This window comes from Abramis brama (assembly GCF_963993115.1).
Source record: "Abramis brama genome assembly, chromosome: 4".
Classification (NCBI taxonomy): domain Eukaryota; kingdom Metazoa; phylum Chordata; class Actinopteri; order Cypriniformes; family Leuciscidae; genus Abramis; species Abramis brama.
The window spans coordinates 30,929,518-31,001,606 of record NC_139966.1 but is presented as its reverse complement, the minus strand read 5'-3'; the positions used below and the strand labels follow the sequence as shown (position 1 = coordinate 31,001,606).

The window sequence follows — 72,089 nt, the reverse complement described above, 5'->3', positions numbered from 1 at the left end:
AGTCCTTTCAATGTAAAAGTCTTCACTACCGACTGACTGACTCACTCATTAAGACAGTCTTTGCTGCCATCTAATGGCGAAATAATGTATGTAACTTCTGTTTACGGTCAGTGACTATTTTTTCCTACGGAAGGAAGGCTTTTAGTGATTTTACTTCATGAAAGTTGCATAGAAACATATTTTTCGGCTTTTATATTTGTATTGTGTGGCAACCGTTTTATAAAAGCAATAACACACTCAAGGCAAGTGCAGTATCGTGAATAAGTTATGGCTGAAGGGGTTACTCCGCTTCGCATCGACAAACAACACCCTTCAGCCGTGACTTATTCACGATACAGCACGGCCTCTCCGTACCTTATTGCTTACATATATATATATTTAATTTATATATTTATATATATATATAATTTTCATGCTGCGATTAATTGATTGAGCTTTTATCACGGTATATGGTATTATCACGATATTTTAATTGGGGGGGGGGGGATGTAGAAAAAAAAGAACTTGCATCACAATAGGTGTAATTGTGATTGTCAAAACATTTGGTAACTAAACAGAATTTTACACAATTTTCACGATTTCAATTCAATTCTTGGGATTTGATTTCAATCTTGATTCAATATTGACTCTTTGGATAAATATTAGGTAGGCTACAGTAGATAGCCTACATGTTAATTTTTCTCAAGACAAAAATATATCTCACATAATGCTGTAAACATACAGAGAGCCCTGTCAGCTGGTATTATTAAAGGTTAAAAATTAACAAATTAAATTAAATATAATTTGGTTTTCATTATAATAACAATTATGACAAGTAGTAGTAAAAATGCTCTTGGGCAGTACTTACTGTGATACATACTATAGAATTGCATCACCGATTTATAGATTTTATTTATTAGGAATGAGGAGAAATTCATTAAATAATTTTTTTAAATAAATATGACTAATAAAAATAATTGAAATAATATTAATGCAATTTTCCATTGCTTGTAAATTAGTGCTAAAAAAACAATAATGACATAACCATGAATGTGTTTTTGTAATTGTTAAATCGTATTTAAATAAATATATAATACACAGTTTTTTAAAAATATCAAGGTAATTTCATGCGCCCTGGAAATAACCAAAATACTCACCACTCTCTTTCTGAAATCAGAGTCTTTAAGACGGTGGTCAAGGGCCTCAAGCTCCTCTTTGCTCTGAGCAATATTGAGCTCCAGGATGTCGTCCGCTCTCTGATGACCCTGGCGTTTCCTCAGTAGGATGAGTATTTCTCTCTGGGTGGCTGCCAGGCCGTCTACTTTTCGTAGCAGAACCTCCAGTGTTTCTGCAATTAGAGAGCACAAGTTACACACTTGGTGAACCAAAAAGTAGCCTAATGTTAGTGTAATATCGTCCCCTTGGAATTATAAGGTTCTATCTGCGTTCTGAGCAGTTTTGAGATATTGAGCTTTAAAGTTTTTGCATTCCATTCGACTGTGTAGAAATAACCTTTTTATTTTCGAAATAAAAAGTTCCAAAATGTACACAACTTAAAAAACAACATCACAAAAATGTCAGATAGAACCTTATAATTCCAAGGGGACGATATATTAACTACAATACAAACATCATAAACCTATCTAATTGGAGGAAAAATGAACTTTACACCGTAATTCACTTAAAACGCTATCTAATGGAAGAACTCAGTATCAATATGTACTCTTTTTCTTTTTATAATTTACATTCGATGCATTTGTTTCTTAGGCCTATAAAATGTACCTTTAAGTTCACTCTTCGTTGGGTCTTCGTGTGGTCAGCCCTTGCAGATGTTTGTCTCTCCTCTAAAAAAGTTATGTAATGTTATACAACAAGCACTCAACTTTGAATTATCCTGTGTGGGAAAAGGTATCTTGTATGGACAATTTGATTCCTCATGATATGACCTATTTAACAATGTTATTTTGTTGCATACGCAATGTTATTATCATTGCCTCATCTAACTTCTAACATCAGCTACTTTCAATTCAATCTAAAATCAATTCAAATAAAGTTTACAGATGTTGAATACACATTAAATTTTACCTTCAGTAATATATTCTGCCACAGACACAGAATTAAATATGGGCGATTCATCAAGATCTGCAAGCATGATAAAAACACAGTTGTCAACTTGAACCTTGAAAAACATCATATTGAGACGAATCCACTAAACGGATGTGCCACTTTTGCCTGTGATATTTTACTACAAAAACCTGTCTTAGTAGGCACCAGTAGAATCTTTTAAGCAGTTGCAATCTGAGTATTTAAATCAAGTCATTGTCATTATTTTCTGTACAACAGGTACAACATTTATATATCTGACAAATTATTCTTAAATAATTTAAAATAATACAAGCAGTAATTTATCCAATAATAATTTCCATTTGCATAGTTATTTTGTCAATTTGGCTATAAACCAGCACAGACAGTGTACACAAAAATGTCAGTGGGCGCAATTAATTCTTAGTGAATTCACCCCATAGAGTTAAATCATTTATTCAATTCTACCTTTAGATAAATCATGTGATGTACTGGGATCTGAATGGTCATAGGTTGCATTCTGGGAAGACTCTTTGACTTTTTCTATTTTGAGTATACAAAGACAAAAAAGAATTACATGTAATTGCAGAAAATATATTTTATGTATTCATGGGACTATACTGTTTGATGTGTTTGTACTAATGTACTTGGTTTATGTTGGGGTGGGATGGGAAGTGTAGCCTCTGTTGCTGTATCAAAGACATGTAAAATAACAAATGTTTCAGGGGGGGAATTTTCATTTTAAACATTAATTTTAAATAATTTATTTAGTTGTTTAAAAAGAGCATACAAATATACTTATACCTTTGTCTGGCCTTTTCTCAAAAATTGATGTTTTTTTTTTTAGGAAATGGTCCATCTAAATAGCATGCAAAATGTTAATTTACTTCAACCTGAATTTAAATTGCCATTTGTTGAATGGCATTTACAATGGTACCTTGATGCTTTCTTTTGCTTGGGGTCACCCTCAGTGGTGTCTCATCTAAATAGATCACACATTATTAATGTGCAGTTAGCAATGTATTCTTTGAAAGTTGATAATGATCTGACTTTTTCTGTTTCACTATCAGAAGATCTTAATGGACTACACAATACTCAAAGACCATCGCTGCTGTCATCATACCGGACAGGGTTTTTTTTTGGCCTTTTTGTGTAGGTGTCAACCTCACTCTCCACAGCAGAATGGTATTCTGCTGCTTTACACCACTTGAAGGCCTTTGCAAAATTGTCTGAAAATATAAAGCCAATAGTAAAACAATTAAAATATAATAATAATGTACAATCAGATAATTAAAGTATCCACAAATAAATTAAACATTACCAGTATTTGCCAATACACGGATTTTCCTGGAAATCCAATTTTGTTCGTCAGGAATGTCTTCTTTTTTGCCCTTTTAGTGGGGTTTGTAGGTGGCCAGTAGCTGTATTGTTGCTAGCATGCGTCCAGTGAAGTCAGAGACATTGTTAAAATATTTATATACATTTCTTAATTTTTATATTTTTGATCAAGATTATATTGTTGATGTGGAAGGTTATGAAAAATGTTCTTGTACCCCATTTTCCCTGTGTGTCCAGCACTGGGCTACAATGCCAACCGTCGACTCCTCCGTGAATTCAACGATGACATACATACTAATACAAAAAAATACAAAAATAATAAAAAATAATAAAAATACAAAAGATTCACTGCTGGTGTAAGATGGCCATTAATGTCACTGTGTCTCCATTTTAGATCTTGATTGCTCTCTTTTCAATTAGTTTTTTGGAGATCCACCTCATTGTCGTTTGTTTTTTACTGAAGTTGTACACCCCCAGAAGAAATGAGTGGCAGGGCTCGATGAACAATGGTGCAGGACTATGATAAATTCTGCAAAGAACATGTCCATCTTTCTCCTCATCGCTGGTGATCTCGCAGCCATTGTCATCGTCTAGGATGAATGCTCTATCCTTGCTCTTCTTTGTTTGTCTGTCTTTGTTGTTTTTAATTGTGGATGCATGTCTTTCCTCAATCCTGTTGGCAATCTGGCTAAGAGGGTGTGTTCCACTTCGTACCATCTTCTTGATCATATGCAGGTATGTTTCTAATTTAAATGCACTGCAGTTGTCCAGACCATTAAATTGTACAGCATCATCAGTGATGTGGAGCATTGAGTGGATATTGTACACTATGAACTCATTTCCATAGAGCTCTCGTCCTCTGCTGACAAAGTAGCCGAGCAAGCATCTTGCATATTCTGAGTGCTTTTTGACCAGTGTTGGGGAAACTAAATGCCAAAAAATGTAGGTACATGTCATGCCAAATAATTCCTTTCAACACAAGCTTGTCTCCTGTATACAGCATTAATTGACGGAATTCTGTTGCCTTCCATCTCTCCAGTTCATCCAGGCCTCGAGGGGTACGAGCAAAAATGGAAGGAATTGGACTCCTAAGCTGAAGCAACCTAGAGCTGACTACTTGTTTTTGGGTGGTGGAGAGCCTGACTCTTCTTTCTCCACGGGTCCAACTGACAAGAAGCCTCTTCATCACCCCCAAGCATGCCTGATGCATGTAGTCAATTGGGAAGCTTTTGACCATATCCATGGGCAGCTGGATGAGTGAAGTATTGCCATTGTGATGCTCAGGCTGAACTTGATGTTACTTTATTAAACCATTCACCTTTCTGGTCACATTTATCACATCAATAGTACCCAGAGCACAGCTTTGTGCCTCGTGTAAAGGCTTTTGCTGGAGCATCACACACAATGCAGAGAACATTAATAGTGAAATTTCTCTCCTTATACTGAAGGCCATGAGACATCAGATCATTGAGGTCTGCAATAACATCATCTAGGAAAGTCAGATCGGTGGGTTTCTTGTTTCCGCATGTCAAAGTTGCTGGAAAAACTATGATGGGCTTGAGGTGGACAGCACAGAGCACAGGCCACATAACTTTACTTGAGCTCTTGAACAATGGCAGGCCGTCAACGTTGAATGACAGATTAATTGTGTCATGGTCCAGAATCTCTTCAATCTCTTCAAAGGCACTTATCCAGTTTGTCCAGCAACTGTTGACGCAGTGGGTAATATAAATACTCCATGCCACATTTCTGCATTGTGGTTATTTTCCTAGGTGTTTTGAGCAGAGTACGAGCAGAGGATGGAAGATTAGTGTGGCCATGTTTCTGAAGAATCTTCAACAGATGGTCAACAGCATTGTTCTTTACTTCGAACTGAGAAGCCCAGGATGCCAGTTCTGTTGCCAGGGATAAGCTTGCCATGCTGTCTTCCTGGTCAGATGTACCATCGTTTTTTTTCTGCAATGTCCATGACTTCCTCTAAGTCATCCTCCCAGTCAGTTTCTTCTGAAGGCCAGGATGCTTCTGAGGACATTGGAGATGAAAGGTTCATTGTGTTTTCCGTGGTATCACCTGCATCCGATTGGCCTTCTGTGACTGTTTCGGACTCTTCCAGACTGTCCAATTCAGTGTTGTTATTTTGTGTAGATATCTTTTGAAGAACACGTTTAGTTGCTCTCCAGGATCTTAGATATTGCCTCAAATGTTCTATTTTGTCCTCACTCATTGTTAAGCCTGTAAATATTTTAGTGTAATGTCTGAATGTGCTTCTGTTTTTCTAACAACAAATTAATGAAGGTCACCACTCTTAATATTTGTCACTTACTTTGATCAGTGGCTGCTGGGCTGCCAGAGAAATTCAAGAAGCAAATTCTGGGAAATATGTCTGTCAGAGACAATCAGAGCATAGAAATCCCTTTATTTTGGGAAAATGAATCATGAAATCTGTTTCAGTCCCAAGCCAACATCTCACTTATCATTTTTGATTGAATTATTTTGATTACTGTGTAAAATTCACTGTGCAAATGGTAACCCATCATTAAAAACACATGAAGTTACTTAAAAGTCTTAGACTACATAAAAGTCTTAGATGACTACATAAAAAATAAAAATAATAAACGAAGCTTGAAGTGAAGCTAAATAATATTGCTTACCTTGAAATAAAAGATGGCAAGAAAATTAACTCAATGGAGGAGGCACTTGAAAACGATGTAAAGTCTAATAAATTAAAAAAAAGATAATCATTGGGTTGGTTTAGGTAAATGCATTGGTATCATGAATTGAAAAAGAGATCAGAAACTGCAAGAGCTTGTGAATCAAATTGAATCATGAAATCTATATGAATCTCCAGGCCAACATCTGACTTAACTTTTAAATACTAAGAATGTATCTGGTAGGCATTCAAAACATATACTTACAAAGACAAAGTCGCTATGTGCTAGGGCTCTTAAAAGAGCCTTTGGGGTGTAGTTAGCTGCTGTTGACACACAAGGAAAGGGGAGAGAAAGTAGAAACATGTCTAAATATGAGTGAGATATGTCTGTACGAATTAAAATGCATTAAATTTCTGCAATGATTTTTGACTAATCAGGATGACTGCTAGCCTGACTTCGTCATACTCATATTCTAGGCAGAATGTGAGTCTGATACTGCTCCATAGGGCTTTGATTATGAGGCGTGTCTTAACCGAACCAGGAAAAAAACAAAACTCAATTGGATAGACCTACAACCAATCAGAGCAACGCAGTAAGTGAGGTATGTTGAGCGACGCATAGTTGTCAACAGAGCTCAACTGCACACACGCAGGAAGAAGTAGTAAAGTAATGAGTAAAGTAATAATAAAGCACTCCATGAGTGCGACCAAAGGAGAAACCACAATGACCACAGGGTTTTCATTGCGTCCCATCTTCTTAGCGACCATAGGAGTCAGCTGATAAATTAAACTTTTGCCGAATCCCGTAAGAAGGACGGCAAACACATATTTCCGATCGACAAATGCCTTGATTGCGGTTCTCTGTTCGTCTTTTAAAATTAATGCTTTAGCTAACGCTTTAGATTTCTTTTATAACAGACGCGATAGCGGAATCTAAACATCTCAATTCTCCAGCGGCAGTCGTCTTTGTTGAAAACCAATTCAACCCAAGCGCTCTTTGGTGACGTGGGTGATTACGTAACCGCAGATCATCTGTCCATCATCAATTAAAGCCCGTCCTGGCAATTTGATTGGCTCGGCCTTCTGGAAGCCGAGCATAATTACTCCTCAACAGATCGAGTCCAGACCGAACTTCCCGACCAAAAAATGTTGTGGGCGGGGTTCGGGCTGGCACCCAGGCTAGATGACTGCTTTATCACTTACAATAATCAGACTGCAATATATACTGAAAAAAAGAGAATAGAATAATTATTTTCATGGTATAAATTCCAAAAGTTAATAAAGGCTCTCGATTTATTAATATATCAATTGCATCAAAAAATGCATGAGAAGAATGCAGTAATGCATCTGATGAGACTTTACAACCCACTAACAAATGAGAAACCTTATTAGGTCAGTAAAATACATTTTCTTTCTTGAAAATAGTACTACTAATTAGTATTAGTAATTGTACCTAGATCGGTTAAGTAAAAAGTACTTTACCTCAGAAATGCTGGTAGAATAGGATGTCCAATTACAATGAAAACCGGGTTCGGCGCGCGGTGGTCACAACCCCTGCTTATATATGTCCGCTGGCAGGTTTCGCGGGCTTGGCACGCGCACAAATGTATATCATTTTATTTTTATTTTTTAAATGTACATTTATATAATGATACCTTGCGTTACCTTGTCAAAAAGTGATATACCACAATAATTTAGTAAGTGTAAGTTATATATAAACTTTAGAATATAAATATGTTAACTAAATGGGATAGATTTACGAAATTAATTAACAATTAAAAAGAATCGGTTGTGCAGTCAGTGTGGGTACCTGGAAGGGATGGGAAATATACATACCATACAAAACATATTCAACAACCCATAGATGGCGATATATGCGAGTCGCCACCCATACAAAAATGTAATATATGGCCATATATGTACTTATATTTTAAATAGCATGACATATATCTATACATATATTTGACTTATATGAGAACACAATATATGCCTGCAACATATATCTATACATATATTTGACTTATCTGAGAACACAATATATGCCTGCAACATATATCTATACATATATTTGACTTATCTGAGAACACAATATATGCCTGCAACATATATCTATACATATATTTGACTTATCTGAGAACACAATATATGCCTGCAACATATATCTATACATATATTTGACTTATCTGAGAACACAATATATGCCTGCAACATATATCTATACATATATTTGACTTATCTGAGAACACAATATATGACTGCAACATATATCTATACATATATTTGACTTATCTGAGAACACAATATATGCCTGCAACATATATCTATACATATATTTGACTTATCTGAGAACACAATATATGACTGCAACATATATGAACATTTATGTGTCCAAACATGTGAAGAAAATATTTGAGTTCATCCATATATGATACCATATATCTGCATATATTACAGTATAGTATTGGTTTCTCGCATATATGGACAACATTAATTATAAATATGTGACATACATATTTGTTTTCAACATATTTAATAAATGTATGTAAACATACACTGTAACCCTTTACTGTAAATTTACAACGAATTTCTTACAGAATTGTACTGTATTTCCATAATACAGTATTAAGCTGTAGTGTATCTTTTACAGAACAGCTGTAAATATACAGCACATTTCTGTTTTCGTCCTGATAAATTCGTTACCATCATACTGACTGAAAAGGCATTGCATTGTGGGATTGATTTCTTTCGCGCTCAATTCAGTTCAAATGTGACGCGTCATGCGAGCAGACAGTAACATTAGGCAGCTACAACAGGCAAACTCGTTTTGTCAGCGGGATTCAACTGAACAAATAATCATTCCTGTTATCAAGATAAACAATGTCTGCGAATCTGTGAGCAATTTTAAAGCTTTTTTTCGGTTCGGTTCGGTTCGTGTTTCAAACATTAGTTGCCTGTGACGCAGCAGAAAATGGACGACGTTAACGGTAGCAGCTACCTGAAGACGGATGGAAGAATTTGTCATTGAATAATCTAACCTGCGCGTGACGATAAGTGGGATTTAGAGTTTGAGAAGATGGAGAATTGTTCAACTGAGTGATACGGTAAGCCAATATAAGTTATTATTTTTTGCGTTCGCATTTCTACATTGTTTTCACGTATTTGGTTTGATTTTGCGAACGCGGTTTACTACCGTGGCCGCGCAAGCAATTCACTGACTCTGTTCCACCTGTTTACCAAGTAACGTTAACTTCGACATTTCATATAATAGGCAACCTTTACCATGCTATTTGCATGACGTGCATTTGATATATATTTTTTTCGTTTTAGGCTTTGTAATCTGATGGCCATTGTTAATGTAAGTGCTTTTAAGTAGTGTTACAGTTATAGTCTATGTGGTAAAAAAAAAATGCTGTCAAATTCTGTCAGTTCTGTGATCGTGCATTTGAATCGTTGTCAGAATTTTGCTAGCACATGAAAATCCATGTTCCTAATGCTGTTTTCAAATGTAGTAGGCCTATTCCTGATTGCCATCCCATGGTCCTACAACTACTCTAATTCAAAGAAGTTAGACGGTGTTATCCTTCAAGCAGATAAGTAGAGATTATTCAGCAAATCTCATTAATTTGTAATATGTTTTATGTTTTGGTTCTGTTGATCAAGGTTGTGCTGTCCTTTTTAAAAATTGTTTCAGGAATTTGCATCGCTGATGTCCAGCAATCTACATTTGCCAGAAAGTCCACGACTTAGGCTATTTCCTGGTATGTAAACATTAAAGGGGTAGATGAAACCTAAAATGAAAAGCCATCATTTACTCACCCCACTGCAAAATATGTTTTTCTTAATTAGTGTTTTTATTTTGTTTCCAGTCCAGATATCTACAATTCTTACATGAAGAAGCATTTAATAGACACGTAAAAATTGTCTTGTTTTCTGAAAGAATAAGTCAAAATTAAGTGAGTTTATGCTTAAAACAAACAAAATTATATGCCAGTGCATTTTAGCATTCTAACCAATTTTAATTTTTAGTTGAAAAATTTAATTCATAGAACTATGAATAGACAACTACATCGAACCACAGCGTCTTCATCACTGGCCTGGCAGCGCTGTTTGCCTCCTCCTATAACTTCAGCTTGCAGTACCAGGAAGAGGCAGCACCTTGAGTTTGTTCAGAGGTTAGTCATTGGCATATTTGCCATTCATATATATATATATATATATATATGACTGAATTGTGTCACTAACCTTGACTTGACAGTATTTATTATGTTGACTACTGGTATGAACAATATGGCCCTGGTTTCCATACAGGGCTTAGCTTAAGCCAGGTCTAGGCCTTAATACAATTAGGGTATTTAAGCAGCTTTTATAATAATGTATCATTAAAAAAAACAAAAACATTACTGGTGTGCATGTTGAGATAAAACAGTGGCAGTCATATATTTTAAGATATGTCAGTGCAAGTTGTTTTCAGTTGAAGGATTAGTGAATTCTGTCATTAATTACTCACCCTCATGTCGTTCCAAACCTGTAAGACCTTCGTTCATCTTCAGAACACAATTTAAGATATTTTTGATGAAATCTGAGAGGTTTCTGAACCACCCATAGACAGCAACGTCTTTGCAACTTTTAAGGCCCAGAAAGCTAGTAAAAACATTGTTTAAATAATCCATGTAACTAGTGCAACCTTAAAGGAGAACTCCGGTCAATTTTAACATTGAGCTCATTTTTTTGTAAATTTGGAGTGCTGTCAATACAGAGAACAACGACAAAAATCGGTGTTGCCTACACCGTGTTATCCTCTTTTTAAAATTTGCACCCTGTTGACTTCAAGTTTTAAACCTGCTTTTAGCCTCTTAACATCCTTGATGTGTCATACAAGTGCCCAGCCATGTGAGTGATTCCTTCAGAGTGAACACGGGTGAATCTGACTGCAGTAGATGTGAAAGATATCTTGTTGAAACATCTACAAATGTCCATATATAGGTGAAAATGCCCCTTGAAATCAATTTAAGGTGGCAAATATTACCCCTTAATAAAAAAAATTAATTTCTGTCACTGCTGTAAACTGACCACTGCATAGAATATGAAAAATATGAATATCTTTGTCAGTCAGCTGTCAACAACAGGCCTAAACCAGCCATGGCACCAAGCACAGAAACACAATCAGTAAAATGTTATCTAATTATTATCAAGAAAACTTGGAAAATATCGATCGAGACATATTTTGTCAATATTGCACACCCCTAATGCATGGTATTAATTTTGATTTCTTCAGGTCTTAAAAAGGTCTTAAAAAGCCTTAAATTTGACTTTAAAAAATGTGCAGAAACCCTGCTTCATAATATTTAGGTTGAACCACTGTGTGACGAGGCGCATAGCTATCGTCACGGCAGCGATGCGCTGCCTATTCCAGTTCACAAAGACTGAGTGCAAATGTTGTGTGTATTTGTTTAAGCGTGTCAGAGTGTTTTGTTAATCTTCATATTGTTTCAAATCAGCGGTAACCTAGCCTTTTATCAAAACCCTCACAGTAATCCCGTAGTTTCGTGTGCACACTTATAATATCTAATACTACGGGGATTTAAATGCTATAGCTACTACTATCAATACATATCTTACTGTTTAAAACCATGCTATTTATTTCACAATCATGATCAGTTTCAATAACCACATAACTCATGTTTTCGTTAATTATGTATTTGTTTATTTAGTTTAAAAGGAACATAGCTTTGACATACCATCTTTGTGTCTTACTGGCGTCTCCGGTTTATTTGTGTAAAGGAAGTTTTGCCGTAACTGTGAGGTTTATATGACGCTATGACTTCCGGGTCAATTGGAAGTGACCCGGAGTTTAAGTTATTAATTTGTTTTGGCTGTTAATATAACTTGTGGCTTTGCCAAATGTTAGCTGGAACCATTGAAATAATATTGTGTAATTTTCTAGTTTTATAGAGGAAGCATTTAGGCTGTTTTTAAGCATTTATGGACTATTCACCTGAGCCACCCCTGTATTGTAATATTGTGTTGGTATGTGCCAATTTCAGGGGTACCTTTAGTCCTATAAAGATGGGTAGCTTCATTCTCTTGGGGGAGCATGAGATGAGAAGACATAAGTCTGTGTGATGCTCTAGGTATAGTGGCTTGTGTAAAGGTCAATTTCTAAGCAGCTGCAAAATTTTGATTGTTAGTTTTTTTGACTCTCATGTCAATTTATTTTCTTTACTAAACAGTATTTTTTTTTTCTATTTTTTTTATTTGTTTTTTTTTGTTTTGTTTTGTTTTTTTGTTTTTTTTGTAAATTTGAAATGCCTTTCATTGGCCTTAATTGGGGTAAATAAAAAGATCCCATCTGTTCAAACCCATCCAACTTCTCCTGAGTGTTTACATCTGCTCACGACGACTCAGCCACATTTACCCTCAACATTTGGTGGCAGCGGTTTCCGGGTAAACAGTGTCCGAGCAGCACTCAGTGAGTCGAGATGGACAATCAAGGCAGAGGTACGGCACCCCCTAGAGATGGTTCAGCTATGGGTACCAGGTCCAAATCCACAGAGTCATCCAAGCATCCCACTCCTGTGGTCGAAGACAGGACAGATCGCTTGGAGAGGATTGTGAGAACGATGGTGGAGTCTCAGCGGCATCAGCAGGACCAGATAGAGGCAGAGGCACTCCGGCAAGAGCGGAGATGGAAAGGTATGGAGCATCAATTCAAGCAATTACAGCAACTGGTGAGAGGCGATCCAGCATCAACGCAGGTGACGAGGCAGCCACTGGCCGGACTGCAGCAGATGGACCTGCCCAGCTCCCGCCCCTCGACAGCCTTTGATCCACTCAACATGCCTTTTCTGGATTTACCAACTCCTCAGCCACATCCAGATCAGCTTCCAGCATCAGGGATGCAGAGCTCTCTTAACTCCACCGCCCTTGGCCTTGCCACACCTCTAAACCTCCAGCGGGGGTGGAAACCCCCTAGGATGTCCTCGTATGAAGAGGACGAAGATATTGAACATTATTTAACCACCTTCGAAAGGCTCGCAGCAGCAAGTCAGTGGCCCCATGACACTTGGGCATTGTACCTTGTGCCCTTGTTAAATGGTAAGGCCAGATCTGCCTATGTAGCCATGTGTGTTGAAGACAGCCAGGATTACATGAAAGTGAAGCAAGCCATTCTCAACAAGTTCAACATCAGTGCCGAGACTTACCGCCAGCGTTTCCGCTCCAAGTCCATCAAGGAGGGTGAGACAGCGAAAGAACTTCAAGCCCGGCTAAAGGACTTGATGGAGAAGTGGCTAGTTCCAGAGACGCGGACCAGGGACCAGGTGTGCGACCAAATTGTGCTGGAGCAGTTCCTGGGCATGCTGTACCCTGAGCTTCAGGTGTGGGTGAGAGAACGCACCCCAGGTTCATCGGCGCAAGCTGCAGATCTGGTGGAGACTTTTATGGCTGCCAGACAATCCAGAAGAGGCTATCACCTGGGTCCACAACAGCAGGACTGGAGAAGACCCTACCAAGCAGACCAGAGAGAGCCAGAGAAGACAGCCTCTGGTAGGTCTGTGGGTGGTGGCAGTCGTGTGTTTAGGCCCTCCAACAGCCCCAATAGCCCCAGTGTTAGCCCCACTCCAGCTGGAACACCTAGAGTGCCCATATGTCATGGTTGTGGTCAGCAAGGTCACATTAGGCCCAATTGCACACTGAAGAAAGTGTCTGATACTAGACTATGTTACCTACCTGGCCCTAGCAAGCACTTATCTTGTGTGTCTTCTGATGTTACTGTCCCTGTGAAGATAAGTGGAAAGATAGTCCAGGCGTTAGTTGACTCAGGAAGTAGTCAGTCTTTCGTTCTGCAATCTTGTTTGAGGTCTGATTTCCAGCCCGTGGGCAAAGTGAGGGTTCGTTGCATTCATGGCGATGAGTCTGAGCACCAGACCAGCGAGGTTCTCATAGATATTAGTGGCCAAAAATACTTGTTAACCGTGGGGATTTTGGATAAATGCCCTTACCCAGTGATTTTAGGCCAAGATGTGCCAGTTCTTACAGAACTATTGCAAAGTGTTAACACAGTCAGTGCTTATGTTACAACTAGAGCACAGGCCAAGGATAAATTAGACTCCAATGTTTGGTCAGAGTTACCATTTGAGGGTTGTCCTGGTGACAAACCTAGAAAGTCCAAGGCAGAGAAGCGTAGAGCAAAGGTGGCAGGTACAGTTGTGCAGGAAAGTCTGTCCTTCCCACAACTAGAGGACACTGAAGTCTTGGATGAAGACTTCAAGAAGCTTCAACAGGAAGACCCCACACTTAGCTCTTGCTTTTCTTCTGTTAAGACCGATGATGAGGCTAGAGAAGCCATGAGGGAGGGTGACATGTGTTTTGTTATCAATAATGAGAAACTGTATCGAGTGAGTGCGGACACAGAGCAGTTAGTTGTTCCTGAGACTCTTAGAGCCAAAGTGTTACACCTAGGTCACAGTATTCCGTGGTCAGGACATCTAGGCAGGGAGAAGACTGAGAAGAGAATCCTGCAAAGATTTTATTGGCCAGGTTTCAACAAGGACATAGCAGAGTACACTAGGTCATGTCCAGAGTGCCAGTTGTCTGTTCGCTCCAAAAGGGGTTTAAAAGCTCCCCTCATCAGTCTCCCAATTATTGACATACCTTTTAGTCGCATTGCTATGGATGTAGTTGGTCCCTTAGAGAGGAGTAGGGCAGGGCACCGCTATATCTTAGTAATTTGTGATTACGCAACACGTTACCCAGAAGCATTTCCCCTCAGAAATACTAAGGCAAGGCAGGTGGGCAATAGTTTAATTCAACTTTTCTCCCGTGTGGGTGTCCCCAAAGAAATCTTAACCGATCAGGGAAGTAACTTCACCAGCAAGGCATTGAGACAGGTGTACTCCCTGTTAGGGATCCGGGGCATTAAAACTACACCCTACCATCCGCAGACCGACGGTATGGTTGAGAGATTCAATCAGACCCTGAAGTCGATGCTGCGGAAGTTCGTGTCCGAGTCAGGAGCTGACTGGGACCAGTGGCTTCCTTATCTATTGTTTGCCTACAGAGAGGTACCGCAGGCATCCACCGGGTTCTCTCCCTTCGAACTCTTGTTCGGACGGGAAGTGAGAGGCCCGCTTGACATCCTCCGAGAGAGTTGGGAGGGGGACGCTCCTCACCAGCCAACCAACATTGTGAGTTATGTCCTGAAGATGAGGGAGAAGTTGGACCAGCTGAGCTCCAGGGCCCACCAACACCTGGCCCAGGCTCAAACGAGGCAGAAAACGTGGTATGACCGGACAGCACGTAGTCGTACCTTTGTGTCCGGACAGAAAGTGCTGCTACTGTTGCCATCGTCAGAAAGCAGTTTGCTGGCGAAGTGGCAAGGCCCTTTCAAGGTACTTCGCAAGGTTGGCGAGGTTACCTATGAAATCTCAATGCCAGACAGACGTCGTTCCAAACAGATCTTCCACGTGAACCTCCTAAAACAATGGATTGACCGACCATCTTCTATCCAAGACCAGCTGTGGGCGCGGACTGTGGAAGAGGAAGAAGAGCCGTTGGAGCAGTACTTTCCTACTGCGGGCGGCGAGTCAACCTACCCCTCCGTTACCCATGTGACAACGGAACAGCAGAAGGACCTGCTGGAAATCATCCCAAAAGGCCTGTTCCGAGACCAGCCGGGGCGAACCGACGTCATCACCCACGACATCCGGCTGACTTCTCCAGGCCCCATCCGGCAGACCACCACCAGGGTTCCAGCGCGACTGATCCCCGCACTGAAGCAGGAGGTGTTGGCGATGCTGGAAATGGGGGTGATTGAGACATCACACAGCGAGTGGTGCAGTCCCGTGGTCCTGGTGCCAAAAAAGGACGGGGGGCTCCGCTTCTGTGTCGACTTTTCGAAACTGAATACCATCTCAGCTTTTGACCCATATCCCATGCCCCGTGTGGACGAGCTGGTGGAGCGCTTGGGAAAGGCTGAGTTCCTTAGCACCTTAGACTTGTGTAAGGGGTACTGGCAAGTGCCACTTAACCCCCAAGCACGGGAACTGACCGCCTTTAAAGCTCCATCTGGCTTGTTCCAGTTTAGGGTTATGCCCTTTGGCCTTCATGGCGCAGCAGCAACATTCCAGCGTCTCATGGATGAGGTGCTGAGGGGCGCTGAGGACCACGCCGCGGCTTATATCGATGATGTCATCATTCACAGTTCGTCATGGGAAGAACATCTTCAACACCTTAGTGATGTCTTCCGAAGGATTCGGCAGGCCGGGCTGGTAGTGAATGCCAGCAAATGCCAGCTTGCCCGGTCTGAAGTGTGCTACCTGGGATATGTCCTGGGTTGCGGCACCATACGTCCTCAGGTCAGCAAGGTGGACGCCATCCGCAGCTCCCAGCCGCCTTCAACCAAGAAGGGGGTGAGATCTTTTCTGGGGTTGGTCGGATGGTACCGGCGTTTTATCCACAACTTTTCAAGCCGAGCAGCTCCCCTGTCAGACCTCACTCGCAAGACCAGCCCCAATAAGGTGGTCTGGACTGCTGAGTGTGAGGCAGCTTTCCACGACCTCAAGGAGAGCATGTGCCACGAACCAGTGTTGCAGAGTCCTGACTTTTCCTTACCCTTCACAGTGCAAACCGACGCTTCGGGCATCGGTCTAGGAGCAGTGTTGTTGCAGGGTGAGGGGGAGGACAAAAGACCCATACAGTTTGTGAGCCGCAAACTGTTCCCTCGCGAGACTCGGTACTCCACCATCGAAAAGGAGTGTCTTGCCATCAAGTGGGCTCTGGACACTTTAAAATATTATCTTGTTGGCAAAGAGTTTGTCTTGGAGACAGACCACAGGCCCTTGCAATGGCTACATCGCATGCGTGACTTTAATTCCAGAATCACCCGATGGCACCTATCCTTGCAGCCGTACAGGTTTACTGTGAGGTATAGGGCGGGAAAGGACAATGTCATTGCTGACTTTCTTTCACGTCATGAGCTGGACCTGGACGTTCTCTCTTAAGGGGGGGGGTGTGTGACGAGGCGCATAGCTATCGTCACGGCAGCGATGCGCTGCCTATTCCAGTTCACAAAGACTGAGTGCAAATGTTGTGTGTATTTGTTTAAGCGTGTCAGAGTGTTTTGTTAATCTTCATATTGTTTCAAATCAGCGGTAACCTAGCCTTTTATCAAAACCCTCACAGTAATCCCGTAGTTTCGTGTGCACACTTATAATATCTAATACTACGGGGATTTAAATGCTATAGCTACTACTATCAATACATATCTTACTGTTTAAAACCATGCTATTTATTTCACAATCATGATCAGTTTCAATAACCACATAACTCATGTTTTCGTTAATTATGTATTTGTTTATTTAGTTTAAAAGGAACATAGCTTTGACATACCATCTTTGTGTCTTACTGGCGTCTCCGGTTTATTTGTGTAAAGGAAGTTTTGCCGTAACTGTGAGGTTTATATGACGCTATGACTTCCGGGTCAATTGGAAGTGACCCGGAGTTTAAGTTATTAATTTGTTTTGGCTGTTAATATAACTTGTGGCTTTGCCAAATGTTAGCTGGAACCATTGAAATAATATTGTGTAATTTTCTAGTTTTATAGAGGAAGCATTTAGGCTGTTTTTAAGCATTTATGGACTATTCACCTGAGCCACCCCTGTATTGTAATATTGTGTTGGTATGTGCCAATTTCAGGGGTACCTTTAGTCCTATAAAGATGGGTAGCTTCATTCTCTTGGGGGAGCATGAGATGAGAAGACATAAGTCTGTGTGATGCTCTATGTATAGTGGCTTGTGTAAAGGTCAATTTCTAAGCAGCTGCAAAATTTTGATTGTTAGTTTTTTTGACTCTCATGTCAATTTATTTTCTTTACTAAACAGTATTTTTTTTTTCTATTTTTTTTTTTTGTTTTTTTTTGTTTTGTTTTGTTTTTTTGTTTTTTTTGTAAATTTGAAATGCCTTTCATTGGCCTTAATTGGGGTAAATAAAAAGATCCCATCTGTTCAAACCCATCCAACTTCTCCTGAGTGTTTACATCTGCTCACGACGACTCAGCCACATTTACCCTCAACACACTGTAGCTATATATTTACCAATGTTTTTACCACTTTTCTGGGCTTTGACAGTTGCAATGATATTGATATCAATGTGTAGCAGGGTGAAGTGTATCTGCGTTGATTATTGGCCAGTGTCATGTGAAACCATTGAACCTATCAACAGTCTGGTGTCATGGTATAAAATGGGGAGGTTTTCTGTCACTTGGGATGCGTCGTCGACACTCGTACCGCCCCTTTACGGAGGCCGCCATTTATGAATGGAGAGTTTGAAGTGCTGTTTCGGCTCTGTGCGGCCGTGCACAGTCTGCCCCGGGCTTTGAGGTTGGTAACCTACGTCTGTTTTGAGGATTTTCATCAATGGAATGTGTATTTACTATTTTGAGTCTGTGTAGTTCATTGACGAGCAACCGGCGGTATGTTGAGGCCAGCGAACACGCATAGTGCTGCGCTGAGAACGTTTCCGGTATGTATGAGAGCTATTCGCGTGGTTTGTCCCTTTTATTTTATTAGTAATTTTTCTGTTTCATGTTCGACAGATTTGAGTGACGAGAGCAAGGGTTTCACCTCTATATCGCGGGAAGAGATGCGCGTCTTTTGACGTAACGCACTGCTGTCTTGCCTGGGCTTAGTTTTGTCGTCTTTTCGTTGGAGCGAACTTGAACTTGCATAACAGCGAGCTGGGACGATTCCTCGCCGCAGTGTGCGAATTAACGTGGAAGCGCGGCTGTTTCCTCGCTGACTTGTTCTGCTCTTTGAGTGTGTGTGCGGCCGATCGTGGCATGTTTGTTTTATTTTGATGTGTCTTTTGGTTTGTTTCGAATTTTAATTTAGATTTCTTTATTTTTGTCTTGTGCTCATTTTTGCGTATTTTGTATGTAATTTATTTTTCTTTGTTTAAGTTTAATTAGTTTATGTTTTGTTTGTGTATTTTTATTTATTTAATGTTTGTGAACTGACGGTGTCCTTTCTTTTTTTCTCGTAAACAACGTGACGAAGAAAGTGTATTGAGGAGGGGTTTATAGCTGCTGTTTAACGGGGTTTACATTGAGTGCTGTGTTTGAGTGACCTGACTTCACCAGAGCGGGTGTGTGTGGATATTAAGTGTGTTGTGTGAATTGAGGGTCACAGCAGGCCATCTCCCTCCTAATTAAGCTTTCTTGTGTATTTGTATTTTTGTATTTATTTCTTTATTTTGAAGTTTTGTAAAGTGGTGTTTGTTTTCCTTTTTCTTTTTGACATGTGAATATTGAGCCCTTGATGTTAATGTATTGATGGTTTTAAATTTTGTATTTGAATAAAGCTGCCTCATCATTGATATTCCCTGGCCTATGTCTCTCTGCTTACCCATTTCTTTTGGTAACGAACCTGTGCGCTCCCTGATTTGGGGCTGATAGTTCCCGGTATATACCGGGTGGCGTAGTCGAACGTTATATAATAGTTTCATACAGTTCCCTCAAGTACCTGACGCCACTGGCTACAAATGGAAGGACAAAACTCAGATTTCATCAAAAACATCTTCATTTGTGTCCCGAAGATGAACAAAAGTCTTGAGGGTGAGTAATAATGACAGAATTTAAATTTTTGGGTGCAAACATGCATTTTAGTCTGGTAAATCATGTTGTCATATATGCAATAAACATTGCAAGGCTTGCAATTAAGTTAAATTATTTCTGTCACAAAGGTTTGGGCTGGATTCTGGCAGTGTGTGCTCTATATAAACGGAGAGTCTAAAGACTGCCTTTCCACTGATACTCTGATGGCACCGGATGAGGGGATGATATTGTTAATGAGCTGGGTGATGAGTAGACAAAAGTTGTAGAATAAAACTTTAAATCTGGCAACCCCACTTCCAAAAATTTAGTTAGTTGACAGTGTGCATGTAAACAGACACATTGAGTTTATGTATTTTACCAGGGCAGAAAAAATATCAGTTATTGATCACAACATCCAACATTGCATTTTTTTTATTTTTATTTTTTATGTTGTTCAGTTTTAGACAGCTTTTGTGCTGTCTCTCTTTGTCAAAATATATACACTCAGTTAATAATATTTAATTGTTGTTTTTTTCTGCCTTTTAGACGCTTTCTTGACATCAATCCTGAACGTGGATCAAAAACAAAGAAAGGACAAGTAACTTCAAAGAAAACTGGCCAAGTTGTGCAAAACAAGAACACCACTGTAAGCCTACAGGTGTCCTCACTTCTGCGAAACCTTGCAGACTTTGGATGGGATTTCGTTTGCACTTTTATGGACTTCAAAAAAGAAACAGCAATTCACTACCGTTATAAAGCTTGGAAGAGCCAGGACATTTTTTAATAGAACTTTGATTGTATTCGTCTGAAAGAATAATGTCATATAGACCTAGGATGACTTGAGGGTGAGTAAATCATGTCCTAATTTAAATTTTTGGGCGAACTATTCCTTTAAGTGCTAACTGTTACCTGTTTGTTGTTAAGTGTTAAAATTGCATTTTATGTTTAAAAAGTAATTCAGCCAACATGTTCACAGAAGGCAATTTAACTAAATAAATGTTTTAAAACCCAGAAAATGTTGTTTTCTTTTTCCTAGTGACTACTCTTATGAAACCTTAAAGTATAATATTTTAATTATGTAATAATAAAAGCAGTATTCCCTGTAAAAATACAATTTATTGCTGTCGACAAGTTTAATAATGTAAAATGTGGTATATACTGTATTTGGTAATTACAGTGGAGTACTGTAAATGCTGTTTACTGTAGTAGTGTTGTAAAAATACAGTATGTGGATGGCAACCCAGCTGCCAGTATTTAACTGTAAATTTACAGTGAAAAGTTTTACAGTGTACATGCATGTGATACTGATGCATTTTTAAAGCTGTGGCATATGGTTATGGTACTTTGTGGATGTATTTGTCAAAAATGACAAAACACTGCATTATTGTATTAAAATACTATATTTGATATTCACACAATAGACAAAATCTCCAACTATAGGCATTTAATTTCAAGGCATTCAGATATAAGATTTGTATCCCTAATATATGTGAAAGTATGTACTATAGAAATAAGTACATATATGCATGTATAAATATATGCGTCATATATGCATGTATACATATATGCGTCATATATGCATGTATACATATATGCGTCATATATGCATGTATACATATATGCGTCATATATGCATGTATACATATATGCGTCATATATGCATGTATACATATATGCATGTATACATATATGCGTCATATATGCATGTATACATATATGCGTCTTACATATATTTCACATTTATGTGCATATATGGGAAAATATATGGCACTTACATGAAAACGGCCATTTTTGATATATTTTGAAATATATGTTTCATATATGTATATGTGTTTTACATATATGAATTTTGCATATATTCTCATATATGCAGCAGACATACATGGGCACTAACATTATATATGTAATTTACATATATTGACATATATTACATTTCTGTATGGGCAATAAGCATGCATGCAAGCGAAGAACCAGCTAGCCAACAGACCATAGACAGTATAAGAAGTGGACAGAGCCATCTCATTGGAACTCAGTTGAGACAAGTGAAGCCCATTTTTAGCGATTTTTTAGGACTTCCGTTCCTGACGCGCAGACTCAAACAGAGCTTGACGACGTAGATGTGACGTGAGCAACCCGTCTGTCTTCTAGTGGCTGTGGCATGAGAAATCTGAATCATTCCCTTCCGAAACTTGCAGAGACGGAGAGTGTGAGTAGGAGCTGTCTATGAGCTTGGAGCAGGAGAAACTTTTGCTAAGTATTCTGATTAATTATTTTGTCATTTTGCCTCCATGTCTCCCCGATTGCCCGCGAGCTTCTCCTCCTGTCCATACGGTAATCTCTCTACTGTGCGACAGAGAGTCGCGTGGTTATGACGCAATCGTTAGCCTACTTTTACAAAAACTGCTTCTACGGGGCCATAACGTAAGATACAAGGTAATGGAGCATTTTATACATTGTCGTGTTTCTTTAGAAATAAATAATGGACAAATGGAGTCTTCAAACGCCTCAGATGTAAAGTTATTCGCTGTCAAAGTGACGCCAAAATGAATGGGAGTCAATGGGATGCTAACAGCAGGTGAAGTTCTGCTACAAGATGGTGGCACGCGGCCGGCTTCAACTTCCGGTCGACTTCCTTCCCGCTTGCAACAGACGCGAGTTTACTCTATCAACCTTTACTGTCTATGCTATCAACGCGTGGCAGCCTCTATGGTGGAAGCATTCGGCTTTGATGTGCAAATGGTTGAGAAGTAAGTAGTATGATATGGAATAATATGTGGATATATGTATGGTTTTCCTTACAAAAATAACCTACAGGAATCCTGCAGTTTTTTTTGCAGGATATTGTTTTATTTATACATTGACAATATGTGCAGGAAATTTCTACAGGTTTTAGAATGAACCCTTCAGTACAACAGAAACATGCAGGGACAGGCAAGACAAGTTTATTAATATAGCACATTGCATACACAATGGTAATTCAAAGTGCTTTACATAGAAGAAATTAAAATAATCAAAAGAAATAAGAATAATTAAAGTACGAACAGTGGCACAGTGCTCATTCAGTAAATGCACAGCTAAACAGATGTGTTTTGAGTCTGGATTTGAATGTGACTACTGTAATAGCACATCTTGGCCCGTATTCATAAAAAGTATTAATGCAAAGAGTAGCTCCTAGTAACAAAATCCTAGAAATGTGGGTGTTTACTCTTAAAATTAAATAAAAATCCTAGTAAAGTAATTCAGAAAGCATCTTAACCCTTAAAAGAGGTCTTAAGGTCAAAATTGTTAAGAGTAAGGATGAGGACTTTTAAGAGGCTTAAGAGTTTTTTTAGCAGAGGAGAAAATGACAGAAAGACGAAGAGGGAGAATAAATGTTTTGCATGCAATGGATGACAGTGAGTTAATAAGATGCTATAAATTAGATCTAAACGTAACTGGAAGCCAGTGTAAAGATCTGAGGACTCTGATATGTTCATATTTTCTGGTTCTTCAATCTGGCAGCAGCGTTCTGTATGAGCTGCAACTGTTTTATGGTCTTTTTGGGAAGTGTTGTATTTCTATTCCACTGTAATACCTAGATCCTTCTAAAACATTTTCATAATCCACTGTAATCAAATATTGCCCTTACCTTTAGATTAAAGATGCAAGACGTCAATCCAGGGTCGTCAGCGGAGCAGCTAACCAGTCCAGTTCTAGGTTCGGTTGCTAGGGGCGTTTGCTAATATTACTATTTTATTAATAAAATTCATTTAGTATTAATAGGGAAAAATTACTCATAGTCTTGTTTAAAAAGGTTTATGAATCATCACAACATGATTTCGTTTTCTTTAAAAATATTTCGAATAATACAAAAACAAAAATTTCCAAAGGCAAAAATAACAAACACGTAAAAGTCTTTACCTGAATTGGGGCTCTTTTTGCGTTGTCCCTCTGGAGGTGTTCAACTATAAGATCGTCCATAAAAATATCAACTTTGTCCGTGACAAGTAATTTCTTGTACTATTTTCATCTGAGATGAAGCCAAAATTACAGGGGTAAAAATGACTTTAGTGAAAGTGAAGGCCAAGTACTTGGAATTTGGCCTCTGCACTTAACCCATCCAAGTTAGTTTACACATTAGGAGTAGTGAACACGCACAGCAAACCTTGGACAGTGGGCAGCGCCAGGGGAGAGATCGGCGGGAAAGAGCAAGGGCACCTCGGTTGTTTCCTGTCTGTATTGAGACCTTTGAGTTACAAGTCTGACTCTAACCATTAGGCCACAACTGCCTTTAGAGAAATGGCAGCATCATTATTTTATTTTTACACAGAGATTTGTAGATCTATTAGTAAAATCTGTTGACTTTAGCAATTTTTGTTGCATTGTATTCCAATAAATATTAAAGACATCTTAACCCTCTGGGGTCTAAGGTGTTTTTGGGGCCCTTGGGATGTTTTGACATGCCCTGACATTTGTGCTTTTTTCAGTTATTTATAAACATGATAATGGCAAAGGTGTAAATTCACTCTATATAGCACAAACAGGGCTACCATAATATGCAAGCAACATGTATGTAGATGTTTGTATTTTTAAGAGAATAATGTTTATGCGTGGTTATTGAAAAAAATTAAAATGAAAGTTGCGGAAATAAGACCACAAAACTCATACTAAATATGTGTTCACAAGACTTTTGACTAATGGATGTTGTCGCTTCGAGTTCTGGCTTCAAAATTATGTGAAAATAGTCTTGCTTTATCGTTCACAAAAAACAATACATTGATTTAAACTGTGTAAGACAGGTTTTGCTTGGAAAGCCAATATGCGAGGGGGGAGTGAACGAGGAGTGGTTTACACCTGAGAATACAATGTCCCACCCACTCTGCATAATGAGCCATTCATTCAGGTGTGACACTGACTGAGCCAAGAATGAATGCAAGGACAAAAGATATATTTAGAATAAGACTTATATTGACCATTTAAGATTTTGCTTACATCTATCTTGTAAATATGTTTTGCTATTTTATTAAAAAGGTTACAATTACAACAATAATTACAATTTCAACAATATTTCAAGTGTACTCTTTCTCTGTAAAAAAATGATTATAGGCCTATTATCATATGTATTCATTAGTTTGAATATAGCCAACATTGGAACAGCTAACATCTTAGTTGATGACTTTATTTTTGACAAAAATAGTATTTTATATATATATATATATATATATATATATATATATATATATATATATATATATATATATATATATATATCGTCGCTGCCCGATGAAACTCACGTATGTCCAAAACGGTTACTTTTCAGGAAGTGAAAAAAACACCGTAATTTCAAAAGCAGTTGAATGTAGCGTTGTCATACTTGGTACGGCATCTTTAAATGTAACCATATTCTTGCCAGTGTAATGATATAATCCACATTTGACCAAAATCGAGTTTAAATGGACATACGTGCATATTTTACAGTAACGGTGGTCGATACGCGTTCTTCCGATCATTAATTAGAATGGCCAAGTCGCGTTTCATATTGACAGATGAATAGGCTACGTTCAGTTTATTAAATAGCCTATGTCTCAGTTTATTAAATGTCTCTTGCAAACTATGAAGGGACAATGAATCAATACACTCATTGCTGACCCCAGGGCCGGTGCGTCCATATAGGCGAACTAGGCAATTGCCTAGAGCGGCACTTTTGTAAGGGCAGCAAAATGTGTGCCAACCGGGAATTAACAATTCACAAAATAGGCTATCTATAATCATACATAATCAGAGAGTAGCCTTTTTCTTTTCGTTTTGAATTATTTCGTTTAAAGACTTTTCAAGCTTTGTGTATTTGATGTCTTTCTCATGTCTCTGTGAGGCATACACTGAGTTAGGATGAGATGCGCTCCAGTTAACGTGCAATGCAAGTGACCGCGCGGGCGCCTCCATGATTATATTGTCTGCTATATATTTGCGTCTTATTTATTAAATCCACTCCAGGCAATTGGTTGATGAAAAAATGATTAAAATTAAGATACAATTTATACAAAACGAAATTCACTTTAAAGAAAGGTTTTCTACTAAACAAAACTTAATGAAGTGGTCAAAATCATGTCTGACCCGTCTCAAATTGTGCATCCTATTACTCGTGCTGTTCACTTTTCATACTTTCAACAGTATAGTAGACCTACAGACTCTATTTGTACAAATTGTTGCACATTCATTTAATTCTGCATTTTGCACACACAAGTTGAAAGGCTTCAAATCAAGTTCACGGATAATTGTGCGTGCATTTATTAATCATTATGATACTAAAATCATAACAAAGTAGGCTATGCTATGTACAAAAAAAAATACAGCCATTTCAGTTTTTTTTTCTTTTAAACAAAAAAACAAGCTGCACCCTTTTTTTTACATTTCATCTTTCATTCCGAAATAGAATAATGAATGAACGAAAAAGTACACGGACCCAACATGTAGGCTATTAGCCTTTTTACCCGTTATCAATCTAAATTAATCTCGTTTTTAATTTAACTTAATTTCGTTTTTCTTTATTTAAATTTCATTTTTCTTTATTTAAATTTCGGGTTTTTCTTTATTTAATTTTCGTTTTTTCTTTATTTAAATGTCATTTTTCTTTATTTAAATTTCGTTTTTTTCTTTATTTAAATTTCATTTTTTCATTTTTTAAAATTTGTTTTTTTTCTTTATTTAAATTTGGTTTTTCTTTATTTAAAATTCGTTATTCTTTATTTAAATCTACCCTCTACTGTGTCAGTAATTTATTAGTCAGAAAAATATTAGACTACATTAAAAGTATTGCTTAAGTTAACAGATCCGTGCGTTAACATCTCCACAATAAACAGTGACAATTACTTCGTCTTGACCATTTACCGGTAAATAACAGTTGTGAATATATTGCGAATATATAATAAACTTTAACAGTTGTCAAAAACAAACGTTTGCTGATACTTTACCTCACAGAGTTATTCGGCTATCCAATGCTGAGCTACCAGAGACGCTTAGACCGGCGAGATGCCTCCACAGGGCGGGAGATACGCGGCGTGATTGACAGCTTTGACACCAAATGGATATACGTGAAAATCAGATGACATGATTTCACAACTTTTCATTGGTCATTTAGATATGTGAAGCATACTGTATACGGAAATGAACCTGGACATTCTATCCGTCGAAAAATCTCAAAATCGGCAAAATGGACATACGCGGTTTTCATCGGACAGCGACGATATATATATATATATATATATATATAACATATGAGCAGAAATTGCTAAACAAAAGCTTATTTGATGTGGCAGTATATTCTACAGTAAAAACTGTACCCAAATCTAGTCAACAAAATGTTGTCTTTCATATTTCTCCTGACTGTAACGTTTTTATGAAATATTAGGGCATAGGCAAAAATCGTCATTTTGCGTCATCGGAGGATTTTCTGGCCAGAGGCTAAAGACTACAGCCAGTAGATGGCGTTGTTCCGCATGTTTTCAGCCCGCCCATAGAGGGTGGGATCTCACTCACAGAATGTACACAGTGTCAGCGGAAGCTAAGCTAGCAGGCTCTTGTTCTGTGGTCTGTGGAGAAAGCTGCTGCTGAATAGTAGGAGAAAGCTGAGTAAGTAGGGGTTACGTTAGAAAAATTATCTTCCTTTTCCCGGACCTGTCCGGCGGGCGGGATTGTTCAAAATGTCCGGGATTCAGCTTTTGCGTTCTGCGGTCGCCATTCATTGTTTACATGCACACCTTTTGTTTCAATCTAACTGAATTCATTCCGATTGGTGAATCTAAATGTAGTGTTTACATGAACGCTAAACAAGTGATCGGTTGATGTGCATTTTACCCTCGCTTAGAAAATTCCCGATCCTCCGTGAGAGATGCGATACCCGGCGCGTCTCAGTAATGACGCCACCGGCCTCGCGCCGTTCTCCCGCGGCCGTCAGCCTCGTCCTGCTCGACACAGTAAACATGATGAATGAATGGCGACTGTAGAACGCAAAAGCCGAATCCCGGACATTTTGGGCGATCTCTAGAGATCCCTGGCAAATCCCTGGGAAACTCATCACGTAGGCTAAGTTAGCCTTGTTGTTTTCAACTGCGCACGGTAGGCGTGGCCTCCTCAGGCAGCGAAGCAAGTGCATTCTGGGAGTTGTTGTCTTTCATCCACATAAGCCAAAAATACATTTTCTGGCTTTTCTCAGTCTAGAAAGCTCCAAATTCAAAAATTTCTTCACATTTCTTCTACTTAAATGACCTATTTTAAATACACATTCATCTTCCCAGAGGTGAAGTATCCCTTTAATGGTCTGAAAAATACATATCATATGCTAAATTGAGTTTTTTCATTATACACAGGCAGGCTTGGTTTGGAAACTGCTCTACCATGTCCAATGGGAGGCTCAAGAAGGGAGACATTTGGATGTCCTCAGTCTCCTGACGTCTGGTCACTTCAGCACAATGTGTCATTGGTGCGTACAGTGAGGTTGTCCACCTCTGGTGTAAGTCTCTCGCCCAGAAACCCATGTGCCCTTCTGTGTGCATTTGTTTTGATGTATCAATACTCTAAAGTTTATACCATGATCAGCAATGCAACGATTGGCTGGCATCAAGACAGCAACATAACAACATCATTTAATTAAAAAAGGAAACGGCTAAGCAGGCAAAATTAAATGAAATGTCTAATAGATAAATAAAATGTATAAATGATTGTTACACGATTCCTAATTATTAAAAATGTTCACTAATTTGTGTATTTGAACAGGCTTTACTTTTTTTTGAGTTCCAAGAGTATGGCCTATTGTAATGATCAATTGACATTTCTTTAGGGCCAGGAACAAATTAATAACATAGTTTTTACAGTATTTAATGTGTAAGGCTCCAATAAAATTAAGATAATTATTCCCTCACAAATAAATCTCTCAATGAGTAAAATCGGCTCTATTATTATGGACTACTAAGAACAAGAACATTTATACTTTTAATGATTAATTTTCCTGGTTCTGTAGGGTGCCATGATCCTGCCCTTCTGCGTGACGCGGTCCTGTGTACACTTCCTCATTCCGACGTCTGTGATAACAAAGCTAAAGGCACATCTCTTCACCTGAAACAAGAAGCTAATAAATGCTAGATAAATAATAGATGATGATGATGATGATGATTATTATAAAAATTATTATTATTACCATTATTAGTTTAATGTCCTATCATTATTTTACAGGTCTTCATCTGTTTAAAGATTTCCTCATTTGGCTGGTTTGGAAGTACCGAGTGTCAGCATTACAGGAAAGGCACAGATGGGTGAAAGCTGGAGAATGACACAAGTGTGTTTCCTCTATATGCATTAATCAGTGGCGTAGTTGAATAGGGCATATACATACTCAGTCCAATGTGAGAAAAAGGAGAGAGGAAAAGGAAACTAAAAGTGGACATTAGCATAATCCCCTTCAGACTCTCTGTTCTTTAAGTTTGGTGCACCCAAAATCTTCTTTTCTGTCTTTTAAATAAAATGAAAAGCTTGTCTTCACTGGATGATGATGATGAAGTGTCCATGTTTTCTCAGCTGTCAGCGTGAAAGTTCTGGAATGTTGAAGCTCTGAACGTCACAGACGTCGCAAATTCGCGTCGCGGCTGATGTGAATGGTTTTGATGCGAACTATTCGCACACAAACTATTCGCTTTTTCGTTTCGCTTTTTCGTTACGCATCCGGTGTGAAAGGGCCTTTAGAGTAAATTGTATATAGGTTTATTACATGGCTTGGTTGAATTAAACCAAGACATGTAAACCTATATAAAATTTACTCTTTATTACAAGTGACAAAAAATATTTATAGGAATAGTGCAACCAAAATGGAAATTTGTTCATTATTTACTTTCCTTAATGTCACTCCAAACATGTATGACTCTGTTTCATGGAACACAACACCGTGAGAAGATCGACAAAGCCCTTAAGACCACCGTAGAGTAAAAGTTGTAACAATTTATCAGTTAATAATTTTTTTTGTTTTTTTTCATCTAAATTACTTTTAATATCTAAATAATTGCCAAGTGAAATCAACATTACAGTGTTTCCAATATGCTTCTAATTTACCCCTTTACTGTTAAAGCTGCTCACCAAGTGTCACAGTGTCGGGTTTGTGTTCTCCAGGTGTCCACTAGATGTCCTCCTTCCCCACGGTGTCATTCACATTATGAACTACATTCCCCACGATCCTTGTCTTATCATTGCACTCAGCTGTTCCTTATCACTGATCATTGCACTCAGCCAATTCCCCATTATCATTGTATATTCCCTGTGTATATAACCCTGTCTGTTTTAGTGTGTGTCATGGAGTCCTTGCATTTATCACGCCACTTCAGTGTTCTGTTTCTTGCCTGTTCTTGTCTTGTGTTTTGGATTGCTCTATTGGAATTTGACCCATGCCTGGACTTGACCACTGATTCGGATTACCCTCAATAATAACTTGCTGCAAATTGGATCTACCTCTGTTCTTGTGTGGGATCGTGACAGAAGGACTCCGTCAACACCTAGATCCAGCAGTATGTGTTCAAACTTCTCTTCCCCAGCCACCGAGCGGGAGAGGAGAGATTTTTTTGAGGGAACCCGCCTAGTCATTTTTCGTGGGACCCGGGGAGGTCGCAGAGGAGGAGGTGGTCGAGAAGAAGTCCAACACCACTCTCCACCTTGGCCCCCCTTCGACCCTGGGCTGGTGAGGGACAGATCAGAGCCACCATCTCGCCATCGCGGACGGAGAAGGGGGAAGAAACGCACGTCTGCCAATCCGGAGACTGATCACACCCCGGAGGCCGTGCCCGAACAGCCCGCTGTTTTCCCGGAGGCCGTGCCCGAGCAGCCCGCTGTTTTCCCGGAGGCCGTGCCCGAGCAGCCCGCTGTTTTCCCGGAGGCCGTGCCCGAACAGCCCGCTGCTTTCCCGGAGGCCGTGCCCGAACAGCCCGCTGGCATCCCGGAGGCCGTCCCTGAACTGCCCGCTATCGCCATAGCCGCTGAAACTTTATTGGGTTATTTTTCTACACTATTCAAGATCCTAGAGATTCCCAGGAGTGTTCACGTCACATCTGCCGATCCAGAGACTGTTCACGTCACATCTGCCGATCCAGAAACTGTTCACGTCACGTCTGCCGAGCCAGAGACTGTTCATGTCACGTCTGCCGAACCTGTGTCTCCGGACAAGATGGCAGCCGCCGAGCCTGTGTCTCTGGACAAGATGGCCGCCGCCGAGCCTGTGTCTGTTCCTGAGCTGGTGTCTGTTCCTGTTCCTGAGCCTGTGTCGGTTCCTGAGTCGGTGTCTGTTCCTGAGCTGGTGCCGGTGCCTGTTCCTGAGCAGGTGCTTGTTCCCGTTCCGTGGCCACCCGAGGGGTCGGGTCCGCCATGGCCACCCGAGGGGTCGTCTCCACCGTGGCCGCCCGAGGGGTCGTCTCCGCCATGGCCACCCGATGGACTGTCTGCTCCGCCCTGGCAGCCTGAGCGGAAGTCTCCGCCGTGGCCGCCCGATGGACTGTCTGCTCCGCCCTGGCCGCCCGGTGGACTGTCTGCTCTGCCCTGGCCGCCAGATGGACTGTCGTCTCCGCCCTGGCCACCAGATGGTCTGTCGTCTCCGCCCTGGCCGCCAGATGGTCTGTCGTCTCCGCCCTGGCCGCCAGATGGACTGTCATCTCTGCCCTGGCCACCAGTTAAGCCATCACCCCCTGTCCATGTTCCCCTCCATGGACCTGGCCCCCCATCCCTCCCCCTGATCCTTCACTGTTCTACCTCCCGCCCTGGACTCTTGTTTTGTTTTGTGTTGTGGTCTTTGTTGTCTTGAAGCGTCTGGTAGCCGCTCCGTAGAGGGGGGGTTATGTCACAGTGTCGGGTTTGTGTTCTCCAGGTGTCCACTAGATGTCCTCCTTCCCCACGGTGTCATTCACATTATGAACTACATTCCCCACAATCCTTGTCTTATCATTGCACTCAGCTGTTCCTTATCACTGATCATTGCACTCAGCCAATTCCCCATTATCATTGTATATTCCCTGTGTATATAACCCTGTCTGTTTTAGTGTGTGTCACGGAGTCCTTGCATTTATCATGCCACTTCAGTGTTCTGTTTCTTGCCTGTTCTTGTCTTGTGTTTTGGATTGCTCTATTGGAATTTGACCCATGCCTGGACTTGACCACTGATTCGGATTACCCTCAATAATAACTTACTGCAAATTGGATCTACCTCTGTTCTTGTGTTGGGATCGTGACACCAAGGCTCTCTCAATTTTAAATGGACTGCCCATTCTTTCTGTTGAATGTTTTTTCTCAGTCGTGTGCATTAAGCTGGAACTATTTGGCTCCAAAATGCAGATCTCAGCTCCTCTGCAGATATTTTACCCCTTTTATTGGTCCTGCTTTAAACTTATTTGCCCAGTTATTTTTTTTTTTAATGCTGTAACAAAACTTTGTTCTGTTGTTCCATTTGTTCCCGTTTTAATAAAACTTTTAAAGCCTGTTGTGTAGTTGTATTGTCATTTTGTTTAGTCTTTTCCCTATAGACTATGACCCCAAAAAAAATGTGTTTGTATGGTAAAAATCACGAAAAATCTTTCATATTTAAATAGTATCTTACCTTACAGTTGGTAACTTGATGGTAATAAAATTACAGACATGCGACGTCAAGACTACGTTGTCAGTTGGTAAGTCATGAAATTACCAAAACGTCACGTAACTGGGACGTAGTTGGTTATTTTGTTACCTTAGGAGACCGTACTGATGACGTTGTCAGTTGGTAATTTGATGGTAATAAAATTACAGACATGCGACGTCGAGACTACGTTGTCAGTTGGTAAGTCATGAAATTACCAAAAAGTACGAATAAATTACGTAACTGCAACGTCATGTGTTAGCTGGGGTCCTTCTCATTAATGTTAATCATAAAACAAAAGAAAAAGATAAAATCACTCACTGCTCTTGACTGAATAACATTTGTAGCTTTAATAAGGATTAATCTATATTTTAATAAATGTATTTGTCATGTCCATGTCACAATTAAAATGTTTCCTGTTTTTTTTTTCTACAACATTAAAACGTATGCATTTCACAAAGGTTTTTTGTGCTCAAAGTAACTTTAATATACATTATGTAATAAGTTGTATATTGTGTTTTGGATACCTTATATCTGTAATTTGAGTGATAAACTTTTTACAATATAAACAATAATCTGATTGCAAGCAAGTCATTAGAATGCATTGAAATAATTACTTTGTAAATGTTACAACCAACACTGCAGGCTTGCTAGATTGCCATGACTGAATAAATTTGGTGTAATTTAATTTGTACTTCTTTTGCAGAACCCTCAACCTCGTGGAACATCTGGAGACTTGGATTCTTGGGTCAATGATACTTGGTGGGCTGAAATTCTTTGGACTTTAAAGAGAGTTACATCCCACTATTCCAACAAGAGTGCTGAGGATAATTCCACGTTATTCCAGCTAATGTTTCCAGACAGTGTGATAGCAAAATCGTTTGCTTGTGGTGAAAAGAAGACATCCTACATGGTTAATTATGGTATTGCTCCTTATGTGAAGCTGCAACAAAAAAGTGAAAACAGATTCCGGGTATGTCTTACTTTTTGATGAATCGCTTAACAAGCAACTTCAGCTGAAGCAGATGGATGTGCACATTAGGTTTCTGGATTCAGTTGCAAACAAGGTCACCACACACTACTTGGATTCTGCCTTTATGGGGCATGGTAAGGCAGAAAACTGTCTGGAACATTTCAAGCGCTTGACCGAAGAGCTTGATTTGAGTAATCTTCTTAAGATGTCGATGGATGGGCCCAATGTAAACCATACATTCTACCGAGAGCAGTGAATATGTTTCTGATTTTTTTCACATTGTCGCATTGTTTGCAAAGTGAAGACAGCGGAGGAGCAGAAGGAAGCGGTCCTGTAAAAACAAAGACCCCAAAAATGCTGTCAAGAGCATGGGGTCTGTGCTCCAGTAATCACGAAACGATGTTTTTTTGATCACCCCCATTAGGAGAACTGACACTAAAAATGTGTAAATTTCAGGGATATTTGTTGGAATCCATTTAACCAGCTTTCCTTTCATTTCTCTTTCTTGCAAGTCAGAGGCATAGCGGTTTGTTTCCTCCACAATTTCTCTGAGGACATCTTCTGTGAGGAACAATTTAAAACAATTGACCTCACTGGGTGATTCTGGTGGATTTTGCACACCACAGAGCTGGTTGTCAAAATTGCCTGGGCCAGGAGGATTAAAAAGGTTGGTTGCCTTCCATAACAATGAGTTTACCTCTTCTGCCTCATTTGGGACTGGTGTCGTCTCTTCATCTGCAATGTTGTCAACAGCTTCAAGGTTTGGGGGAAGATCTTCATCGCTGTCACTCTCTGCCTCGCTGTCAAAAATCTCCTCATCAGAATTAAAAAAAATGTCCTCAGTTTCCTCACTTGTCAGTTTTCTTCTTTTATATAAATTTTGTCATTTTCTCTGAAGTTGGTGAGCTTGATTAACCCTCTGGGGACCAAGCTGTTTTTGGGGTCCTTGAGATGTTCTGACATGCCTTGACATTTGTGCTTTTTTCAGTTATTTATAAACATGTTAATGGCAAAGGTGTAAATTCACTCTATAAAGCACAAACAGGGCTACCATAATATGCGAGCAACGTGTATGTAGATGTTTGTATTTTTAAGAGAATAATGTTTATGCGTGGTTATTGGAAAAAAATTAAAATGAAAGTTGCTGAATTAAGACCACAAAACACATATTAAATATGTGTCCACAAGACTTTTGACTAATGGATGTTGTCCCTTTGAGTTCTAGCTTCAAAATGATGTAAAAATAGTCTTGCTTTATCGTTCACAAAAAAAAACACATTGATTTAAATGGTGTAAAACAGGTTTTGCTTGGAAAGCCAATATGCGAGGGGGAGGAGTAGTTTACACCTTAGATTACAATGTCCCACCCACTCTGCATAATGAGCCATTCACTCAGGTGTGAAACTGACTGAGCCACAATGCAAGGACAAAAGATGTATTTAGAAGAAGACTTATATTGACCATTTAAGATTTCGCTTACATCTCTCTTGTAAATATGTTTTGCTATTTTATTAAAAATGTTACAATTACAACAATAATTACAATTTCAACAATATTTCAAGTGTACTCTTTCTTTGTAAAAAAAAAGAAAAAAAAGATTATAGGCCTACATTTTATCATATGTATTCATTAGTTTGAATATAACCAACATTGGAACATCTAACATCTTAGTCTATGAATTTATTTTTGACAAAAATAGTATTTTTTTTGCAGTTTAATACGTTGCTTATACAAATACATTTTATTTCAACATATTCCAGTCGATTTTTACTCATCTCAGTAGGCTATAGCAAAGCAGTTTATTCTTTCACACACAGACGCGCGATTCATATTTAGGCTAAACAGTCTTTAAAAATATGTCCCCTTCATTCATCTCACAGAAAGGCGAGTCATATTATAGAAATGCGATTCATCTTTTTGCGGTTTACATAGGCCTACACTAACGTTATTCCATAACGTTATTCCACACGTGAGAAAAGAAAACAGCCTACCTCACTCCTCAGCGGAATCTGCTCCTCATTTCAGGAGATATTGCTCCTCATCAGCACTGTTCTGAGGAATCTTTTCTCCATAAGGTAGGCTATAATGTCTCACTCGCGAGGAGTTGCGATGCGCTTTGTTTACAGCTGATGTGGGCGTTTCACAGCTCTGAAATAGTTCTCAGAATTTGCGTTTGAATAGCACGCGCTCTCCGGGGAGTGGTCACATTACTGTGAATTAGCTCGTAATGAGCTCGACAGGAGTCGCTCTCTTTTTATACAGATTACAGAAGCTGAGAATATTTGTTTTTTATATAAATGACTTCATTTAAAAGATGCGATCTCAAGCTTTATGCCCGTGGGTCTGTTTGCCTGTTTGACTGAATTTTCGCGGAGTTATAGATCATTTTCGAACGCGTTTCAAATGGGAGTTTACTGACAGAGAGAAGGCAGAAATCGCATCATGTTAATTTTTCTTTATTTGTCAAAAAGCAAAACACTTTATTTTTATTGTGAGTATACAGAAAAAAAATAGAAACTGAACAGGATCGATTGATGTATTACACGAAAATGAAAGATCAAAATTAACAGAGCATTTAGTGTTTATTTTCATTGCTAAAAAAAAAAACGAGCAAAACGCGCGGGCGCGTTTGTGGTCCCCAGAGGGTTAAAGTTGTGTCTTTAAATTAGAACAAAGGCGAGTGTGAGGTAACGGTGACGTCAGCTCTACATCACTTGTCAGTGGGAAAAAAAGACTCAATGCATGACAGTTAAAATCTTTTTTTATTTTTTTATACAAAATATTTACAAACTTGTAGTTATTAACATCGTTAAATATATGTAAGGGAACTCCTAATGTGGTTTTAATACTTGGAGAAAAAAAGATCATGTTGATCGGTAAGTTATCACGGGCTATGGGCGCCGCCATTATTTGTTTACAACACTGATGGAGAGTCGGACTCGGAGCCTGCTGGATTTACAACATGCAAGATCATTCATGTCTCCCGAAATATATGACAGTAACCCCCGCTTCACTGCATCTCACGCGAGGCTCCTGCTTGACGTTCACGCGCTGCTCCTGCTCCTGGTGTGAATGCATTCATTGATTAACATGCACGCACGCCGAAAAAAATACGCGCTGCTCACTCGTCGCTGACGCTTGCTGTGTGAAACGGCCGTTTTATCTAGGTGTGTTTGACTCGAATATCAATATTACATCATGTTTAAAAGGTTATTTTGCTGTTATTAATGTGCAATAATAAACTATATTTGTTATTGTGTAATGTAATTTAAAGTGAATGAAACCTAAAATAAACATTAAAATACACTGACTGAACAGTTGTGATAATGATGAGAGCTGAGCACGTCCGTCTCTGGCTCAGTGCCAGTCAAAGCGGAAAGCAGTGAAAGCAAAAGTTTGAAATTTTGAATTTAGCAGTTGATCACGTGATTCACTGAACGTTCTAATCACACCGGTGTGATCGTACGCTCCAGGGACCAGCCAAGACTGATCACCATTGTTGCCAACTTAGCGACTTTGTCGCTATTTTTAGCGACTTTTCAGACCCCGTTAGCGACATTTTTTCAAAAAAGCGACTAGCGAAAAATCTAGCGACTTTTAGGACAAACCTTAGCAACTTTCCAAATATCGCCAGTACTGCAAGCGTGAGGTCTTATACTTCCCCGCTGCAGCCTCATCTCTCTGCGTCTGCTCTGTTCAGTGAGCGGCTGAGAGGAGCAGCACATTCGACTGCACGCTAGCTGACATAGACATGAATGAGCTGCGCATGTGCACGCTGTGTTAGCAGGGACCAATCAGTGATCACATATCAGCTGCCTCTCCTTTGTTTTTAATTCAAACCATTTAATTTGACCGTTTTTTCTTGGCATGCGCTTATTATTCACTACTATCAGAGGTTTAGTTCATTCCGGTTCGGTTTCTGAACTCTCCGACTTCAGATCGTATATTTATAGACTCTCTACATTGTACTTATCCAAACATAACAATAAACTTTCACAAACTCATACACATACAAAATGCATACACACAATATAAATTCAACTTTTTTAAGCGTGAGGTCTTATACTTCCCCGCTGCAGCCACATCTCTCTGCGTCTGCTCTGTTCAGTCCATGAGCGGCTGAGAGGAGCAGCACATTCGACTGCACGCTAGCTGACATAGACATAAATGAGCAGGAACCAATCAGTGATCACATATCAGCTGCCTCTCCTTTGTTTTTAATTCAAACCATTTAATTTGACCGTTTTTTTCCCCTCAAACTCATATACACATACACAAACGCATGTACACGCAATATAAATTCAACTTTATTAAACATATGAACATAATATAAATATAAAAGGCGGATATATACACAAGCAAATATAAATACAAATACACACAGCTAGAACATTAAAAACATTTAAAATAGCAAACATGTCACACTCTAAGGTATATTTACAAAAGTACAGGAAAGAATGGGAGTTAATTCCTGAATTTAAGGGGTGGCTGAAGCCCTATATGGGCAATGACACAAGGGCTTACTGTCTGTACTGCAAGACAGAATTTTGTGCCAAGTTGTCCGATGTCAAAAAGCATGCCTCAACTCAAAAGCACAAGGAAAAGTCCAAGCCCTTCAATCAGTCCAAGCAAAAAACATTAACCCTCTGGGGACCAAGGTGTTTTTGGGGCCCTTGAGATGCCCTGACATTTGTGCTTTTTTCAGTTATTTATAAACATGTTAATGGCAAAGGTGTAAATTCACTCTATATAGCACAAACAGGGCTACCATAATATGTGAGCATCATGTATGTATATGTTTGTACTTTTAAGAGAATAATGTTTATGCGTGGTTATTGAAAAAAATAAAAATGAAAGTTGCTGAAATAAGACCACAAAACACATACTAAATATATGTCCACAAGACTTTTGACTAATGGATGTTGTCGCTTCGAGTTCTGGCTTCAAAATTATGTGAAAATAGTCTTGCTTTATCGTTCACATAAAACAATACATTGATTTAAATTGTGTAAAACAGGTTTTGCTTGGAAAGCCAATATGCGAGGGGGGCGTGAACGAGGAGTGGTTTACACCTGAGAATACTCTGCATAATGAGCCATTCATTCAAGGTGTGACACTGACTGAGCCACAATGCAAGGACAAAAGATATATTTAGAAGAAGACTTATATTGACCATTTAAGATTTTGCTTACATCTATCTTGTAAATATCTTTTGCTATTTTATTAAAAAGGTTACAATTACAACAATAATTACAATTTCAACAATATTTCAAGTGTACTCTTTCTTTGTAAAAAAAATGATTATAGGTCTACATTTTATCATATGTTTTGCTATTTTATTAAAAAGGTTACAATTACAACAATAATAACAATTTCAACAATATTTCAAGTGTACTCTTTCTTTGTAAAAAAAAAAAATGATTATAGGCCTACATTTTATCATATGTATTCATTAGTTTGAATATAGCCAACATTGGAACATCTAACATCTTAGTTGATGACTTTATTTTTGACAAAAATAGTATATATATATATATATATATATATATATATATATAATATATATTTGATGTGGCAGTATATTCTACAGTAAAAACTGTACCCAAATCTAGTCAACAAAATGTTGTCTTTCATATTTCGCCTGACTATAACGTTGTTTTTATGAAATATTAGGGCATTGTTAATTTGCAGTTTAATATGTTGCTTATACAGACATTTTATTTCAACATATTTCAGTCGATTTTTACTCATCTCAGTATAGCCAAGCATTTTAGTTGATTAAAGCGGTTTATTCTTTCACACACAGACACGCGATTCATATTTAGGTCAAACAGGCAAACATTCTGTTTCAAACAGGCAAACATTCATTTGCGGTATTCAAACGCAAATTCTGAGAACCTTAAGGGTACATATCTTTACAAATATGTACCCTTCATTCATCTCACAGAAACGCGATTACATAGGCCTACACTAACGTTATTCCATAACGTTATTCCACATTAACACTTGAGAAAAGATAACTTAGCCTACCTCACTCCTCAGCGGGATCTATTGCTCCTCATATCAGCACTGTTTGTTATGTAGGCTATTATTATGTAGGCTATATTATGCATCACTCGCGGCGCGCTGTGTTTACAGCTGATGGGCGTTTCACAGGACTGAAATGGTTCTCAGAATTTGCGTTTGAATAGCGCGCGCTCTCCGGGGCGTGGTCACATTACATTTGAATGAGCTCTAATGAGCTCAACTGGAATCGCTCTCTTTTAATACAGATTTCACAAGCTGAGAATATTTGTTTTTTATAAAAATTACTTCATTTAAAAGATGCGATCTCAAGCTTGATGCCCGTGGGTATGTTTGCCTGTTTGACTGAATTTTCGCGGAGTTACAGATCATTTTCGAACGCGTTTCAAATCCGAGTTCACTGACAGAGATAGTGCAGAACTCGCATCATGTTAATTTTTCTTTATTTGGCAAAAAGCAAAACACTTTATTTTTATTGTGAGTACACAGAAAAAAAATAGAAACTGAACAGGATCGATTGATGTATAACATGAAAATGAAAGATCAAAATTAACAGAGCATTATGAACTTAATTTACATTGCAAAAAAAAAAAACGAGCAAAACGCGTGGGCGCGTTTTTGATCCCCAGAGGGTTAACATTTGCTCCAAAAAATGCAGACTCTTGCAAACATGCAGAGGCAACCATGGCAATGGCGATTGCAGAGCATTGTTCCAATCCTTCTTGTGACCGCATTGGTAAGGCATGCAAAGCTGCTTTCTCCGATTCTACTGCAGCCCAACATTTTCGGATGCACCGTATCAAGTGCACGGAAATGATAAATGGGGTGTTGGCCCCATATTTCGTTGAAAGACTGGTGGCTGATATTGGTGACTCCAAATACAGCCTCCTCCTTGATGAGAGCACCGATGTAAGTGTCTCAAAATACCTTGTGATTCGGTATTTTAGTGAGGAGACAGCAAATGTGGTGGCCACCTACCAAGGCCTTGTTGAGCTGGAGGGAGGGGATGCTAGGTCAATAGCCAGAGCAGTTCTAGCTTTTCTTGGGAAGTGTGGCCTGAAGGAGGAGAACTTGCTTGGCATTGGCACAGATAATGCATCTGTAATGACAGGAGTGTACAATGGCGTACACAAAATTCTTAGGGAGGAATAATCAATCCTTATCCGCTGTGTGTGTCATTCACTGCAGTTAGCTGTAAGCGCTGCTCCAAAAACACTCTTCCACGTAGTGTGGAATTTCTTGTAAGAGAAACATACAATTGGTTCTCTATTTCACCAAAGCGCAGAAAGGCATACAAGGCTGTCTATCAGACAATAAAGCCTTTGCTGATAACAAAGGTCTGTGCCACACGCTGGCTTTCCATAGAGCCTGCTGTGTCCAGAATTCTAGATCAGTGGGAGGAGCTAAAATTGCATTTCAGCCTTACCATGTCAAGTGAACACTGTTACATGGCAGATGTTCTACATTCCATGTACAGTGACCCACAGAACCTCCTGTATCTCACTTTTTTAAAATCTATCATTAGTGAGGTGCAGTCCGCTGTTAAGGCTTTTGAGGGGGAACAGTCCGATCCGCTCAAGCTGCTTGACTGTTTAATGAGGCTAATAAAGTCTGTTTGCAGCAGGGTCATTAACCCAATGGCAAAAATTTATGTCCTAAAAGAGTCAATAGATGGCCACATTTCTCCCAAGCCATACCTTGGCTATATATTTGAGTCCAAGGCAGCACAGCTAAACCTCTCTCCAAAGGAGGAGGACTGTGTTCGAAGGAGATGTGTGAGCTACACCATCTCCTTAGCAAATGAACTGAGAGCGAGGCTCCCAGATAATTTGGAGATACTGCAGCACATGTCTTTGTTCAGTGTGGGGGAGACACTAAACCACAACAAGAGCCTGACAGACATGGTCAAATTTGCTAATATTTTAGGATATTGCCCGGACACAACTGATAAAATTATTAATCAGTGGAGGTCTATTCACTTTCAGAAATGGGACGAAACAACAAACACATTGGCCTTTTGGGCAGAAGTTAAAAAGTACAGAGATTCAGCTGGCATAAACCCATATGAAGACTTGGCTTCTGCTGCAGTTTCTGTCCTCTCCCTCCCACACTCAAATGCTGAGGTAGAAAGGCTGTTCAGTCAAATGAGTGTCGTTAAAAACAAGCTGAGGAACCGCATGTCCCTGCAGACCCTCAGCTCTATTCTGTACATCAGATATGGTTTGAGGTTGGCTGGAGAAGCATGCTATGAGCACAAACTGCCTGATAAAGTGCTGCAGCTCTTTGGAACTTCAGTTGCTTATTCTTTTAAGTCCTGTCCAGGCTCATCCTCTGCATCCAATATCACCCCACAGGAGGAGAGCACTGAGGGTATGGATCTTGTGGATGAAGATGAATTCGGTCTCAGCATTCTAATGATGTGATCTGGAATCAATCCAAGAAAAGTTGTTATTTTTTTTAAATTGTCTATGTCTGCCAAATTATCACATATAAATGTGTGGTTCGGTTAAATTATCAGATTATAAAATTAGATTTTCTGTAAATATGCACATAGTTAGTTTGTAAATGTGCACAGTTTTTGTTGTTGCTGCAAATATGCACACAATTTGTTTGTACATATGCACATAATTTGTAAATGTGCCCAGATGTTTTTGTAAAAATACACAGTTGATTTGTAAATGTGCACAGGTTTTTTTTTTAGTAAATATAAACACAGTTTGCTTGTAAATGTGTCCAGGTTTGCTTTTGTTTTTGTACATCTGCACATTATTTGTAAATGTGCAGTTTCTTTCTTTCTTTTTTTTGTTAATATGCACATAGTTCGTTTGTAAATATATGTTTTTTTGTGAATATGCACATAGTTCGTTTGTAAATATATGTTTTTTTTGTAAATATGCACATAGTTCATTTGTTTTTGTACATCTGCACATTATTTGTAAATGTGCAGTTTCTTTTTTTTGTAAATATGCACATAGTTCGTTTGTAAATATGTTTTTTGTAAATATGCACAGTTCATTTGTTTTTGTACATCTGCACATTATTTGTAAATGTGCAGTTTCTTTTTTTGTAAATGTGCACATAGTTCATTTGTAAATATGTTTTTTTTGTAAATATGCACATAGTTCGTTTGTAAATATGTTTTTTTTTGTAAATATGCACATAGTTCGTTTGTTTTTGTACATCTGCACATTATTTGTAAATGTGCAGTTTCTTTTTTTTGTAAATATGCACATAGTTCGTTTGTAAATATGTTTTTTTGTAAATATGCACATAGTTAGTTTGTAAATAAATGTTTTTTTTTTTTGTAAATATGCACATTCGTTTGTAAATATATGTAATTAATTCAACCTAAGTTTTACCTTCTAGGGGCAGATTATCCTTAACGTCTCTGACTAAAACTGAATATCATTGTTGTGGCTTGTAGTATGCTGTGAGAGAATAAGAAACACATTCTGGGGAATCTAATTGTCTCTATGAGTTATCATTGTACATGTAAATATAACTGATAATATCACAGCAGATATGCTGTCTTCAACTTACATGTATAGTGATTTTGTCCAACGACATCGAGGTTACAAATCTGGAAATTTGTCAGTGCTGTGGAAGTAACTGCTGGTTAACATGTAACGTTAGCCTAAGTTCCGTTCCGTTCCGTTGTCTAACAGAAAAGATGTAATTGAGAACAGCTTTACTGGACATTCGGCTATATACTTATATAAAAACAGTATGTGAGCACGGTTTAGGGGAGATAACCGTTATTATAAACTGAAGTACCGACAAATTAGGCAGAATGCAAATACGACGCGATGACGTCATTAATATGCTAATGACGCATGACATCATCTGGCGACATTTAGCTACTTTTCGAGCAGGCTTTAGCTACTTTCCATTGAAAATAGTTGGCAACACTGCTGATCACACCGGTGTGATCGTACGTGTCAAAGGGTTAAGGGGATTAAAGACAGCAATATCCAGGGGCTGTAGGATGTGTGTGGTGTGGGCAGGGAGGCAGATGATTTCAATTTTATTTTCCCTGCAGTACATAATTACATCTTTTGAGACATGTGTCTCGTGTTGGTCCATGATTTAAATGATTGGTCTTTCCTCCGGAGCATACTGTACAAAATGCCTGAGCCATTTAAGAAATAGCTCAGAGTCCATGTACCCCTTCTCCTGGATGCCATAGAGAGCGTTGGGGGGCCCATCCAGCCTGTATGCGTTGCTTGGAAGGCAGTCGGGGTAGATGATGAAGGGTGGAATGCTTTCCCCGGCTGCACTCACGCAGCAGTGCACTGTAATGTGCTCCCTGGTCATCTGCTGCTGCTGGTAAACATGCTTCCTACCAGTTTGGCAGAGCACCTTCTCCCTTGACCTAGGCTTGTCCCCAAAGCCAGTTTCGTCACAGTTGAAGACGAGATGGGGCTTGTCCTCTAAACTGTGACGGATGTACAAGGCTTCATATAATTGAAAGAACCCTTCAATGGCCTCTGGAGTAGCACCGTGGACTCAGGGAATCAGCTGTATGGGAGGTGAGTTCTGGATGGCGGGCCTTAAATCTGGACCACCAGACATAACTTGGTCCCTTCTCCAGATTGACAGTGGTACTGTCCGCTCTGCCGCTCTCTTTTATGATGCCACTAGCCAGCACTTTCACTAGAGCTCTTTTGACTGGGAAGCCGTGGTCTGCCATACAACATATAAATGAAATCAGTGCATCTTCTTCTGCAGGTGTCAGGGCCGAATTAGGATGAGGGTTCAGTGTGTATTTTTTCTTTTTGTAGTCCTGCAGGGTGGTGTGTAGAATGCCATACTTTTTGGACGTCTGCCTCAAGCTAGCTCCTGCTCTCACTTCCTCAACTGCTGTTAAAATATTATAAATATAATCATCATTGCACGCAGTCTGTGTTGAAAAATATATTAAAGTATTATATTAACAATAGTGTTTAGGCCAGCAGAGAAGGCCTTGCTGGCCCTGACGGCCCACCACTGGATACGACTTATACTATATAAACAACTTCATTCTCAAAATGTAATTTTGGTTAGTTTAGAATAGTTTATTCTCGCATTATAATGACTTTATTTTTTAGATTTTTTTTGTTTTGTTTTTTTTGCCCTAATCCTCTTCCATAGTTTTTGCTATGGATCTTTCATTAAAAAAAAAAAACATCAAACTAAAATTAATAATAATAATAATAATAATAAAAAGGATCCTGACTGCTGGTATGGTTTCTACACCCATTAGAGTTTTGCCTTTTAGACAGAATCTCACTCGCCAAGGATTCAACTCTGAAACCCTCTGTCATCTTTTTTTATTATTTGTATTATTTGTATGTTGTACCGTACGTCTATGGGCTTTTGTGATTTTACACAGCAGCATGTGAATGGGACTTTTGTTTTAGATTGGCGCTATGACGTCAGCGGGTGCACCTAAAATCAAGAAGAAGAAGATGTCGTCATGAGGCTGCGCCGCGCTCCTGCATCTGATCTGTTGTGATTATGCTGATAAAAGGTTTGTGACTTTTATGGTTTTAAATCAATGAAAGTCCCTCAGTCAATTTTATGGCTTTTACAATGACTGTAAAAGGAACTAATTAATATTGAATGAAACATAGAAATGCTTTATCTAACGTTATTTTTGTGAGTAAAGCGCATATAGGCGCAAGAGTAACAGTGCATTTGTATAAAATGTGCGTTTTATATTCGCTCTCAATATCCTGAATCAGCTTGATATCATAAACGTGAATTCGGTCACTGGCTAGTAACGTTAATGATGGAGAAACTGGGCTTTTGTATTAGGCTATACTGGGCTCTTGTATTAGGCTATACCGTATGTTTCTATTTTTATTTCTTTTGGAGGATTTATTGATTGTTTAACCACAATAAGTGTATCGTTTTTAATTATTTTTAGAATTAAATTGTACATAAAGTGTTGACAAATGTGTTTGTCTGACAGCCTTTTATACACATAACCGCAGACACTGAAATGGCATGCACTGTGTGGTACAGTATAGGCTACAAGTATTTTGAGTGTCCCTTATTTTCATATAAAGAACCACAATTGTCCCTTTTTTTCCTTTTCTGAAGTTGGCAACTGTAAAAATGGTTCACCCTATAATGATCTATTAAATGTTATCCACTAATCATTAAATATCAAAGCTAAATCATAAGGAACAAAATGTATAGTTTGTCCTAATTATTTGGTAACGCTATTTTTCAGGTCATTAACTCTCTGATTGACTCTCTTACCAGTGCACTGAACTACTTAACTAGAGCTGATTGAGACACACACAGAGATTTAGTGTGGATCCATTTTTCTTTCTTTTAATTATTCTTATCTTAAACACAACAAATATGTTTATACACAGAAAAACTCCCGGTGAAGCGACTGAGAACCATGTGATGTACAATTTAAGATGGCGTCTATTAAAGAAGAGAGTGAAGAAATGAGGATCGATGAAGTATTCAGTGTGAAACAAGAAGATACTGAGGAACAAACAAAGGTGGCGTCTATTAAAGAAGAGAGTGAAGACCTGAAGATTGAAGAAACATTCAGTGTGAAACAAGAAGATACGGAGGAACAAACAGGTTAGTTTCATTCTCAAAGCTGCATTCAGTCATTTGATCCTTATTAAAATGTTATGCTCTACAGAAATGAAGGATACTTTTAAAGAATGTCATACGAGTGTCCTAATTAAAGTGTTTTTTTGTTTTGTTTTGTTTTTATGTTGTTGAGAAGATCCCACTTACTTGTTGGACATTCTTTATAGGCTTTTATCCGTCCGTGTGTCCTAGTAATAGCGTAAAGGAATTTCCACCTGCATTATTGACAATGGACGAACGCCAGTTTTGAGAAGAAAATTAACTGTTGCACTGTACACATAGTATACACTGTGGCCCTCCATGGGTGTAGATGAATAGATTAATCTTTATTAAAGTTACAAAACTCATTCAGTAAAGATCAGTGAGTGAGTTTTTTTGTCTTTTGTTGTTTGATTAACGGATCAAATATACTGTTACACGTGCTTTAGTTATAAACTGTTTACGTTCACTTAAGACATAACCATGTTTACAAGGATACTCACTAGGGATGGAAATCACAGGGTACCTCACAATACGATACACGATAATATCATGATCTATTGCTAGACAATCCTATAATGATACTATAATGATGATCACGATATCTGTCTATGAAAACAAAATGCCCGTGAAAAGTTTTAGTGCAGGTTTTCTCTCTTTATTAAAGTCCAAACTGTTTGAAAACAGCACAAAAAGTTTTTCAGTCTGTAAATTAAATTTAACATTTTAAGTAAATAGACGCATGCTTTCACACGCTCACGTGTGTATCTGTGCAAGTGCTCGGTGCAGTGTCAAAGATGTCTAATTACAATATGTTTGTCCAATCAATGGTATAAAAGCCAAAGTGCATCCAGACTTTGAACTTAAACGTGTTTGGGGCATCTATTATTTTACTCACTGCTGTCCGCCATCCCGTTAAAAACTTTGCGCACCGACTAATTTGACAGTCATTTAAATGGAAGTTTTGTAACCGACTAGTCTAAAAGTAAAAAGCCCTCTAAAGACGTGTGTATATATGATCCATTTGAGCACTTAATCTTTGAATCAAACAGTCAATCCTGCTAAATGCTGCACACTTGGCGAATAAAGCTCATTCTGATTCTGAAGCGCAGTTATTTTCTTCGCTGTTGAAGTGAATATACGTGATGGTCATTTGGTCATTCTACATGCCATACCAGTGTTTCCCACACATAGACTAATTTGTGGCACGGAATCAACACCGGCCGCCACATATTGCGTTTCGTAATAAAAAAAAAAGTCATATTTATTCAGCTGCATTTCCTTTCCCTGCTCTCCCTCCGTCTCTCTGTCACTCGCGCGTCTCTCTGACAAGCGATTTTTTGTTTCGCCAAAGCCTCGGTGAGTGATGTAGATGACTGCTGCGCTTGCGATAAGGCGCATATTACTGAAAGAACGAGCAGAGAGAGAGTGCACGCGCGCATCTTCAAACTGTCTTGCTCTCTCTCGCTCCCTTGCGCATATTAATCAAAATCAATTGAGAATTGACACGATGGTAAAAGATCGGAAGTCCGAAATTTAACGTGGAGCATTCGGAATTTTTTTTTTTCTGAATTACCACTGGGTGTGAATTGTGCTAAACTTTTTTACGTTGCCTTATCTTCTCTGAAAAGCGTTCTGCCCATTTAGCTGACATAAAAAAAACACTTTAAATAAACAAAACCTATCCAATGATGAAATGTTTTCTGTGTTGACAAATCTTGTGCGGTGTCCTAACTGCCGGGATAATCACACAACGCGTACAAGTCCACTAATGACACGTCCGATTCGCGAACTAATGACTCATTTGAACCGATTCACTTTAATGAATGGTTAAAACAACTGATCTGTCCAACACTGAATCGGTGTATAACAAATAGGTAACACTTTACAATAAGGTTCCATTTATTAAACTCTAGTTAACTAGATCAGTTAACATTAACTATTAATAAACTGCACTTCTACAGCATTTATTAATCTTTATTAATGTTGATTTCACCATTTACTAGTAGCCTACATTATTTAAATCAGAAATTGTATTTATTAAAATTAGTTAGCCTAATGCACTGTGTGAAGTACCATAATAAAAATACAGATGTTCATTGTTTATTCAACTAAGATTAACAAAGATTAATAAATACAGTAACAAATATATTGCTCGTGGTTCATTAGTTAGCATAATACATTAACTAATGTAAACAAATCAAACCACATTTAACACCTCTTAAAATGAGAATGTAAGTGTGCTTACCCCATATTTTTAGTAAGAGTGGTTAGCAAGATTTAAACTTAATAAACTACTGTATTTTCAGGTTATCTATATGACAATGTGTAGAACAATTACCAAAACAATCTTTTAGTTTAGACTGTCTGCGGTAAATGCAGTTGGGTTGTCGAGGTCAAAACTCTAAGTAAACTAAGTAAACTTACTATAAATAATGTTATGTCTTTTTTTTACTCTTACACTGAATGTTTGGATTTTGTGAAGGTGTGAATCATTTTTGATGAATAGGCTATTTAATATAATAAAGTTCAGTGTAACGAATTATTAACGAAGGACCCCCCCCCCCCCCCCCCACCAATTTTAAGGAAAAAATTTAATTTTTTTTTTTTTTTATTAAATTAAAAATTATAAAAAAAAATAATGTTAAAAATGTTTAACCAAAAAAAGTTACGGACTGCGGCTTTAAAGTCATATTGTTACATTAACCAGAAACAAACGTAAACAGGTATAACACGCATTACACTGATTTTTTTTTTTTTTTTTTTTTTTGGTGCCACCCCAAGAATTTGCTGTGACCTCCTCTGGCCACCCCTATTAAAATGTTCTGCGGGCGCCACTGCTAAGGGCTATGGTTAGGATAACTCAAGGGCTAGGGTTAAGATAAGGACAACTGAAACTCAACTCGACACTACAAAAAAAAACATAATTGACAATGACAATACTTAATGACCACAATTAAACATTAGTGTACCTAATATGTATGATGGGTGTGACAGTGTCACACTTATACCTTATAGTAAGTAGTAAGTGGTGCTTTGCATACCCCTCCAACACCCCCACACCCCCAAAAAAAGGGCTGCTGCTTGATGTCGTGTTGGTAGTAAAAAATATTGTGGAGGTGGTAAAAAAGGTAGTAAATTCATCTCTATGATTCCTGCATATACCCTGTTCAAACAACTGGTGTTCATCCATAGCCATCTTGCCATGTTTACTAATGACTTCAACGTCACAGCGCTGTCGTCATCTGTTTAGCTCGCCTCTGGCCCGCCTATATCAGATAACCCGATGTGATTGGTGCAGCTCGGATACAAGGGCATAGTTAATGAGCATCATTACTCAAAGCCAGAGTTACTCGCTGAGCAAATTCAACTTGTGCTCTCGCAAGAACTCTGGATTTCCAGGGTAATCCTTATCATGAAAAAATAAAGTTTTCACCTAAAGATCAAGACCCTTTTTGAGTTGTTCTTTTTAGGTCTGCAATATACTGTATTAATGTGCTGTATCAGAAATTAAGAAAATTGCCTTGTTTTTCCACCACATATGAGGTGAGCAACAATGTTAAAATTAAATTTTCAACCAACCATATTTCATGCATTTCAAAACTTTATTTTAACATTAAGCATTTTGCAGAAAGATGGAGGCATGCCTGAGAAAGAAATATACTCATTTTGTCAGCTCAACAGCTCTGCCTGTTGAATTTGTAAGGGCTATAATTAAGAGGTCATGACGCTTTAAAGATTAGGTTTATATAATATAAAAATTATAAATACAAATAACTTGAAACTTTATATGCAAAGCTAAACTATGTTTATGCTTATTTGGATCGACATTTCATCCCACTACTTTGTTCTGAACTAGCATGATAATGCGTTACGGACATGACCCTTACGGACGCTTCATACAGCATGTGTCTTATAGGACACTTCCTTCGGGATGTCGCGTTTTTCCCTCTTGGTTCCCGCGATCAAGCTGACAAAATAATAATAATATTGCAATCATTTTGACACATTGAATAAAATGTGATCATTTTGACTCACGACTGTGCTTTGAACTGCACAAACTGGCTGAAAACCGTGCAATCATTTAGACACAAAACATAAAGCTCATGATTGCGAGTGACTCACACCTATGGACAATGGTGTCAATCGGTTCACCTGACTGTAGAGGAAACCTGCGATTTGAACTCCTATATGATAAACATTAATATTTGTTAATGTATTTTAGCTAGCAGTTCTGTTAGTAGGAAAATCATGGTCTCTATATTGAGTCTTGAACAATGCACACACTTGTCAACATGAGAAATAGCCTTATAACAATTTGAAATAGAGCGATTTAGTAGCCTATAATAATTAAAGTTGATTAATTATGCAATCTTACCAGAATGGTATCGTAGATTTCAATATTTGGCTGGGATGAGTCACTGAGTATTCAATTATATTTGATTATTGTCTAAAAAAAAATTTCCCATGTTTTCGGTGCTTATGCGGTGGTGTAACCAGAGGGTGGCAATGCCAATAACGCTCCTAAAAGCTGTCACAAAGAACCGGCAAAAGTAATGAATATGTCAAATATAGCAAGGAGTAAATGTGGATAGGAGCAGGCTTCACTCAATGTGTATACTTGTCAACTTTAAGAGTGCTGGCCTAGATAATTATAATACATGAAGTAGGAGAGAGGCCGCACTATGCTTAAATATATTTTTATTTGCACAGACGCGTTTCGGCGCGTGCCTTCTTCGTAGACTTATCTAAATGCTTTCGAAATTAAAACTATCTAATTAGCGGCTCTTATTTTTTTTTTTAATTCTATCTTGGTGGATTTGCTTGTTCACGTGACAATTCGCGTCACTTACGGCAGTATATTAGCCAGTATATTAGCCTACGTCTGTCTCCTGCACGCGAGAGGAGAGAAGAAAACGAGTAAATGTCAGTTCAGTTGTAAGTTCATTCTTTATGTGCTTAGGAGTGTGCGATATTGTCTATGAACTATGATGATATTGTAATCATTGTTTTAACTATGTACGAGGCACTGCGAGTGCGAGCTGACATCCCGTTTCTCTCATGCTTGCTTTAACTGCGTGATGTGTCAGTTTATAGATGTCCCCAAATGAGTTTTTGTCTTATATTTATATTATATGTTGTTATATTAGAATATCACATGAGCAAGAGTGCCGTTTTCCTGTGCACAATTGCAAATGTGCTATTTATTTTATACAACAGTTAAATTAACAATAAACTTAACATTGTGAGTTACTTTTTGGACAAAATATTGTCAATTTTCACTTTATATTGCCGACGAGAATTTCATAATGAAGCCGTGGTCCAACAGACAGCAATGATTTTTTATTTTTTGTATTTTTTTTTTTTACTGAAATCCGCGTTTTGAACAAATCATTTTAACGATTCAATGAACAATCACTTGTTTTTCTGAATGAATGAGCCGTTTGAACAAATCGGTTGACTCCAACAACTCGCTTATTAAGACAGTGACTTGCCGCCACCTACTGGTGGTTTCAGTTTCATATTTAAAGTATCCTTTAATTAAAACGTTACAATTATAAATCATTTCATATTTAAATATTGAATAGCTTTATTTATGCAATTGTAAATGAAGTGTAAATATAGTAATGCCAGTTTTGATGCCGCTTCTGTCTCACCCCTGCACTGCAAGGATGGATTTTAATTTAATGATTTAATTTGACATTGGTACTGTGTTATTCTAATATAATTTAATTTGAATGTTAGAATTTGACATAAAAGGTGATGCATACCTCTAAATACGTTTAGAAACAATATCCATATATAGGTGAAAATGCCCCTGGAAATCAATTTAAGGTGGCAAATATTGCCCCTTAATAAAAATGTTAATTTCGGTCACTACTGTGAACTGTGACCACTGCATAGAATATAAAAAATATGAATATCTTCGTGAGTCTTCTGTCAACAACAGGCCTAAACCAGCCAGGGTACCAGTACAAAAATACAATCAGTAAAATATCATTTAATTATTATCAACAAAACTTTGAAAATATCTAGACATATTTTTGTCAATATTGCGCACCCCTAATGTACGGTATTAATTTTGATTTCTTCAGGTCTTAAAAAGGTCTTAAAAAGCCTTAAATTTGACTTTAAAAATTGTGCAGATACCCTGGTTTATTGATGTGTTTTCTGTGTCCGTGTCGGCACCAAAAGATGAAGTTTATGATGCTGACTCGCGATCTTCGCAGTAGTGAACGCGCTAGAGAGAAATGCACATTTCATACGGATTACATAAGCAGAGAGCAGTCTGTTTCCTTTCGTTTTGAATTGTTTTGTTTAAAAGTAGACATTTCAAGCTTTCTATATATATTTCTCAGGTCTGTGAGACAAGTAGCTTATACGCTGAGTTTCGGTTCACTTATGAGACGAGCTCCAGTTCACGCGCCAGCACCTCCGAGTCCTGATTAAATTGTCTGCTATATTGCTTCTTATTTATTAAATCCAGGCAATTGGTTGATGAAACATTGATTAAAATTAAGATACAATTTATACAAAACTATTTACTTTAAAGAAAGGCTTTCTACAAAAAAACGTAATGAAGTGGTCAAAATCATGTCTGCCCACTCCATTTGTCTCCCGATATATTGCGCATCTTATGATCTTATTCATGTTGTTCACTTTTCATATAATCAACATAGATGAAATTAAAAAATAAAATTATTTTATTTAAACATACATATGAAACTAAATACGTTTTCTATAATGCCTAGGCTACAACACGTAGGCCTATATACACTCCTGAACAAAATCTTAAGACCGGGGGAAACATTGCAAGTATTTGCATTTCGCGCTGGTGGATCATAAGTACTAAGTAGTGGTTGTAAGTACTGCTTCAAAATGCCAAAAGAAGAAACGGGAGCAACAGACAAAAAATAGAGAGCAGGCAATTTATTGAAAACTGCATTTAAACTCAAACAGGCTGTTCATCAGCTGATCAAAAGTTTAAGACCATAGCCGTAAAAAGGTCAAATCTACAAAAATATTTCATGTCATTGTTCTTCAAGCAGTCCTACTGTCACGATCTCCTGATGGCAAAGGCAAAAAGGCTTTCTCTCTTTGAACGTGGCAGGATTGTTGAGCTGCACAAGCAAGGGCTCTTGCAATGCGCCATTGCTGCCGAGGTTGGATGCAGTAAGAGAGTCATTTTACATTTCTTAAAAGATCCTAAGAGTTATGGGACAAAAAAGTCAAGTGGTAGACCCAAAAAAAATTCACCTGCACTGAGCCGGAGGATCCGACGGGTTGTTCGTGCAGACACAGGTCAATCCTCGACCCAAATTAAGGCCCTTAATGATGCTGACTGCAGCCCAATAACCATAAGACGTCATCTGCGAGAGAAGGGCTTCAAGAACAAAAAACGTCTTCAAAGGCCACGTCTCCTCCCGCGCCACAAACTTGCCCATTTGGAATTTGCAAGGGAGCACCAAACATGGGACATTGAAGGTGGAAGAAACTTTTATTCTCTGATGAGAAAAAATGTAACCTGGACGGTCCTGATGGCCTCCAACGTTACTGCCATGACAAGGAGATCCCACCGGAGATGTTTTCTACGCGGCACAGTGGAGGAGGCTCCATCATGATCTGGGGTGCTTTTTCCTTCAATGGGAAAATGGAGCTTCAGGTTGTGCATGGCTGGCTATGTGGACCTGTTGCAGCGGGCATCCCTCTTGACTGAGGGCCCTCGTCTGTGCGGTAATGACTGGGTCTTTCAACAAGACAACGCTGCAGTTCACAACTGACGAAGGACTTCTTCCAGGAGAATAACGTTGCTCTTTTGGACCATCCTGCGTGTTCCCCTGATCTAAATCACATTGAGAACATTTGGGGATGGATGGCAAGGTAAGTTTACAAAAATGGACGTCAGTTCCAGACCATGGATGCCCTTCGTGAAGCCATCTTCACCACATGGAGCAACGTTCCCAGCAGCCTCCTGGAAACAGACGCATAAAGCATGCCGAAACAAGTGTTTGAAGTGATCAACAAGAACGGTGGGGCTACTCACTACGGAGTCCTTTTTTGACACTTTTAGTTCTGTTGTGGGTTTATTTTTGGGCTATGGTCTTAAACTTTTGATCAGCTGATGAATAGCCTGTTTGAGTTTAAATGCAGTTTTCAATAAATTGCCTGCTCTCTATTTTTTGTCTCTTGCTCCTGTTTCTTCTTTTGGCATTTTGAAGCAGTACTTACAACCCGGTCATGATCCACCAGCGCGAAATGCGAATACTTGCAATGTTTCCCCCGGTCTTAAGATTTTGTTCAGGAGTCTATTAGCCTGCAGTACAGAGAAATTTTATGTCGGAGCGGGATTTGAGCGTGATTGAGGTACGATTTTTGAACAATCATTGAATATTATTTTTGGTTGAAATGCCAATCCTTAATATTTGGTGTTTTAAATGCCTGTTTGAGGTCTCTGTGAAAGTTTTAAAGCAGTCTTTTAGTGCCGCTTTTTATTAAGGGAGTATGGATATATAAATAGACGTTTCAATATATTGCTATTAAAGGGATACTTCAGCATTTAGCATTAAGCTTTGTATCAGTAGAAAACCTGTAGTATTTTCAAATTACCGTGCTTCCCTCCCTCATATCCCCCTGATATGAGAGATTTATGTATTTTTTTGTCTGGAAAAAATCCTCCGATGACGCAAAAATCGTCATTTTGCGTCATCGGAGGATTTTTTGGCCAGAGGCTAGAAACTACAGCCAGTAGTAGGAGCTGTTCCGCATGTTCTCAACCTGCCCATAGGGGGTGGGATCTCACTCACAGAATGTACAAATAGTGCCAGACATCTTTTTTGGAAGCAAAGCTAACAGGCTCTTGTTCTGTGGAGACTCGCGATAAAACGATAACAGACTTGTCACGGAGACTCACGATAAAACGGCGTCTTTTAAGTTTCGAGTCAACTAGTAGCCTAGCCTAGTTGTTTAACTGCGCTCTCTTACCGGTAGGCGTGGCTTGGGAGTGGCCTTGTAGGGCAGTGAAGCAAGTGCATTCTGGGAGTTGTTGTCTTTCATCCACATGAGCCAAAAATACATTTTTTGGCTTTTCTCAGTCTAGAAGGCTCCAAATTCAAAAATAATTTCACATTTCTACTACATAAATTACCCATTTTAAATACACATTCATCTTTCCAGAGGTGAAGTATCCCTTTAAATGCATTTGACTGCAAATGTCATGTCCATAACGCTGGAATTGCCCATTTACAAAAATAGCAAATGCAAAGTTTTGATCTCTCCGATTATCCATGTGCACCTCTATAAAACGCCAATGAAGACACAGGGCTGGTACCTGCCTTTTGTTTGGGTACATCATTGACGTGAGCATTGTGATGCATGGCTTATCTACAAGCAAGGCTGCAACCTTCTCAAAGAGAAACCGATGCCCTTGAAGAAGTTCTGTCTGTCAGTGGCAGCTACATTGAAGAGAGCCAATCAAGGTACCAGCCAGGGTTGGCCCGGCCCCTAAGTGCAAAGCACAAGCCACAAGTCCATCACCCTAACCCTAAGTTCTCTTCTCTTCTTTTTTTTTTTTTTTTTTTTTTTTAACATTAGATGCATTGTCATATTTTGATTTATATTCTACATCTAGGGAAATCTTAGGATGAGAAGTTCCTTTGTTTGAACAACAAAAAACAATGCTTTGTTACATATCACCATATCATATCAATAATTTGTTCTATTATATTACATTAACTATTTTTATTTTGCTATACATTTTATACAGATTGCACTAGATCTATTATTTATGTTTATTATTTGTAATATAATTTTATTATATTTATTATTATTTCTATTATCATTACTTTGTTTTTTTTATTTATTTACTTTAAATTTGATTAGATTTCTATCATATTACATTGACTGTTGTTTCCCGTTCTAGATTTCTAACAGTTTACTATAAATATTGTTGACAAATTACTTGTTACTGTATTGTAAGTCTCTTTGGATAAAAGCTAAATGCATAAATGTAAATGTTATGTAAAAATCTGTGCCATCCATTGCAGTGTTTTGTCCATGGAAATGCTCTATTCACTACTATAAAGTGAAATGAATGGTGGAGGTTTTTCCACGCACTGCATGTAGACATTATTAGTCAACAATAAAATGTATTGGTGATTATTTTCAACAATTATAATCTCTTTTTTTGTCAATATCCATTAGTTGATGTAGCCCTAATATCAATAAACTCCGCTAACTTGGAGAGTTTTTTTGCAACATGCAACAAAGCACTGGTTTTTGTTGTTCAAACAAAGGAACAACTTCCCGTTTGACCATATGACCAGTTTGGTCATATGAGGAAATTTAATGATAATGTTCCTTGGGGAAAGCAGAGGACCTAATACTGAGCCATGTTACATTCCATACTTGTGTTTGATGAGATGTCTCTTTGTTTACACAAACAAAGTGGTAGAGGTCGGATATATAAGACCTAAATTATGCTAACACTTGTCCATAAATGCCAACATAAGACCACAATGTTCTTTTGAATAGCTTGAGAATTAAGTTGTCGAAAGATCTGATATTGTGTATTTTGTTTTTGATTGTAAACTGATGTTAACTTGTATTTTTCTTTTTTTTTTGCTTTAGACCTGATGGGACTGAAAGAGGAGAGTCAAGAACTGAATGAAATAGAAGAGAAACATCAATATGAGAAACATGTCACAACTAAAGAAAAATACATACAAACTGAAACGACTTCCTCACGAAAAAGAGCACCGAAGAGAGAATTTAACAGTTCCTTCTCCTGCTGTCAGTGTGGAAAGAGTTTTAAACTAAAACATAACCTTGTACTCCACATGAGAGTTCACACTGGAGAGAAGCCTTTCACCTGCAATCATTGTGGAAAAAGTTTCACTCACAAAGGAAACCTTAATTCCCACATGGCAAGTCACACTGAAGAAAAGCCTTTCACTTGTGATCAGTGTGGAAAACTTTTCAAACGTAAAGTAACCCTTAAAAACCACATGAAGATTCACTCAGGGGAGAAGCCATTCACATGTGATCAGTGTGGAAAGCTTTTCAAAAGTAAAGTAACCCTTAATAACCACATGAAGATGCACTCAGGGGAGAACTGTTTTACATGTAATCAGTGTAGAAAGAGTTTCAGTACTAAAGATAGCCTCAAGAGGCACATGACATCTCACAATGAAAGTACGCCTTACACATGCAAAGAGTGTGGCAAAAACTTCTCATATAAAGCACAACTTGATTCGCACATGAGAGGTCACACTGGAGCGAGGCCTTACACCTGCAAACAGTGTGGGAATAGCTTCTCACATAAAGGAGGCCTTCAGACTCACATGAGAATTCACACTGGAGAGAAGCCGTTCACATGTGATCAGTGTGGAAACAGTTTCAGACATAAATCAACCCTTGATTCGCACATGAGAGGTCACACTGGAGAGAATCCTTACACCTGCAAACTGTGTGGGAAGTGCTTCACATACAAATCAACCTTTAAGGCCCACATGAGAAGTCACACCGGAGAGAGTCCTTTCACCTGCAAACTGTGCGGAAAGAGCTTCACACAAAACGGAAATCTTAAGTATCACATGAAATCTCACACAGGAGAGAAACCATTCATGTGTGTTGAGTGTGGAAAATGTTTTACACGTAAACGAGCCCTTAATTTCCACATGAAGAAGTATCACTCTGGAGAGGAATGTTTTAAATGTCATCGGTGTGGACAGAGTTTCCCAGACAAAAAAAGCCTTAACAAGCATGTAAAAATTCACATTGGAGAAGAGACATTCATGTGCGATCACTGTGGAAAGAGTTTCAGATTTAAAGGAAACCTTAAGACTCACATGAGAGTTCACACTGGAGAGAAGCCTTACACATGCTCTCTCTGTGGAAAGAGTTTCAATCAGAAAGTAAGCCTTGATGTTCACACGAGACTTCACACTGGAGAGAAGCCTTTTACATGTGTTCATTGTGAGAAGAGTTTCACATATCAAAGACACCTGAAAAGTCATTTGCAAACTCATTCTAGAAAGGAATTGCAGGGCCCTGAATGTGGCAAGAGGTTTACAAAAAGGAGCCATTTTAAAAATCACTCTGGAAAAAGGCGATTTAATTGTAATAAGTGTAATAAAACATTTATTTTGCTATCACACTTACAGATACATCTGAAAAGTCACGCAGATGTCAGACGCTATTTTTGTTCTTTGTGTGGAAAGAGATTTAAATGGCTCTGCCATTTAAAATGGCACCGGAAAATACGTATCTGTGTGAAACTAAGGCTACGTTCAAACCGCAGCTAACGTGGCCTAGATATGATTGTCCACCTTCATGAAAATTAGCATTATTGACCTCTTATAATAAATCATTATTGATTTTTTTTGTCATGTAGATATGAACTCTTGTGGCTGCACATGACCATCTGCTTTGATGTAGTTCAGTGGTTCTCAATCTCTTTTGTCAGAAGGCACACTTGTGAATAGGATTTTTTTTTCATAATACAATGAGCTCATGGTGAAAAAATAAATAAAAAACTGGTTGAAAACAGCGTCTTCTCAACATCGGCAGTTTCACACCGCATATTTTTTTCGGCGTGCATGAAGATGAAATGAGGGCAAATGTACAAAAACATACAAATGAGGGCATTCACACCGGGAGCAGGAGCGTCGTGTGAGCAGCAGTTGAAGCGCAGGTTTCGGCACCAAGTCTATTTTTGCTGCACTGCTCACGCTCAATTAAAGTGAAAGCACAGTTTTGATGGACAAAATAAATATTGTTAAAAAAAAATATATATATTTATTTCCAAAATGCACAGAATAAGCATGTCTAGTGAGTTTTAACAAGAACTGGAGTAGGCAAAAAAAGAAAATGAGGTCTCAAAAATATTTATAGAAGATTTAAACCAGAAAATGTTGCTATTAGTAATCAAAAACAATTTCTAAAGCTAGGTCTTCTAAACATTAGATCACTCACACCTAAGGCAGTTATTGTAAATGAAATAGTCACAGATAATAGCTTCGATGTACTTTGCCTTACTGAAACTTGGCTTAAACCTAATGATTATTTCGGTCTAAATGAGTCTACTCCATCTGGATACTCCTATAAGCACGAACCCCGTCTGATTGGTCGTGGCGGCGGTGTTGCAGCGGTCTATAGAGATATTCTCAATGTTACTCAGAAAATGGGTTATAAGTTTATTTCGTTTGAAATACTTGTACTAAATGTTACGCTCTTAGATGTTAGAAAAAAATCCATATTATCTCTAGCCTTGGCTACCGTATATAGACCGCCTGGGCCTTACGCTGATTTCCTAAAAGAGTTTGCAGATTTTCTCTCAGATCTATTGGTCAATGTAGATAAAGCATTAATTGTTGGAGATTTTAACATACACGTAGATAATTCAAATGATGCGTTAGGGGCTGCGTTTATAGATTTATTAAATTCCTTTGGGGTCAAGCAAAACGTCACCGGACCAACTCATCGTCTTAATCACACACTCGATTTAATTATATCATATGGAACCGATCCAACCGATATAGATATCATTCCACAAAGTGATGATGTCACTGACCATTACTTGGTAACTTGCATATTACGTATTGCTGTAATATGTCATGCTGTGCCGCGTTTTCGACCAGGCAGAACAATCCTTCCATCCACCATAGATAATTTCTCAAATTGCTTATCTAATCTGTCTCAGCTGCTGCCTGAACCCAAACAAACAGATGAACTAGAAGAACTAACTAGCACTATGAGCACCATTCTCTCTAGAACATTGGATGTTGTTGCACCCATTAGATTAAAAAAGGTCAGAGAGAAAATTAAAGCACCATGGTACAATAATACTACGCATGTTCTAAAGAGAGAAACCCGTAATTTAGAGCGTAAATGGAAACAAACTAATTTAGAGGTCTTTAGAATCGCGTGGAAAGACAGTATGTCACGTTATAAAAAGGCCCTAAAAGCGGCCAGGGCTGAGCACCTCCGCAAACTAATAGAAAACAACCAAAACAATCCTAGGTTTTTATTTAACACCGTGGCTAGACTAACAAATAAACAGACGTCACCCGAACAAAATATCCCGTTACAGTTTAGTAGTAATGATTTCATGAACTTCTTCACTGAGAAAATAGAAAACATCAGAACCACAATTGTAAACGTTCAATCCTCAATCGCACCTTATAATTCAGCCTCAATTTTCCCCCCGCAAGAACAATTACAGTGCTTTACAACTATAGAACAAAAAGAGTTAAATAAACTTATCACTTCATCTAAAACAACAACATGTTTATTAGATCCTATACCAACTAAACTACTGAAGGAAGTGTTACCTGTAGTGGAAGAGCCTCTCCTCAATATTATTAACTCATCTTTATCTTTAGGTCATGTTCCAAGAACATTTAAACTGGCAGTTATAAAACCTCTCATTAAGAAACCACAATTAGATCATAATAATCTAGCAAATTATAGACCCATTTCAAATCTACCTTTTATGTCTAAAATACTAGAAAAAGTTGTGTCCACTCAACTGGGCTCTTTCTTGCAAGAAAATGATATCTATGAAAAGTTTCAGTCAGGATTCAGGCCGCATCATAGCACTGAAACTGCGCTCGTTAAAATCACAAATGATTTACTTTTAGCTTCTGACCAAGGCTGTATCTCAATACTAGTTTTACTTGATCTAAGTGCTGCGTTCGATACTATAGATCACACAATACTCTTAGATCGACTACAAAATTATACTGGTGTTCAAGGACAAGCATTAAGCTGGTTCAAATCATACTTATCTGACCGCTACCATTTTGTCTATTTAAATGGAGAAAAATCGATCATAACTCCAGTAAACTATGGAGTGCCGCAGGGATCTGTGTTGGGCCCTCTGTTATTCTCAATATATATGATGCCACTTGGAAATATTATAAGGAAACATGGAATTAGTTTCCATTGTTATGCTGATGACACTCAAATATATATTTCATCACGGCCGGATGAAAACGCTAAATTATCCAAATTGACAGAGTGTGTTAAAGATATAAAAGATTGGATGACGCGTAATTTTCTTTTATTAAATCCAGACAAGACAGAGGTAATACTTATCGGTTCAAAAAACCGCCCACAGAACCTCTCACAATACAACTTTGACATCGTAGGATGTCCTGTTACTTTATCCTCTACAGTAAAAGACCTGGGTGTTATACTCGATTGGTCTTTTGAAAATCATATTTCGTATGTTACAAAAACAGCCTTTTTCCACCTTAGAAACATTGCTAAGCTACGTAATATGCTATCAGTTTCTGATGCAGAAAAGTTAGTTCATGCATTCATGACCTCGAGACTAGATTACTGTAATGCTTTATTAGCCGGTTGTCCTGCATCCTCAATAAACAAGCTACAGTTAGTCCAAAATGCAGCTGCTAGAGTTCTTACTAGATCAAGAAAATATGATCATATAACACCGATTTTATCATCACTACATTGGCTACCTATAAAGTTCCGTATTAATTATAAGGTATTGCTACTGACTTATAAAGCTCTAAACGGCTTAGCTCCAGTCTATTTAACGGATCTTCTATCACCCTATAATCCATCGCGCTCTTTAAGATCAATAAATTCAAGGCTTTTGGTCATACCTAGGATATCCAGATCAACCAAAGGAGGGAGAGCATTTTCACATTTGGCTCCAAAACTCTGGAATAGCCTTCCTGATACTGTTCGTTGCTCGGACTCGCTCTCCCAGTTTAAAACTAGATTAAAGACGCATCTTTTCAGCCAGGCATTCATATAATATTGTTAATCTCACAGTTTCAAACTACAATCCGGCCTCTAGTTCATAAATGCCAGAGGAGAACTGGCCCTCGACTGAGCCTGGGTTCTCCCAAGGTTTTTTTTTTTTCTCCATTAGGTCACCTGATGGAGTTTTAGGACACCATTAGGTCACTTGATGGAGTTTTTTCGGTTCCTTGCCACTGTTGCCTTTGGCTTGCTCAGTTGGGGATATTTTGGGGATATTTAATTTTATTCTATCAATCAATAAATTCCACTAGAAACAAACTTTGTTGTATTATTTTATTTTAATACTGTGAAGCTGCTTTGATACAATCTGTATTGTGAAAAGCGCTATACAAATATACTTGATTTGATTTTGATTTGATTTAGGCTACCCATTTAAACTTGTTTTTAATTATTAGGTTTGTGTGAAAGTTTGGTGTATTATAAAAAAACTAAAGTAAACTAGCCAGAAAATATTATATATAAACTTTCTTTTAGTTTATGTAATACACAGACAGCTACATAGGCTAACACAACCCAAATCAAACTCGAGTGTGTTTTTTTTTTTGCTTTGTTTGTTTTATCCGTGGAGTTTGCTGTCTTGTAAACATATTGAAAGTATGACTGAAACGACAAGATCTGAGCTGTTTTCTTGGTTGTTTTGGTTGTTTACCATTTACATGTGAATGTTGTACACCTCCCCTTCTTAAACTTTCAAGACTATCAATTTTATAAATTACCAACTTCTAAATACAAATTTATAGTTGTCTTTTTGTAAAGAATTGCTCGCTTATATATGTTGTAACAATATTAGCTCAAAGGGGAAATATTAATAATAATCCATAATTATTAATTATGATAAATTATTAATATTTGGGTCAGTTAATTAGATTAACTTTGAGGTAAGCCAAATTAATATTACAATCAATTAATCAGTTCCAACGAACTCTTTGATTATTCATTTATTCTAAGGAAAGTGTATCTTTCATGGTCACTGAAAAATAATTATTCCTTATCATGTACAGCAATTAGAGCATGTAACAAGATCAAGACCGTAAAAGGGACTTTGTATGCAAACAGAGGATCAGAAACCAAATTCATAATTGTGCACAAGTTTTATTAACTAAATCACAAACATAACTAAACTAAACAAACAAACAAACATACATACATTAATCCATACATACATGCATAGGTAAAGTGGTGAGTGTTATGGAACCGGAAGCAGGTAATAGAACTATGGAAAAATATCTATTTCAGTATGAAAAGAACCATCAGCTGATAATTTTCAGAACACCTCATTAAATTGATATACCTGCATGGTCAGTTGCAATCGTGGACAATTCTTGAAGTGGTTGAAAAATGAGTCCGTTGGTGGGTCTGTGAGGGTCAAAAGTCATGGTGCAAGTTGCAATCGTTTCTTCTCCGTTGGATGAAGAAGATAGGATGAACTTGTATTGTCGCTGTTCTCATGGCTGGAGTGCAGATTGTGGCCTACACGCTCTGGGCCGGCAGGACACAAAGAGCACATGGTGAGAGTTGCGAGGGACTCCGTCCGTGTTGAATGAAGTCACTGAACTCCTGAGGTTGTCCTTGATGCTGGAGTGAGCACATGTCCTGGATGCTTCGAAGCCTCCTGAAGTGCCGAGAAGGCAAGGAGTTGATTGTTGGATGATGCGGTGATGGTAGGTTTGCAGTCTGAAGAAAAGTCTGACTAGGCAAGGCAGACGGCATCAGGCCTGTTGGGCCCTGGGCCCCAGTGGTGGGGGAGGGGTCCCCCCCCCCCTCCCCCTTTCAACGTGAGGAGTAACAGTGGAGGCCAGCAGCACAAACACAAAAAGTGGGCTGATCTAGTGAAAAGGCCTTTTTAAAGCTTGACAAAGGACAGCCCTATGCCGGCTGGTTCACCCAATGAGAAGGGTAGAATTTCTGGCGGGAGTTTCCTCTGTCACCAGGATTTACAAGCCTTTGTCTTAAGCGTGCTCACTCGGACTGGCATGCTGGATTGGTGTTTAATGACACTACTAAGAAAGATTCTTAGTAATACTAATGTTGCACAGCTATTGGCATATCATGTACACAATCATTTCGATCTTCAAAGTACCAATTTATCGAGACCAAACATGGTATAAGTGGGGTACACTGACCGTTGGTCCTGTAATACCTACATAGTATCAAAGAGATCGTAGTATCAACAGAATTATTACAAGACACAAAACACAACAGTAAATCATTCTCAAAATGTTCTGGAATGCATGTTAATTTCATGTTAGTCAATTCATCACTAAATGAATGCAGGAGAGTCTGTTTTGCAGATGTTTGTTTCTGTCTTTCCATGGTCTCTCTCTCTTGCATTTGGCCACATTCTTTAACACCCATAAAACCTTATCTGATCGTGGTCATGACAACTAGAAGACCTTCTTGGCCTGTTTGGGGGGATGGGCCACAGATCCCAGAGTGAAGTTTGGAGATTTTTATGGTACATATACCAAATTGTGTCTGATTTGGTCTCAGTCGTTACAATGTAGCTTTAAAGCCGCTGCTGTGACGCAGTACAAACGCTTCCAGTGTGAATATAAAAGATGCAAATAAAAGATTGAATGAAATAATAAATTCTGAACTGCATTATTTGATTCATTTTTAGTGAGAGAATGCATAGGTAAATATTGTCAAGTCACAAGACTGTAGTGTCATTAGATTAGTTCAGTTGATGTGGGTTTTGTTTATTTGCTTCTAATAGGGTTGAAAAATAAGCAGATCTAGCGGCTTTTAAGGCCTCTCTGTATGCAGTCGAGCTCTCCTTCCATGAAATGCGAAATACCTCTAGTTTTGTTTTCTTCCAGTTGCACTCCATTTTTCTGGCTGCTCTCTTAAGTGCCTGAGTGTGCTCGTTGTACCACGGCGTTGGACTATTTTCTTTAATCTTCTTTAAGCGCAACGGAGCAACTGTGTCTAAAGTGCTGGAAAAGAGAGAGTTAAAAGTTTCTGTCGCAATATCAAGTTCTTCTAAGCTATCTGGGATGCTGAGATGATGAAACTGATTAGGAAGATTATTAATAAAGCAATCTTTAGTGGCAGAAGTGATAGGTCTAACATATTTGTAACAGAGTCGGCTTTGCAGCCTTGGCTAAATGAAGTTTACACAAGACTAGATAATGATCTGAGATGTCATCGCTCTGCTGCAGAATTTCAACAGCATCAACCTTTATAATAATGTGATAATATTAGATCTAGAGTATGATTACAACAATGAGTAGGTCCTGACACATGTTGTCTAACTCCAATAGAGTTAAGAATGTCTTTAAATGCCAATCCCAATGCATCTTTTTCGTTATCCACATGTATATTAAAATCACCAACAATTAGTACTTTATCTGCAGCCAGTACTAACTCTGATAGAAAGTCAGCAAATTCTTTGATAAAGTCTGTATGGTGCCCTGGTGGCCTGTATACAGTAGCCAGCACAAATCTCAAACGTGATTTATCATTTACACTATATATTGTTACATTAAGCACCAACACTTCAAAAGAATTATATTTGAAACTAGACTTCTTAGTAATTTTGAAAATATTACTATAAATTACAGCAACACCTCCCCCTTTGCCTCAGACGAGGTTCATGTTTATAAACATAATCTTGTGGGGTGGACACATTTAAAGTAATGTAATCGTTTGGTTTTAGCCAGGTTTCTGTCAAACACAGCACATCTAGATTATAATCTGAAATCATATCATTAACAATGAGTGCTTTTGGAGTAAGGGATCGAATATTCAGCAACCCAAGTTTTATCATTTGCTCATTGTATTATATCTGTTTTTTATTTGTTGAACATCAATTCAGTTTTTACCCTTAGATGGGTTTGGAAGTTTTTTGTATTTCCTAATTCGGGGAACAGACACAGTCTCTATATGATGATATCTAGGTGAAAGAGGCTCTATGTCAGGGGTGTCAAACTCATTTTCACTGAGGGCCACTTCAGCATTATGGCTGCCCTCAAAGGGCCGGTTGTAACTGTAAGACTTTTAAAATGTTAATATATTGTCACAAATATTGTTTATGCATTTGCAGATGATATACAAATGATTTGATATAGAGAATAATGTATATTGTATATATGCAGGGGCAAACTGGCTCAAAAATTCAGCCTTGGCACTGGAGCCACACCAGCACACATTACCACACAGTCATGCATATTAAATGTGAGGTAGTTAGGGGGGTTCGGGGACATGCTCCCCCGATAAAATTTGGATTTCTCTGACCTACATATGTGCATTTTAAGGTGTTTAAAGGCCAAAAAAAAAATGGATAACAATAGCTTTAAAAACATGTCAGTGGGCAGTAGCATAAATTATTTGTCAAGATAACAGATTCTTAAAAATGAGAATGAGGATAAATGTTGCAATGAATGATCCACACTACAAAATGGAAATGCAGAATGTTTCTGCTTATTGTTGACAATACACAATCACATATTCCAAACAGGAATGGCCTTAAATGAGAAATCTTTCAAGGATTATTTTGCAAAGATGTTACATTTCAATCAAAATCCAGTGCAATCTTTTTGTGTCCAGAGGCAAATGAGCTATTTATATTAGCATTAAAGATTGGTTTCAGCAACTTGTTTCTTTCCTGAGTTAATCAATGTTTTTGGCACTAATCAGTTTAAAGTTCAATTGTTCACTCATAAAGACAGTCACTTGTCGCCACCTACTGGCTAATGATGCAAGTGGCGCAAACACAGACAAGCGGAGTGATACAAATGGTGAAAAGGCTAATACTGGTACCTATATTAAAACAATATAAAATATCAATATATTATTCTTCAATCAGTTCTATGCAGCAGAATCAGATTTAACAGATTTATTTTTTGACCAATTGTCAAAATAAAGTATAGTCCTACAAAGCTATTTTTATCAGAGCATGAGCAGAAGTAGGGAGAGGACCAGTGAACGAGAGGATCGTGATTCGTGTAATTTTACCAGTGTTGCCCAGCACGGCTATACACACCATGTTACAGCACAGTCGTGCTATTGCAAAAAGAAACAAGTCCAGAGAAATTTCATGTCGGCAGGGTTTTTTTAGCGGACTTTGCCTTTCCGGTGAGCGTGAGCAGAGCTCGCAACACAAACACACACACACGGAGGTTGCTTGCGGAACATTGAGCAGAAGAACTTCTAAGCGCGTTCCGCTGTGTGTGCGCGCTGTGCTCTCCGCTCCGTGTTCACAGCGCGCACACACAGCGGAACGCGCTTAGAAGTTATGCATCTTCGGAAGCGGACTCGCACGCAAAGTCATAAAACACGCTGAGCCAGAGCGGCTTTTTAGTATCTTTCGGCCAAAAAACGAAAATGTTATTTTCGGCCGAAAATTTTCGGCAGCCTAAATTTCTTGCATCCCTAATTTTAAGACACCCATATGCTCTCGCGGGCCATATAAAATAATGTGGCGGGCCGGAATAGGCCCGCGGGCCTTGAGTTTGACACATGTGCTCTATGTGATCAGATTTATCTGACCTTGGTGACGTGAGACGGCTGGCAGGTGGTCGGTTTAGCCAGTCTGTCTGCTTCCTGACCTGACCCAATTAATGTTTGAGCTCTAAGACTATGTGCCATATTACTAGAGAGAAGACTATGGTGGCTGGTGTCTCTATTTTCACTTTATGTGTAATAGAATCGCCAATAACTAGGGCACATTCAACAGGATTCACAGTGGGTGTTTCACTGAGAGGGGAGAACTTGTTTGTTATGGTTATCGGAACGGAAAGTGGTGCTTTGTCCCGCGACTACAGCGCCTCACCGTCACCCAATTGCCCTGCTGCATGGGCTCTACTACAGCCGGAACCGAACAATGTACAGAGTTACAGTGCAATGCAATAATGAGTACACCCTCTTTGAAAAGTAACATTTCACACAATATGACAAGGAACACAAAGATATATTTCCAAAATGTTCCCAGACTAAGTTAAACACAGGTTCTGTTGTGCCTTTGAACTCAAAACAAAGGCTAATAATATAACTTAAATTATTTTTATTTCAGTTTTAGTGAAAGTGGGGTGGTGCAGAAATGAGTACACCCCACTGAAGGGCTCTGAGTAAAGCAACGTTTTAGGCTACCAATGTGGACCTGAACAAACAATTAACCACAGGTGAGTCTAATTAGTAAGTACACAGGTGTTAATTAGGCAGTTGCCTACAAAAGGCTGTTACCTAAAGCAAACCACCCTTTCCCATTTCCTGCTGTCAGCAATGGCACCTCATGGCAAGGAAATGTCTCTGGATCTGAGAAAGCGGATTATTGCTTTACACAAGAGAGGTGAGGGCTACAAGAAGATCAGTAAAGCCTTACTTATCAGTAAGAACACGGTTGCAAAAGTGATCAAAAAATTCAAGACAGATGGAACTGCAGCCAAAGTACAGAGACGTACAGGCCGGCCAAGAAAATTAACACCCAGGCAGGAGCGGCTTGTAATGAGAAAAGTTGAGGAAAATCGGCATGCAAGTGCACAACAGGTATCTAAGGAAGTAGAGACTGAAATTGGAGTGAATGTGTCACGTGACACAATATGCCGTACAGTGCAGCGGAATGGCATGCATGGGTGTCGTCCCCGAAGGAAGCCTCTCCTAAAGCCCAGTCACAAAAAAGCCCGTCTAGAGTTCGCCAGGGCACATGCTGAAAAGGATGAAGGCTACTGGGAGTCCAAAATCAATCTTTTTGGAACTGATGGCTTCAAAACAGTCTGGCGTCGCAAGGGTGAGGAGTATAAGGAAAAATGCATGGTGCCCACAGTGAAACATGGAGGGGGTAGTGTTCTTATGTGGGGTTGCATGAGTGCTGCGGGTGTTGGAGAACTGCATTTCATTGATGGCATCATGAATTCTCAAATGTACTGCTCTATACTGAAAGCTAAGATGCTTCCATCACTTCGGGCCGTTGGTCGTCGTGCCATTTTTCAACATGACAATGACCCAAAACACACATCTAAGGCCACTGCTGACTTTCTGAAGAGGAACAGGGTGAGAGTGATTCCATGGCCAAGTATGTCACCTGATCTGAACCCTATAGAGCATCTTTGGGGAATACTGAAGAGGCAGGTTGAGCATCATTCTCCATCCAACATCCAGGCTCTGAAAGATGTCATCCTTGAAGAATGGAAAAAGATTGATGTAGCCAAATGTTGTCAACTTGTGCACTCCATGCCAAGGAGACTTGGGGCTGTCATTGCAAATAATAGAGGCCATACAAAGTACTAAATGTACTGGGGTGTACTCACTTTTGTTCCACCCCACTTTCACTAAAACTGAAATAAAAATAATTTAAGTTATATTATTAGCCTTTGTTTTGAGTTCAAAGGCACAACAGAACCTGTGTTTAACTTAGTCTGGGAACATTTTGGAAATATATCTTTGTGTTCCTTGCCATATTGTGTGAAATGTTACTTTTCAAAGAGGGTGTACTCATTATTGCATTGCACTGTAACTAAGCTAGTCGCATCTAAAGCAGTATCTAAAGCCCTTGCACTCTTACAATTAACCTTGATTAAAATTTGGATGTGTGTCTCTAGTTCTGAAATCTTCCCCGTCAGCTTTACTATCTTCCTGCATTTATCACATGTAAATCCTGTGCTGACAGAGAAGGCTATGCTATACATGTTACATGAAGTGCAAATGACAATAAGAGGAGAAGATGACATGACTCACCGTGTTTGTTGACTGATCCTACTCACCTAAGTTTGAACTCGTAAAAGGCGCGAGCGAAAAATAAATAAAGAGTGCACGGATGGCACGCTAACAGGCTAGCAAATTACTAGCGTGTTGTGCTAGCAATAACAATTTAGCTAGCGATGTCAGGTTAATGTGTGATGTTGACTAGGCTATATTTAGCAGTATAAACAACAAGGAATGATAGTAAACAATGATTAAAAACAGAAAGATATACGAAGCTTACAGACGCAAGCCAACTCAGCAGCAGCAACGAGGTAGGCAGAAGCACATATTTTGAAATACTGTAATTTTATGTACACACCCTGACAAAAGTCTTGTCGCCTGTCCAAGTTGTAGGAACAACAAATAATAACTTGACTTCTAGTTGATCATTTGGAATCAGAAGTGGCTTATATGAAAGGCAAAGGCCTCTAGATTAGGCTTATTTTACCAAACTAAAATCTTATCATGGTGTAACGACTGGGCTATTGAATGATTCGTTCGTTTGGTCTGAATTAACAAATTCGGACTCTCTGTGTTTTCTAAGCACATCTCTTCCAAACACATTCTCTGCAAAGCTTACTAAAGCTTTTAACCTCCTGACTCCCAAATACAAATCATGCTTAGGCTCCAGCTAGTCTGCAACAAATGGTCTTTCGCGACACTTTATGGCACCCTGGAGTATTACCAGAACCTAAAATCAACATTCTTTTGCGAGCTCCGCAAGCCTTTCTATGTGACATCACACACACACACACACACACACACACACACACAAACATCCTTTGTGTATAACTTAGGATAGAAATATCCTTTTAATGTATGTAACTCAGACTTGTATCTGACCTTCCTATATGCATGTTTGATTAGTGTTGTTTTGATCATATAGTTATGATCTTCGAGTGTTTGGCTCTGAAATGTATTTTTGAAGAATGTTTCTTCCAGTGGAATCGCATCCCGTAACCCGATCTCATTGGCAGGTCATAAAGTTTGACCACCAAGCTTCAGCAGCTCATCCAGCTCCTCTGCAAGAGAGATAACAGGGAGCGCAACATTCCAACACACACATTAAACGCACACACATACACGAACTTTGAACATTAAACTTAGAATATAAGCATGTCATATTTCATATACTCCTGTGTGTTTCCCAGTTTATATTCACTTCGTTTATGACGTTTATTTGAAGGAACGAACTTTTAAATGCTTCTAGTCGTGCATGTGATTGTAACTTTATATCCTTAGCTGTTTTATAATTCATTCTTGGTATCTGTTAACTGTCTCGTTCTGACTAAACCAACCGTATACAGGAGTTTACAGTAAAATGTATTATTCTATGTGTACCATCTTGCTGGAGTAACTGATGAATTTTTATACTATCATAAACTATGCAAATGAGTTCTCCTGACAAGACAAAGAGAATCTTCCCGCTCGGAAATCTCTGAAAGTGATTGGTCCACGTATGCAAACTAGGCGTGAACCCATCCTCTCCATAAGAGACTCACACAGAAGTTTCGGGGGAGCACTTTTTTACGAACCCTCATCGTTCAGTGAGAGAAGATCCATGGCTCCTTTTTAGGGAGCGTTCTCCGTTTTCTCTTTCCTTTTCTTTAAGTCTTTTCTTTATTTTCGTCTTCGGACTCCTACGTTCAGTGAAGCGAATGTAGCCGGCAACTTCAACTCAAAGAAAAAGACTCTGTTGAAATTCCCGCGACTGCGCTCAGCTCTCTTAAGGAAGCACGCCCGAGCACTTCGTCTGAGAGAATTTCTGGTTCCATGGCTCTTTAGGGAGCTCTCATGTCCGTTTTTCTTTTCTTTACTAAGTTTTATTTTCATATTCGCCTCTCCCTCCACAAAGGGAGATGAACTCTGAATTATTTCTTTGGTAACTTCACGTTCGGTGAACCTTTAAATCTTCACGGGACCGCGCCCGCCCAGAAGACACGAGAGAACTAGCTCCAAGAAAACGACACACGCGCCTTCTTTCCTCAAGCAAATACAAAGAGAACCATACGCAAGTATTGATTTGATTTGATTGATGTGATTCCTTGTTGTCTCTCTCAAAGGTTACAGTGTCTGTGATTTTTGCCATAATGCGATCTCTGATCGCATATTTTGCTTTCACTTTTGCTCGCTCAACCTCCACTCCCTCTCTCTCATTCTTTCTCTGTAATTCTCTCATCCTCTGTTAATTCGTGTTCTGTTTGTAATGTTTTTCGTTATCTTGTATTGTTTAACTGTATGTACATAGACATATAATCCGTGCATATTGTGTAGTTCGTATATTCTGTAGTTTTGCATTTATTAAAACCCAATATTCCTGATTGATTCTGTCTGTCTGCTCATGTTACGAAGTCAATGAAAATGTTCGATCTTAAGCTACAAAGCTGATTTGTTACTTTTCAGTAACCTAAATTTTATAAGGACAGGAGAATGGTTTCATGGCCAGAAACTATTCTTCCTGAAATTATAAGAAGTGATAACTTTATTGAGAAGTTGATAAGTTAATCTTACGGCCGTTTTGCTGGACAAACAACTGTTTGATAATTACATTAATTTCCATTAAGGGTTATCTCATAATCGATCTGAAATAAGATTATTGATATATGAATGAGGAATTATAATTCGTTGTGATTGATTATTCATATATACAAATCGATCTATTTTCAACTTCGATAATTTAATGTAACTGTAATATACAATATATTAATCATATTCATGATTAATTATTAAAATTCCCTATAGATCATTTGAGCTAATGTTAATGTACTACCCAGTGCGCTTACAATGGAT

The 72,089-nt window shown here is 38.5% G+C and overlaps 1 protein-coding gene and 3 long non-coding RNA genes across 4 annotated transcripts; 3 read left to right on the top strand and 1 right to left on the bottom strand.

The window, feature by feature from the left end:
* Positions 1-2,529: 2,529 nt before the first annotated feature.
* Positions 2,530-2,922, bottom strand: LOC311081533. Its single transcript, XR_014605912.1, has 3 exons — positions 2,866-2,922; positions 2,709-2,750; positions 2,530-2,604 (listed from the first exon to the last, which is right to left on the bottom strand). It is a non-coding gene; the product is annotated as an uncharacterized lncRNA (long non-coding RNA).
* Positions 2,923-8,968: 6,046 nt separating this feature from the next.
* Positions 8,969-9,783, top strand: LOC311081516. Its single transcript, XR_014605901.1, has 3 exons — positions 8,969-9,150; positions 9,377-9,404; positions 9,559-9,783. It is a non-coding gene; the product is annotated as an uncharacterized lncRNA (long non-coding RNA).
* Positions 9,784-18,198: 8,415 nt separating this feature from the next.
* Positions 18,199-19,423, top strand: LOC311081515. Its single transcript, XR_014605900.1, has 2 exons — positions 18,199-18,569; positions 18,643-19,423. It is a non-coding gene; the product is annotated as an uncharacterized lncRNA (long non-coding RNA).
* Positions 19,424-44,671: 25,248 nt separating this feature from the next.
* On the top strand, positions 44,672-58,206 carry LOC311082327 (uncharacterized protein). Its single transcript, XM_084113091.1, has 3 exons — positions 44,672-44,757; positions 45,614-45,833; positions 56,454-58,206. Exons 2-3 carry the CDS (start codon positions 45,662-45,664, stop codon positions 58,127-58,129), a joined length of 1,848 nt encoding a protein of 615 aa, XP_083969217.1. The 5' UTR covers positions 44,672-44,757; positions 45,614-45,661; the 3' UTR covers positions 58,130-58,206.
* The last annotated feature ends 13,883 nt before the right edge of the window (positions 58,207-72,089 follow it).

Coding starts and splice junctions, on each gene's coding strand:
- LOC311082327 (XM_084113091.1), top strand. CDS start 45,662: ATGGCGTCTATTAAAGAAGAGAGTGAAGAAATGAGGATCGATGAAGTA. Junction 45,834..56,453: donor AGATACGGAGGAACAAACAG/GTTAGTTTCATT, acceptor TTTTTGCTTTAG/ACCTGATGGGACTGAAAGAG.